Below are 72,089 nucleotides of genomic sequence, written 5' to 3'. Positions count from 1 at the left end.
TAAAGAAATAATTTTCTACTAGGAAATTGAATAGAAAGCCATTACATATGTAGCCTAAACAACTCAATCAATGGTGAAGGATTTTGATAAATTGGTCATAGCCATTCAAGAGGGTCCTCAAATGTCAGCGCTATTAACTGCAATGGAGCAGCAAGTCAGAATGTTGGTGGAGATTTCACCTGTCATGATAAGATTAATAGCAGTGGGAGCACATAACCAGGCAAGAAGTAACCTTTGGCTGAGGGAGTAGAGAGCTAAAACAGTGGAGAAGTCAGCTCTGCTACAGATCCCAATTGAAGGACGCATGCCTTTTAAAGAACAATTTGACATAATTATATTGAAAGCATTTAAGAATTGTAAGTATTCTGTCAGTGGCAGCTGCCTCTGTAGGGGGGTATTGGGGCGGGGGTAAGGGGAAGGCATGGAAAAAAACGTACCTTCTTCGCCACCACCGCCACTGCACGTCTCTCGTCCGTCCTCACCTTCTACCACCGTGAGCACCCAGGCTCCTGGACTCTCCCAGCCACTCACGGTGCTGCAGGAGCAGCGTTGTGATTGGTTTGAGCCACCTGTTTGACCGCTCAGGCAGTACCTGGGAGGCTGAGCATGTTCTCCACTGGGCTGTGCAACACAGTCCAGTGGAGAACATGTCAAGTGTGAATGACTGGCTGGCACCAGAGGGATGGCCAAGCCGTCATCTGCTCTTAGGGAGGGAGTGCAATCCACTCTTGCTCCCTCTGAAGGTGACAAGCCCAGCCCCACCGCACCAGACCTGGCTGGAGTCCTGCAAAGAAAAATAAAATGATAATAACTTCTTGTTATTACAATTTTATTTTTACTTTGCACTTCTCAACGAGTAGTGAGGCAACACTCCTCCGCCTTGGCTGAGGAGCTGCCAATCCATTTTATGCCATATAAAACATCATCTGGTACTCAAAAACGTTGGGGTTTACCACAAAGTTATCCACTAAAAAGACTCCAAATCCTCATCATTTAGAAGAAGTAAAAATCAGCTGAAAAGATATTCTACAAAAAGTGATACTTTCAGTGAAGATGTATTGTCAATCAAAAATTATTTAGAATCAATGCGGTTGGCAGAAGACTGAGCAGTTTCTTTATGCTTGGGAAAGAGATGTGAGTCATGATCACTGTCAGGAGAGGCAATGCTAGAATGTAAAAGCAGTTGCCAAGGAAGGAGTCTAAGTGCCCAGCGCTATTGGGCAGGGTAAACTTATTGTTGAGAAAATAGAGCTAGTATCAAAGTACAGTCAGAGGAAAGGGTTTCTGGAGTATATTCCATCCTTTTCCTGGTACATAAGGTGCTAGGTTCTTTCTGGCCAGTGCTGTTTGTAGAAAGGTTGAACTCCTGGGTAAAAACTGTTCACTTCCACATGGTAACCCTGCAGTCCATAATGTTTATGAAAAAAACATGAGATTTCCTGGCATTATTAGCCTTACAGGACACATCTCTGCATATACGGATTCAAGTGTCTCACCAAATATTCCTACTGTTTGTGACAACCACAATCAATTCAAAGTTCCAGCCTCTGTGTTAAGTTAAGTCCTCCCTAAGGGTTTCAACAAAAGATGTTAACTCCTCTGATGGCTTTGCTCCATTCAAAGGGAATATTTCTTCATCCTCATCTCAACAACTGTAGATCTAGAAGTTTTCAATACTCTGTTCTAACGGTGCTTGAGAAACAATGGTTCTTCAAAAATGAGGACAACTCCAATCTAATGTCATCACAGTACCTATCTTTCACAGGTGCAAGATTATGCATAGACTGAGAAAGAGAAACATTACCAGAGACAAAAAAGATGAAATCATTTGTTCTCACATTACAGATCTTTTGACTCTAATAGTCTTACAGGCCTCTTCTTGGCTGAAGGTGCAAGGAGGTTTAGTGTCAACCATTCTTGTACACTGGTCAAGGTTCCATCTACACAAGGTGGCGATATAAATTCTTCAGAATTGGTTTCCGAGTTCACAGAATCTGCCCATAAGGAGCAGACTATCTCTTCAAATGATGATGGATCAAACCTGGTAGTTGATTCTGCTGAAGGGAGGGCTCCTGGATTTTCCACCACTACTAATTATTACAGAAGAAGCCAGTCTGTCAGGCTGAGTGCGTTCTTAGAGGACCAACAAGTTCAGGTGTTCTAGGTTCCAAGGGAGGCTCAGGGCACATCATATTGAAGAGAGTTCAAAGCTGTGAGGATAGCTCTGTGCAAATTTGATCTGTAGCTCAAAGGCAAGTCGGTTCTGATATGACCAGACAACACAACAACAAAACCTGCATCAGCAAACAGCGTGGTACAATGTCCTCTGCCCTGGCCAGGATTACCCACAGGATGTTTGACTTAGTGCAACGTTCTTTGATTGCTGCAGTTCACATACAGAGAGTATACAATCTGAGAGCAGGCAACTTGAGCAGATAAATTCCTCTGTCCCCGCTCTTTTCTCTCTATCAAGAGGTATTCAATCTGGTAGCCCATTAATGGGGTCTTGACAACAGATGCCAGGGTGATAACATTATGTTTGAGGGGGAGAGGCAGCTAGACATGAACAATGCTCCCTTGTGCAAATGGCCTCCAGGACTATTGTGTGCCTTTCCTCCCTTTCCTCTGATTGGATCTTTTCTAGTGACGATGAGATCAGAGCAGGCTGAGACATCTTCAATGCTCCAGTCTGCCCTCATGCCAACTAGTTCCCTCTTTAACAATCTTGAGCATTTCAAGGGCATGGCGAACCCTATTGTTTATTGTCCATCTCCTTTTTCCAGTTTTGAGATGGGAAGCTTCAGAGAAAATAAAGCTTATGGCTTTCAGGTTGAGAGTAGGGAGTATAGAGAGCAATGTCTTCCAGACAATCTCTCTTGTCGACCAGAAGACCCTCCTCTCTAAGATCGTATGGTAGGCATTGCTGAAACTTCTCTCATTGTAGTGGTAATAAAGAATTAGATTATACCAATGTGGATTTATTTTTTAACAGGGTATTTTTGCAGGAAGGTTCTAGATTGGGGCTGAGAGTAGCCCCAGGCACATGCATCAATATTGCATTTTGCGATTCCTTAATTGCGAAAAATAAGGAATCGCAATTAAGGAATTGCAAAATGCAATGCAGCAAGAAATTGCTAAAAAAAATGCGATTTCTTAATATTCCTTAATTGCGACTCGCAATTTGAGAGTCGCAATTAAGGAATACTTCCCTATTCATTCCTATGGGCCTAGAGGCCCATAGTAATGAATGGAAAGACATTCTCAATTTGCGATTCGCAATTAGCGAATCGCAAATTGAGAATCCGATTTCAAGGATGCAGGGGTGTCCAAAGGACACCCTGATGCACCCCTTAAATCAATCTGTGCACATATGTTGTGCACACACATGCCCTTAGGGCATGTGTGTGCACAACATGAAACTTTGAAAAATGCACAAAACTGCATTTGGCAAAGTTTTCGCAAATTACCATGAGGTTCAACCTAATGGTAATTTGCTCCCCCTAATTGTGAAATCGCAATTTTTAAAAGTTTCATGCATTGCCTTTAAGGAATCGCAAAATGCGGTTCCTTAAATTCAATCGCAATTTGAGAATTCGCAAATATTTGCGATTTCTCAAATTGCGAGGGCCTTCACCCTTCATGCATTCCAAAAGCAGATTTTGCGATGGAAAACAGCCAATTTTTGCAATTCACACTGTTCGCGATCGCAAAATCCTTTGATGTATGTGCCTGTAAGACTCCAATTGGCAGCCATTAGGGCTATTACAGGATCTTGGAAGAATTTAAGGATTTAAGATGGATTTATTGCAAGAGTCTTGAGAACATCTATCCCATCTTCCAAAATGATTTCCCTCTTGGGTCTAAATCATGTTCTTGGGCTCATTAACAATGCATTCTTTTAAAACCTTGGAGGAAATTAATTTAAAGATCCTTATCTTTAAACCAAGCAGAGGGATGAGGTTTTATTCAGGGGATTGTCTTGGTAGTGGTGTCTTTGTGAGGCAGGACTCCCTCATTTGATATGAACTAAAGCAAAGGAGAAGAACTTTGGAGTAATGTAATTACAGGTAAGTAATTAGGGCTTGATATGTCCCCTACTTCAGCATAGGGCCGTTTTGTGAAGACTAATCTGGATAAACATAGAGTTGTGCATCTTTTCTTATGTTTTTAAGTTTCAGGTGTCCAAAGGTCATACATTTAACTCGGAAATTCTTTGAGTTAACGCATGAATTTTAGACAGCACAAGTGAATCAATCCCTTATCACTGCTTCCAGCTTTCATGCAATAACTTGGAGAAATTATACGCTATAGATGTTAACGTTTAACACCTCAAATTCGACTTATCTGAGCCAGTGCAACTCTCTATGATACATCCCTTGAACCAAAAAACTAATGTGTTCAGACTCTTTGCAAAATACATCCAATTTGGAGAATTTCTACATAGATCAAGGTGAAGCATTTTCTTGGCTTGCAACAGTCACTGGCTTCATAAAGGCAGTTCTGCACACATACAAATATTTCTTCCAATATGACATTACAGATCTATTAGCTCACAGCTAATTCAAAATATTTTTTGATTCACTTTGCTTCCAGTTTTAAGTTTGCGCTGGTTCAAGCTCTGTATCATTTGCCAAATAACTTTTCATTTTGTGGAACTGAACATGTTTTCATACTTTGTAAGCTTTACCTCAGAACATCATGGTCACCCACATTTTCTTGCTCTTTTCTGGACCTGGTAAACCTGATTAAAGTGCCTGTGCTGCTCCTTTAAACATGGTTAAACTGGCTAACCCTTGATTGACATATTTTCTTGCCCATATGCCCCTAGTACATGATGTAGGAAATATTCCCAGAGACAGAAGGTAAATATCACCTGTAGACTGCAGCATCTGTAGCATGATCCACGGGGCTGGCCTGTAAAACATTTTTTCAGGCATATGATGTGTAGCCTTCCTGCAGCAGTCTAAAATCTGCTGTTAACCTTTTCAAAATATCTCTTTTTTGGCATTTGGTAAATCTGCTTTCAAATATTAATAATTCACTGCTAAGTATACCTTGTCTCGCATATGGTTGGGTTTCTGAAATGTAAAAGTGCAGCATATACAAAACTAAAGTTGGCCTATTTCTCCAGTGACTACACCTTAAATACAATTTTCACTGGAAGGGCTCAAGCTACATCCTAGAAAATGGAAAAGGGCAGATTATAAATATTAACATGTAATGTTTGACAGGAAACAGCTAAAATAGCCATTCAAATACTGATTTTCATAGTTAGTAAGAGTACAATTTATCGGTAAGGTTAGGTTGTTAATAAATATTTAGGATAAGTAACTTTTAGAATTTCACCTTTTCCATGCATGCTAATTTGCATTAACCTGCCAGCAACTGCCCAGCATGTGCTTGATATTAGGTAGGTGTAAGAACTGCTCCCAGAGCGGAACAGTGGTTTTGGTCTGGGAACAGGCTAGTTTGTGTGTGAGGCATGTGATCCCTATCTGCCCAGGAAGGATGATTATGGTAAGTGAAGAAACATCACTAATTTGAGAGGGACAGATGTGAGGCTTGCCAATTACAGAATATGTGAAATCTTTTGTCCACACGGCCAACACTAGCCAGGATGGTTCCAAATCCAGTGTGAGAGGAGCCACTCTCAGAACTTGTTTGGAATGGACACAGGAAGGGGGCTGCTCATTTTTTTGACCACACCTCGAGATGAACACAAAACCTCTGCATAAGGGAGAAAAGGTTTCCCTTTCTTAGGTTTTAGGAGTGTGAGGCACAGTGGTAATGATGGCAGTAGTGCAAAAGGGACTTGCTGAAAAAGTGCCCCAGCAACTTTTTCCCCATTGTATTGAAAGTGTCTAGCAGTCACCCCCGCCCACTGGCTAGTGCCAACCAAAGATTTGGCACCCCCCAAGAAACCCTTCTCAGAACTCTCTATGGACCTGCGGAAGATCAGATGAGGAGTGTTCCCTGTTTCCATTAGACTGTGAAAAGCCCTAAAGGACTGTACCGCCTCCCTCATGTATCCAAGAAAGTATTGCATGAAAGCCTACTTCTCTGTAACTGAGTTCAACTTGGTTCCTGGAAATAAAAGTCATTCTAGTAAAATATTTACAAGACATTGACCTGGAGTTAGTCATTGAGTGTGTTTTCCTGTCTTGTATGAGTATGCACACCAAATGCATTCACACGTCCCTCTGATAAACCTAACTGCTCAGCCCAGCTACCACTATATTGAGAGTTAAGTATTATCTACTTTAATCTCTGCCATACCACTGGGGACTCACTGGAGTCTATACCACTTTTTGCTATGGTATATAGAGAACCAGCTTCCTACAGTTAGATTTTCCTTCAACCTAATCCCTTCATTTAGCTCCAGTTTCTTAGTACAAAATGCAACCTTGCATCCAAATTAGATGAGGATGCATTTTGGGCAAAGACAATAGAACTAAATGCAACTCACAAGGCTCTCACAACATTTTTTCTAGCAGTAGGATGTTACCCTAAATTACTCTTAATTAAACTAGTGTTAGTAATTGAGCTATTAATGGCGATTCTACTTCAAAGGTTAATGTGGAATTACCAAAATTACTCTGGCATAACGAAATGGAGTTATCTTGTATGTGGATGATGAGCTGTGGCCATCTCCTATTGAATAATTCACTGTAAGAAAGTGGAATATTAATTAGAGCGGATTGGTGTCCATCACAAGTAACAAAGTCACTAGCTTGTTAGGGCCTGTCAAAGGTTGAAGTTAATTTTAAACCTGAGCTCAATCAATCATAGCTATGGCACTGGCCAGAAAGTCTTAGATTAGTGAAAATGTGTAAATCTTTTAGAAGGACCAAAACAATTAAAAAGTCACCAATGGAAGACAATAAAAAATCCCACTTCATTTCATAAAAAGAGAGAAACATTAAATAGGGAAAATGACATCGAAATAACAACAATCCAATAAGGAATACTGAAGATATTTTTGGGTTGGTTTATTTTTTATTTGCCTGGTACCAAAAAACATTGCAATACAATAAGTCAGCAGATAAAATCCTTAGTACATTTGATAATATTATTTGTACGATTACACATTTATGTTTCTTAAAAGGTATTTACAGACTAAGGCGACTAAAAAGTAGATCTTCATAAAACATTATCTTATTGCTTTAGTGCAATTAGAGAGAGCGCAGCGTTCTCGATTCCAGTCCGACTCTTCACATCCCTCCCGGTGCCAGGGCAATTGAAAAGTGCGCTTAGTGCTGAAAGTGCTTAGGTGCTTATTACAGTGCTGATCTCGTGTTTCATCCCAGCATGATTTACTCATTCTAGGTGACGTTTGTCAGGACTAATATAATGTTTGGAACTGCCCCCTCTAAAGTGCAGACTGCTTAGTGAGCACATTTAGATAACATAGATTTTCTACATGATTGTTGGAGCCCAGTGCTTTAAAGGCAGAATTTTAGATTGCTTGTTTAAAAGGTCAGTTTAGAGTTATTCTTTTGTTTCCTTTGCACTTTTGCGAACATGGACATTTCCCTTGGAGGTGTTGTACTTTGATCACCACGTGGCAGTAGTGCATTGTGGGGCCCAGTGCTTGCTGTTGGAGAGGTTTGAGATTGTTCCAGAGAGACTTTCCTTGGTCAGGTGAACATCCTTTGTACTTGTATTTTTTCCTACCACTCTCCAGAACAGCAGTTCAACTGTGGGACACCAGGTGCAAAGCAGGCTAGCCCTCATTGGTTAAAATAGGGTTTTAGTAGTTATTTCAGTTCTTCCAGAAGGTCTTTCCATGTACATAGGAGGTGCAGCAGGTAGAACCCGCTTTTTCCTTGAGCCAGTGATGGAGATGCCAAGTAGGTGCTTAAGAACTTAATTTTGTTGGCTTTGGCATATCACAGGTTGAAATAGTTCTGAGAACCTAGGGCTGTATAGGCGCTCAGAGTATTCCAAGCTTGAGCCCTTTTTGAGAGAGATCCCTTGTCCTCGATCGACGAGAGGTACTTGACCGTTTTCCATACCAGTTTTCTTAATATGGTATTGTTGGTAGGTGTGTCCTAGAGCTGGTTTAGCCCCTTGTTGATCAGGCTGCTTTTGAGATATTTAGAAGCGGGTGAAGTGTCTTCCAGTTGTATCTCTTTCCACAGATATTGATTGAGAGTTCCTGGTGCGGCTTTCCAGGCTTTGTCCGAGGTGATAATATACGCCCCCTGGCTTTCCAAGGACTGTTTCTGTATGCCAAATTCTAGTTTGATTTGTGCGGGCGAGGCATGTTTTGACAGGCCAAGGATGATCCTGTATGCTTTTGTAACTGTGTTGTCCAGTACCATTGAATCCCTGTCCATCTGTGCTTCGCTGCCAAAGGCAATTGTTGGTAAGAGTTTAGTGCAAACCACTTGTGCCAGGGGCAGTATCAACAGGCTGCTTAGTTTGGAGTTAAGGTCTCTTAATGAGAATACCAGGGTGAGGCCTTTGCATCTAATGCTATTTTTATGGACGTGAAGTGGTCGCCTTTGTCTATAATCATGTCTAGATATTTATATTCTGATGCAGATTTGATGTGTGTAATGCCCCAGAACCAAGCTGCAGGTTTCTTTCGTTATTACTAATCGTATTAGTCCTTGTTTTCTCCAGGTTGATGGTTAGGCCATTGGCTTCGGAATATTCCTGCGTGGTGGTGAGGAGATGTTGTAGGCCCACTTGTTTGTGGCTGATCAGGACAATGTCGTAAACGTAGATGAGGCATGGTAGTATTAAGCTTCCTAATCGTGGTGCTTGTGAAGTGCAGGCGTTCAGTGCCGGGACGATGTCTGCTAGAGACAAGTTGAACCGGGTGGGGGATAAAACACATCCCTGTTTGAGCACCTTCTCAGTTGGTATGTGACTTGACAGGAGGGATCCATTACCCAGCTTTATCTGAACCCATGTGTCTGTGTGCAAATTAATTATCAGGTTCAGCAGGTCTGTGGTATGCCCCAGCTTGCCAGTTTGGCCCACAGGTTGTTGCGATTTAGGTGGTCAAAGGTGGCCTCATAATCAATAAAGCATAGGTATAATGGCATTTTTGTTGATTTCACCTTGTCAATTAGCATTGCCATGGATAGAATGTTTATTGTTGTTCTGAGTGATTTTGTAAAGCCAGTTTGATTAAGGGGAATAACTGATTTCTTGTCGGCCCAAGCCTGGAGCTCTTCAATTAGTGTTCCAGCAATTAATTTTGGCTTGTTGTCCAGGAGTGCCACTAGTTGGTAGTTTTTTTGTGAGGACTCATCACCTGACTTGAAGATTGGGGAGATTATTGATCCTCTCCAGGACCGTGGAAGTATGCCAGTAGCCTTATTTCAGTGAATAAAGGTTTGAGTGCTTTGACCCAAAGGTTTGCATCTTGCTTGTGCAGGACCAGTGGAATTCCATTGGGGCCCCATCAATTGGAAAGTTGCCCAATGATGTTTCAAGGTCTGGGGAACTGCATTCCCCCCGGGTGATGTATGGTGTCACACCTCCTGAATTGATTATGCTCTTTAATTCCATAGCCAGGGATTCGGTATCTTGCTGTAAATGGATCCTGATATAGTTTACACAGTCTTCTTCTGAGATATTGGAAACGTTTCCCTCATGTGAAGGTTGAATGAAGGGGTTTATTGTTCCCCAGAATCTTGTGCTATCACTCTGTTTCATGTTGGTGTGCAGTTTCGCTCAAAGCTCCACCTCTGCGGATCTATTAACTTCACATTTTTGTCTCCTCAGCTGCACCTTTTGCTTTCCTACCAATGCTAATTGCCTTTTGTCAGTTGGATTGTATCAGAGGTATCTCAATGTGCGGTAGTTTTTAATTAGCTTAATTTTCTTTTTGCATGATTTTGACATGTGCTTGATACTATCGTGGCTCTGCTAGGCGCTTGGTTAGATTGGAATGCCATTGATCCGACCCTTGACTCAAAATGGAGTATTCCGTTTTGCAGTAGGCTCCCGTCCCTTGCTTGTGCGAACTTGATCCTTCTAAAGTTGGTGCCCAGCATAAATAAAGAGATTTGGTGGAATAGAGATCAGGAGGCTAAAGTGTAGTCTAGTGTTGTATTTACTGTGACGAGTAGTGAGTGACTGCAGGAGGGTTATCGCCGGCAGATGTGCTGTTAATTGCTCTGAGGTTGAATTGTTCAAGGTCCTCAAGTAGGCACTTTCCGGTTTTGGTGGATCAGACTGGTTGGGGTTTCCCTTGCAGTGGAATGTTTCAGATTGAGTTTTGAAGGGATACTTCGTCATCTGTAGAGGAGCCCATTAGATTAAGATTTAAGTCCCCAGTGAGAATGATGTCTGTTGTTGCCCCATTGCTTATTCATGCCTTAGTTTTCCTTTTTGGGTGGACATAAACATTTTTATTATAATACCGGTGCTCCTTTTTCCTGATGTTGTGGATGGAGCTAGTAAGTTTATTGCCATAGTTGCTGAAAAAGCTGGGCCGATTCACGGGCTGTGGATATACTTGTATCTGAGACATATATTGCAAGACCGCCCTGAAGGTGACCGTATTTCGCAACTGTGAGGGCTGGGGTAAAAAAGCGTAGATATCCTTGAAGGTGCAGAGGATCTGTCGGCCATGTTTTTTGTAGTGCTACAATGTCAAATGTCCTTGGTAGATGGCAAAATCTGGATCTGTCATTTTGCTGGCCAAACCATTTATATTCCATGAGCATATCTTTAGGAAGCTGTTGGCACTAGTTGTTGTTGGTTGGCTGCTGTATTGTCAATTTTTTTGATTGTTTATTGTCCTTGTGGTCTATATTCGATCCGTTTGCCAAGTTGGTGGCGTTACAGGATCCAGGAGGCTTCTGCTGTTGTCTTGAAATTGCTCTTTGTTAGTTGGCGAATGCCCCACTGCTCCTCTGAGCACTGATGTTGTGGTTCTTTTTGGATCTGCTAGTGCAACATTTGTGTGTTCTGGGATTAGAAGGGCAGGGTAGCCGGGCTCAGTATAAGGAGAGATGCATATCCCCTAACTTCTAAAGGTGCAGCTTTCTAAAAGTATTTTTTATGCAGTTGATGACCATCCCAATATAGGGGGTCATTAGGATGGCGGGCGGACTTTGCCCGCCCACCATCCTGTTGGGGATTGGGACCGCCCGCCATAAGGACGGGGGTCCCGTGGGTGGTATTAGGATGCGGCCGCCACAGTGGCGGCCACAACCTGCATTTATAACATTGTGGCGGGCGGTGCTCTCTGCACTGCCCGCCACAATGCCATAAATGAATGTATGCATTTGCATACACAATGCGGCAGGCACCGCACGGTGCCTACCACATTGTATAAGCAATTGCAGGGGGGTACCACAGGGGGGGCCCCCCGCATGCACCCACCACCCCTCCTTCATTTTGGGGGCCCGCAGGGGGCCTGCAAAGTGAAGACCGCATGCCTTTTTGCGGCGCATTCCCGCCACGGAAAGGCATTGTAAAATGCCCATTATAATATGGATGGTGGTGTCTGATAGACACCGCCACCATATTATTCCTTTTCCGCCCCGGCCGCAAGGAGGAAAAGCGGCGGACGGTCTTTCCGTCCGCCAAGGTCCCCCCGCCATACTAATATGGCGGGGGGGAGAAGTTAGGATGTCGGGCGGATCGCCCCCGCCAGGCTGGCCGTGGCTACCGCCAGCCTGGCGGGGGAAATCCGCCCGACATCCTAATGGGCCCCATAATCTTTGTATCTTCACCCTCCAAGGAATCATTGCTTTGGATGAATTCAGTTGAGACTAAATCTGAAGTCAATACCTCAGTCAGAGTTGGTATGCGAGACAAAAGGCAGCGTATGTTCCCTGATTCAAGATGTCATGTGGACCTTTTGATCCAGAGGGTATTAGTTTCCCTGCCTGAGTTCCCAGTTAAGGTAGTCTTGTGTTTTTTTGGGGACTGGATGTTGGTCTCATTACCTGATGCTCCTGGTGAGGCCAGTTGCCTTGTGACTGCGATACCTCCTTCTCTGTTTTGAGTTTTTAGGTTATGTATGGTTCCAGGTGGTTGACCCATGTTTCCCTGCAGGAGGGTTCCCAAGCTGTTCATATTTTGCTTTGAGAGTCCTGAAACTTCCAACCTCCCTTGAATGATTGGTTGTGCTGTGAACCAGTTGGCGTTTTACTTGTGCTTTTGGGTAGGTTTTGCTTGTATGTTTGCCAATTAGCTCCCTGGAGTCTGAGTGTTGGTGGTTGGGACTTTTCTGGCTTGCCATGGTTGCATGGAGGAACTTATCGTCTCAGTAATTAGAGAATGTTGTTAAAAGATTGCTCGTTTGCGACTGCCTTGGATTTGTGTCAATCAGTGAACTGTTTGTGATATTTCTCACTGCCTTATCCTCTTCATTGCTTCGGGGGTTATTAATGTTGCTCTTAGGATGAAAGAGTTTTATACCTTCATTCACGTCCTTCCTAGATGGCTGTGTTGTGTTTACACCTTGCGTTCATCTGCTGCAGATTTGATTTGATCCCATTTCGATGTCTACTTTATGGTTGTGAATCCCTTGCGGTGTAGTTGGGGTTTCTTGAATTATCTGGTTTTGAGCTGAAGTTCGCCTATAAAGGTGCAAGAAACCTTCCTGCTTTCAGCCCAGTTTTTGTTTTCGGCCTTTCCTTCTTTAGGTTCGTCTTTGCCTTGAGTTTGCTTTATTGTTTTATTGGTTGCTCAGGAGAGTGTTGTAACTTTTTTGCTAACCTCTTTTATTACATTGTTGTGTTTTGATTTAGTCTCGATGGAATACGTCTCTTCTTTCTGATTTTTAGTCTGATATGTTACCATCATTTCTTGAGTCTTTGTAATAGGTTTGTCTTCTGGAGGAACCGTTATCGAACATCGGGATGCCCTTTTGAGTTGTGTGCACAGGTTTCTCAGCATGGAGGGGAGGGAAGCAGGTTTATCAACAACAGGGCCACATCCACAAGTACATTTTTTGGCTTTTGTGTGGTACTGTATGTTTTGAAGAAAGGTGTTTAAAGCACCCAGCTTCCCATCGATGGCTACCACAAAAACTGACAAGATGTTCAGTAAGGTTAGCTGCATGTCCATTGTATCCGATTGGTATTGGAGGGTTCCCACCAGGAGCTGTACTGTTTTTAGCAGGCTTGTCCAGGCACTTCCAGGGTCTAATTTCTGCACATCTCCTGATGATCCTCCTGGTCCTGTGCCCTACGCATAGGTCTCCCCTACTTCCTGGTGCTCCTCTGCTGTTGGTTCTACTGGAGAGTCATTCTCATGCTCAGCTGGGGACTCCTGAGTGTAGGCTGGCAGGAGGCCCTCCCATCTTTCTGTGCCGTGGTACAAGAGCTGTTCAGGAACCTTGAACTCAAGTCTTTAAGTCCTTGCTAGTTTGGTTGGTAATACTGGTGATGATGATGGTTTTTGGTGTTCTATATCCGAGCCATGCATTGATGGTGCAGGTTTGGATTTCATATCTTTAGGGTAGTCCAGTTAAGTTTGTGCAGCATTCTATGTGACCGCGGGCTATTCAGTTCGTATATAGTTAGTGCCCCAGTTGTGGTGCAATTGCCTCCTTTGCTTTTACTTTGGAGCGTGCCTCTATTGGTGGGCATCTCTGATACGCTGCCCCCCGTCCGCTCAGGGGAGGATCACCTCACTTTCTTCAGTCCATGCTCTTGGGTTGCCATTACATCAGCCACAACCAGCTTGACTGAGAGCTGAGGGTTCTGGGGCCAGAATGTAGTTTGGCACTTTGGGTTCTGACCTGAGGTGGCTGCTGTAGATTTGTCAGCTCCAGTATCTGGGCTTTCCCTGTTGTTACCACTGCCCTTGGATGGAGAATTTGAAGCGGTTGGAGGGATGTCTGGAGGCCCTGGACTGCAGTGGTGCTTGAGAGGAGAGTGTCACTCGCATTTTTTAGAAATAAACATTTGGTGTGGATCTTTAGCTGAAGAAGAGGCGGACGATGTTTTAGAGCTTTGGCTTTTCCCTTTTTCACAGAGACGCCGCTTAGGTCGACTGTCTCAGGGTCTATTTTAATGAAGGAACAGCCTTGCGGTGAGTTTGGCCTGATTTTTGGCTGTGGTTCATCTGCAGAGCCTTCAGGTGTCTGGGCCTTTCTTTAACGTTTGTTTAAGTTACTTTTGGGGGATGGACTCCCTCGTACATGGCCGATCTCAAGGTATGCTGTGGCAGTATAATGCAGATGGAGCTTGGTGTATCCTTGATGTATCCTTGACAGCTTGAACTACCACTGCTTGCTTGCTTGCAGGGGCGATGAAAAAAGGGAGTGGTGGGGCTGAAGGGGGAGATGGTTGGCTGTGGTTGAAGGGTTCTTAAAGCAAAAACCACCAAGGCTGGGCCGCCCCTTCAGAGACCCTCTCTGAAGCTATCAGGGCTCAGGGATCTCTAAAGGCTGCACTCTCTTGCTATCTCATCTGTGTCTGTTGGGACCTCACTATCTCAGCTGCTGGCCCTCTTGGGCGGTGGGCCGGTACTTGGGGCTGTGTGTCTTGCATGGCTAGGAGGCAGGTGATGGTGTCTGCTGGTGTCTGCTGAGAGACTTGGTGCGACAATACAGTTTGTCAGAGGTCAATTAGTGGTGGATGGCTGGGATGCCTTTAGTTGCTGTGACTGGAGAGATGATGCTGGGGCTCAAGCTGTAAGGGGCTTGTGGGAGGCAAATAGACAGGTATGGACAGCCATAAGCATGTGTGGGGGCTGTGAGGGGTGGCAAGTGACCTGTTATGCTGCTGTATTCTGCTGTATGCTGTTGTGTTGTTGTGAGGAGCAGTTTAAAGGTTGGGGTGTTGAAGATTAGAAGAGAGGAGCGTAGGCTCCCCACCTCCCCTGCACTGCTTCTGTCGGTACCGAGCATTGTTGCAGTCGCAGTAAAAGGGTGGTTTTGGGAGGATGAAGATTGTGGAAAAAGTCTCTTGAAGTCCTGCAGCTTTCCCCCCTTTTTCCCCCTCTTCCCCTTGTTGCTCAGCACCTAGCCTAGCGGTGAGTCTGGTGTTGAACCCCAGCCCCCCGGGCCACAATCGGTGAGCTGGGCATCCAAGCAGTGCTGCAGGCTGCACCCACACCTCTTTGTGCCGCAGTATTGCAAATGGTGCGCATTCCACGTCCACCAACTAACAAAGGCCATGCTCGCCGTGCCTCGCTTACCATCCTGTGGCAGCTGTCACTGTTTACTGCAGTTGCAGGAAGCGGGTCGGCGGCGCGGAGCTGAAAATTGGGTCTGCGGTTCGGTGCAGCTGAGATGCAGGTGGCTTGGTGGAGTTCCTTGGCGCAGCTGCAGCCCTCCTCTGTCTTCGCACTGCCTCACCGATCTGCACTGCACCCCGATCCCATGCCACGCCCACCAGGCTTTGAACTCTGAGCCGGAAACTGGACCAAATCTATTAGCCTCTTGGGTAATTAATTCTAAACACCGGGCTGGATCTATCGCAAAAATTGCGATATAATCCGCATATGCGTTACGTTTTAGTTCGTTAGGTCCGTTAGATAATGGCTGAATGCCTTGATTCATCACAAGTACTCAATTAAAAAAGGTTCAAGATGTAGAGCAAACAACAGGGGAGTTAGAGGGTACCCCTGTTGTGTACCCCTGTTTATCCGAAAAGCCCTGGACTGTAGACCTGCATATCTTAGTTTAGCCCAGGGTGAATGATAACGCGCTTTTACCCATATCAGAGAGCAATCGGAAACTCCCATTGCAGAAAGAGTGGGCCAATGATAGTCACATGCCACCCGATCGAACGCTTTCTCCACGTCCAGAAGTATCATGCCTAATTCAACATTAATTTGCTTAGCCAGATCGAGTGCCATGATTGCAGTATTAATGTGGGTCGACGTATCTCTTCCCTTAATAAAACCATGCTGTTGCCCTGAAATCAATTTCACCATTAATGGAGAGAGGCGATTAGCCAGAATCTTTGCAAATAATTTCATCATTGATAAGTGAAATCGGGTGGTACGATCCACAAACTACTGGAGGCTTCTTCTTCTTTAGAAAAAAAACATATTTGTGTTATTCCAAGAGGGTGGTACAAAACCTAATTCCCCTATTTCATGAATAACTTTGACAAACAATGGAGTTAGGATATTTTTAAAAACTTTTTAGAATTCAATCGGAATCTGGTCTTCACCCGCAGCCTTGCCCAAGGGGAGAGATACCAAAGCCAGCCAGATATCCTCAGCCGATATCGCTTGTTCCAATTGGGTGACATCCTGAGCTGTTAGCAATGATATTCAAGCTTTGCCTAAGTATCGAGAAACATCCTCTAGTTCTACTGGGTTTGAAGGAGCATAAAGATCTTCATAAATTATTAATAAAATTAGATTGTGGTCTGAGGTGATCTTGGGATAAACATCCATCTTAGCTGTGCTCAGGACTGTATTACTGACCCATGCTATATCCAGCCTTGAATATTGCCTATATGGACAAGAATGAAATGTAAACCCCATGGAATCTGGATACAAAACCCACCAGGCATCTTGTATATCATGCAACCACGGGAGTTCCAAAATTGAAGTCCGTACTTTTGACATCCTTAAAGAAGAGCGCTAAGAGGTGGAGCCTAGAGTTTGAGTTTCATGACAATCAAAGTTCCCTGGAATTCGAGTAGAGTTGGCCATAATTCGATACACCAGCCAGGAGCTCTACTCCTTAAATGTAGCCTCTCGCTCCACCCAGGATAATACCGTACACCAACAGATCAGCACCCGCACTCGGGGTAGTGTAAAAACTGCCAACCGCATAAAACACAACAAAAGCAAGCTCGGTCCCCAACCCCGGACAAACTTAGTTTGCCTGTACTGTAACGCTCGGTCCCTCTACAATCACGCCCTAGAAATATGGGGCCAGATGTAGGTAAATGGCATTCACCGATTCGTAAATACCAATTTTTACCGATTCAGTATTTATAAATCGGTAAATGCTATGTAGGTATTTTTACAGATTAATTTACCGAATCTGTAGAATTCGGTAATTACCGAATCGGTATTTACCAATTCGGTAATTGCCATTCATTCCTATGGGCCTTGAGGCCCATAGGAACCAATGGCAATTACCGAATCGGTAAATACCAATTCAGTAAAATTACCGAATTGACACGGGGGACAGGGTGTCAATTTGACACCCTGTTGCACCCCTGATTTAGGCTTGAGTGCCATGTGACACACATACATGCCCTTAGGGCATGTCTGTGTGTCACATGGCACAGGTGTACATGCAGAGATGTGCATGTACACAGGAATTGGTTATTTACCATGCAATAGTATTACATGGTATATAACAAATTCTTAAGGGCCTGTGGCACTGTTTACTGTGCCACCTACATCTGGATTTACAGAATCGGTAAATTTACCGATTCGATATTTTACCAATTCGTTACATTTACCGAATCGGTAAATTTACTGATTCTGTAAATGTCAAGCCCCCTACATGTCAAACACCAAATACCGGTCGGCTGAAATCGGCTGTTACTGACCGGTATTTGGTCTCCTACATCTGGCCCATGGTTGTTACTTGACACTGAAAATCCAGATTTACTATTTGTTACTGAAACTTGGCTTCAAGAGTCCTCCACCCCCAACATCTTTATAGCATTACCCCACGATTATAAAATTCATAGACTCGACCGATGTGGCAAAAAAGGAGGGGGCACCGCAATTATCTATAAGTCATTTTTCAAGCTCCATATCAATAACTCTTACTTAGAAAATTGGGGTGAAATGTGCATCTCTATTATAACCGTTGGGAATAAGGAGTCATGGAAGGTTGCTCTTATTTATAGACCCCCTGGTGCAAAAACCCATTTTGTAAATAAACTTGTGGAAGTGATAGCTCCTCCTGCCCTGGCCTCCGGTATCTTTCTCTTACTAGGGGACTTTAATTATCATATGGAACAAATCCTTGACCCCCATAACAGTGATCTCATTACCAATATTAACTCCTTTGGACTAAGCATCCTACCTACAGGCCCTACTCATACTGCTGGACATTCATTAGATCTACTCTTGCACAAATTCCTCTAAAGTATAAATCAGTCAAACACTTCCAGTCCTCTGGAAAGATCACTATGTTATTAAATTTCACATTGCTGGCACCTACATAAAACCCCAACATAGCAATCAAGTAAAACTGAGCAGACCTTGGAATAAGATCAATTTGGATTCCTTTGCCGCCCATTTCTCCCCCCTCTCATCACTAATACCACCAATCCTAATAAAGCAGCTATCGATCTTGAACTCGCGATTACCTCGACCTTAGATCTAATCGCACCAGCAAGAGTATCTAGGCCTCCCACCAAAATCTCCCCTTGGTGTACCCCGAACCTGGAAAAGGTCAAACTTTCTGTCAGGACAGCAGAAAGGAAATGGCGGCAAACCAAAGCCCAAACTGACAGACAACACTATAAAACAATGCATAAGTCCTATATGAAAGAAACTGCTATGGCAAAAAAAGTGTACTTAGGCAACAGGATAACCCAGGCAGCAAATTCGCAGAGAGAGCTATATAAAATTGTTAAAGAATTTACAAACCCCCCTGCCTGTCAGCATTCATCCAATGAATCACAAGATTGGGTTGCTTCTGTATCATCGTATTTCCACGTCAAAATCAATGATATCCACAAACTCTTTCCCCAACCAACTCCTTCCTTTCAGACCACACCTCCGCCTAATAAAATCAACAGTGACCCCAAACACCAAATCAATGTTCTCAGAGAATTTCTTCCTTTTTCTGAAACAGAAGTAGAATCAACTTTGCCCAAAATCAAGTCAGGATCTCCTGGGGACCCAGCCTCCTCTTAAATCCTAGTAAAAACAGCTCCCGCCCTGACTTCTGATCTAACTAAGACCCTCAATCGCTCTCTGTCTCACGCTTCTGTTCATCTGCACTGGAAGGAGGCCACAATAAGACCAATTTTAAAGAAACTTTCGGCCGACTCTAAACAACTCTCAAACTATCGGCCTATCTCTCTCCTGCCCCTATTTGGAAAAGTCATGGAATCATTGATATACAAACAACTTGTAACTTACTTTGAGACAAACAGACTTCTTGACTCCTCCCTATCGGGATTCGGGGCATTCCATAGCACCGAGACTGCCTTGCTCGAAATTGTTGATAATGTTAGAATGACTCTTGACTCTGGACAGTCTGCCATATTGATCCTGCTTGACTTGTCCGCGGCCTTCAACACCATCTCGCATCTCATTCTCTTAGAACGTCTTGCAGAGATTGGTGTCGAGGGTCCTGCGCTACTCTGGATCAAAAGCTATCTAACTAACAGACATTCAAAGGTCCGAGTAGGAACATATTCCTCCAGCTATCTGGGAAATGATAAAGGTGTACCTCAGGGATCCATATTGAGCCCTACGCTCTTTAACTTATATGTATTCTCCCTGGCTAAAGTGATTAGAGCATACGGTTTTGGAACCGTGTCCTACGCCGACGATACGCAGTTACTGGTCACTGTCGACCAGGATCCAGACGAAACCAAACTGAGGTTCAAAAATTGTATGATCGCAATCCATGACTGGATAACCAACAGCTTCCTGATGCTAAATGCTAGCAAAACTGAGATCATGCTTTTCGGAAAGGCCGACAGGCTCTGGCCAAATGAATGGTGGCCAACAACACTGGGACCCTGTCCCTCTCCCATATCCTCAGTTAGGAACCTTGGGGTAATAGTTGACAACAGGTTGTCCATTACTGAACATGTCAACAAAGTAGTGTGCACCAGCTTTGGCCTAATGCGCAGCCTGAAGAAAATTTTCAAATGGATTCCCCTTACCTCGCGCATGCCTTTAATACAAGGTCTCATTGTCAACCGTATAGATTACGGGAATGCCTTCCTATCCTCCATTAACGAAAATCTTTTGGCCCGATTACAGGTGCTACAAAACACTGCAGCTAGGCTGGTGCTCAACCTTCCCCCCTGCACCCCATCACTGCCCTGCCTCAAAACTTTGCACTGGCTCCCAATAAAGAAGCGCATAAAATTCAAACTATGATGCCTAGTCTATCAAACAATCCATGGACAAGGACTGATTTACCTGGAAAAAAAGCTCAAATTCCATAACTCGGCCAGAACACTTAGGTCTACCAGCAAACTACTTTTAACTGTTCCCATGGTTCGCACTGTTAGATATGGTGATAGGGCATTTAGTAAAACAGCTCCTGAAGCCTGGAACACCCTGCCCCTCCAGATCAGGACAGAACACAGCCATATGAGATTCCGGAAGAATCTTAAGACCGGGCTCTTTTAGTCACCGGCCCACTGTTCCTGTCTTGTGGATCTGTGATGGAAGATCTGCTAGGGCTCTGAGACCTTCGGGTGATTTATGCGCTATATAAATGCATTTTACATTACAGGTAAGATAAGCGTATTAAAGACCGCTGGATCATCTGTATTAGGTCCATAGATCACAACTAAGACATATTTAATACCATGGATCACCAGTTGAACAATACCCCAACTTTCCCTAACATTAACCATAACCTGATCAGTTTTATAATCCAAGATTTTACTAGCTAGTATAGCCTCACCCCTTATTGAAACTGTTTGAAATGAGCAGGCGACAGATTTATAACCAAGTTGATTAAGCAATGTCTGATCCTTTTCCTATGTGAGTTTCAGTTACCAAGAACAAATGAGGGCAATACATCTTTAACTCTTCGTGTACAAGTTGGTATTTAGGAGTAATATTCAGCCGAGATACATTCCAAAATAGAATTGTAATCACTGCCATAATATAACAACAAATATCTAATTTAGAACAAATTTCCCTAAAGCGCGTCTAAAAACCACTCGCAAGTAAAACAAAATATCCTGTTTAGCTCCCTTGCTTTTACCCTGCAACAAATAAACTCGCCCACCCCACCTCTCACCCACCCCGTGTCTCAAGAAAGGAATCACCCCCTTTATTACTGTCTTCAAGACAGCATTTAAGGAAGTTCAGATGCAGAGTGCCACAAATTAGAGAAAAACATTATTTTTCAAAGGCATGTAGGAAAATGAGAAGCAAAAGAAAATAAGCAATCTCCGGATAGCAAAACCGGAAAACATTTTTCACAAAAGCTTTCAGGTTATTTCTCGGGCTCCTGTCGCCAAGAGTTCAAAACTTCCTGAGCCTCCTGCTCCGTAAATGCTAAGTTAGTATAGCCATGATTTATTATTTTTAAGCACCCAGGCTCCTGTAAATAGACCTGTGCATCAGCAGCCTTCAGGGGATCAATAAGACACTGATGTAGCCAGCGCTGATCCATAGTGTCTTTAAAGAAGTCAGATGTAGCAAGCATTAAAAAAGAGTCCATGCACAAAATACGATGCTACAGCTAGTATTTTTCCACATTTATTTAAATTGAAAACACAGCGAAAATAAAATGCCTTTCTACAAATATCTTCCAAACAGGATGGGCATTCCAGGGCAGGAAGCTTCACAGATCCTTCTGCCTTTGATGTATGACCCCAGGCTACTCTAGATAGTGGAGGTGCCCAACCCCCTATCCTGACCCCACCTCTTGATGGCAAGACAGACAGAAAGATTAGTTAGATTAGGAGGTGTGCTCAGACTGAGCCAGCACCACCCCTAGGGTGGGCCAGCTAATGTAGACCCATCTTCTCAAATTAAAATATATTGTTTTTGGAAGGAATTAGCCTTCTAGGGTCATGGTAATGCCCACTTCCCACAGGAAGGGGCCATATAGAAGATGTTGACACCATAAGGTTGCAAGCCCATTGGTGACTATCTGTCACTCGCTGTACACGCCCCAAAATTGAGAATTTAGATGGCACCCCTGAACCCAAGAACCCGGATTCGATGGATCAGCAGAAGAATGATGAAGAACAGATACTGCCTGGCGAGAGCTGCAGCAGAACTTTGGTCTTTGGAGCGAAACCCTGCAGTCCTCAAGCCTCTCTCGACAGAGAGACTAGTCTTGGGAGCTGGAAAACTACCAAAGTCTTGGGTCCCCTGCCAGCGGATGTATGACATTACAACACATGCTTTTACCACGAATACCTTTACATCGCAAGTTTTACAACGCATGCTTTTACAACGCATAATGTTGAGGGGTGCTGGATAGTGAATAGTTTAATTTACTATTCCAACTCCAGTCCCCGTGGATAGTAGGGAAGGTGTTGGATAGTAAATACATTTTCTATTCCCTATCCTAGAGCGCCCCCGAGCACAATGCTTTGTAATGGCATGCGTTGTAATAGTTGCGTCGTAAAGGCTCTGCGTGGTAAGAGTTGCGTTGTAAAGGATGTTCCCCCCTGCCAGCACTGGACAACTACCAAAGCCTTTATGTAGCATGCCAGCACTTCAACAGACACTGAAAGTCTTCCTTGGAGTAGAGGAGATAATCCCCTGCAGGCACTGACAAGCAGAGTCCGGTCCACGATCTTGCAGCTCCCAAGCCTGATGACACCACAGATAACCAGGAGAAGGTTCTCTTGCTCTGGAAGGTCAAGTCTGTCTCCCCATCAAGTGTGAAGACAGCAGGCCCAACTAGAGCTGTGCAGCCCAGACTCTCACTGCGCCAGGACAAAGCAGCCAATGGGGGACATCGGCATCACTGAAACCCACTTTAAGAGTGGCCCAGCTGCCTTGATATTTCCGCATACAGCTGTTTGTCCCTGACCGCAAGGTCCTTCTTTGTGCACAAAGCCCAGCTGACCAAAACCCTCTGCTCCTGAGCCCTCTGGCCCAGGGCCCAATGAACCAGCTGTGCACCCGTACTCCATGACCCCTTGCAACCTGAGTCCCTGTCTGGAAGACTTGGCTACAAGACCCCTGTGAAGCCTCTTTTCAGGTGGCCTCACTTCTCTGTGGTGCCAGGTACTAGCCTTCCCAGCACCTAGCTCCTGGTAGAACCCAGGAGGGTCCTGAAGAACCACTCAAACCAACTGTACCTATCTTTTACCACCTTTGACTTTTCCTTGCATAGAAAACCATTGAGGGTGAAAGAGCACAGGTTTGAAATGTTTACTTACCTGTGAATGTTTCTACTGCAAACTTTACTTACCTCATAATGAAGTTCTTGAGTTGAAACATATCTAAAAAGAAGTGTTATTTTTCTAGATAGGTCGTAAAATGTATTAGTTGCGTGTGTGTCTCATTTATTGCCTCTGTGAGAACCACACATGCTTAGCACTGCCCTCCGATAAGCCTAACTGCTCGCCCACACTACCGCAAACAAGCGTTTGCAATGCAATAGGACTTGCGGTTACGTGAGACCTATTGAATTGCAAACAGGAGCGCGGTGGGCAGAAGGCGAGAAGGCAGGAACAACGGGAGTGCAGGTGGGAGAGTAGGCACAGACAGCAGGAGGGGGGAGAAGGCACAGGAAGAAAATAGTGCTCATGAAACACTCGAAATAAAGGGGCCCATAGCTATGAAAGGATACAACTGAGGATATGGCCATCATAAGGAGGGACTAACAAGCCTATAAACCAATCGGAAGGAAGCATTTAGAAAGGACAAAGACACAATCCAATGAAAAAGATGGTTGAAGGAGTGGGCGTGGCTTCAGTCCCGTACTCTACTACTACAGATCAACCCCAGAGCAGCGCTTGCGCACTGGCTCAGGACTTGACCTAAAAAGAGCGTTAGTATAATCTACTTTTGCCTCTGTAAACCAAAGTGGGACCAGGCGCGCAACACCCATTGGCCTCAAAGGGCTTCAGCCCCCCCGTCGTGTGTAGCAGCCCGGGATGAGACACTTCCCGGGCCCGCTCACAGCCGCACCCGAGCACTTCACAGGTCTTTAAAAGACCTTGTGCAAGTCAATGGGGCTTTGTTGTTGTTTCACCCCTTCTAAGAGGCCCTGCAGCTCAACTCTGCAGATTGCCTAAAGATTCATCCCCCCCCCCGAAATTTTTCTTAGCCCCCCCAGAAATTTGACTCTAGTTGCGCCTCTGTTGGGCACCCACTGGACTCTCTGCACAGTGCACTTTGCTTCATTACACTATATAGAGAGCCAGCTTCCTACACTGTTCATCCAGTGAAAACAGTAAAAGTGTTGGGAGCCCTGTGCTTGTTCGGATCTCATTTCTCACTCACCATATGGCCATAGAATGTTAGATTTATCATAATTCTCTCACTTGGCCTCTCCCATTGCTCATCCATTGCCAATGTTCACATCAGACATCCATATGAGATCAACTGTCTCCAACTTTAGGTCTCATTTGCGTCAAACATTCAATTCTCTATGTTCCCTTGCCTCATCTGGATCGCACATTTCATCCTATTTTGCCCCATCTTCACCTCTCCAGTCCTCACCTTGTTTCTCCTCCGGATTCATTACGCTCCTTTTGCTCTGACTCCAGTTCCCAGATGCACTTTCTGGTGGCATGTCAGATCTTACCCACGGTTTTGGAACTGTCTCCTGCTGTTCGGCACGTCTGTGTATGTGATCACTGGTCGGGCTGGGAACCAAACCAGCCCTGCGAGCTGCCCCAGAGGTGGGGTTTAGTGGGGGTGCTACCAAGAAGCTCTGGCCTGGGATGCTAGTGTCTAGCACACGGGTACTCATAGTACGGCCCGTGGGCCAACAGCGGCCCGGCAAGCCTTCCCTGGCGGCCCGCGGACCTTGCACATATCGTACCGGTGTTTTACATTTTTTTTTTAAAAGAGTGTCTGCCAACACAAGTTGCAGTAGCGCGACTCGAAGACTGCTGCTCTGTGGGGGCCGGCCGGGCGATTCCTGCCATAGTTAGAGTGGAGCTGCAGGGGCGCTAAGAGGTGAACAACACAGCCTCATTAACATGTTAATGGTCTTTTAAAGACCTGTTAATGCGCTCGGTGCAGCTGTGTGTGTGTGCTCCGAAGCTGTCTCAGCCCAGGCTGACACAAAGGCAGGGTGAGATGACAGAGGGAGAGGGAGGGAAAGGGAGGGAGAGGGAAAGAAAGTGAGACAAAGGGAGGGAAAGGGAGACCGGGTGAGGGAGTGAGAGAGGGAAGGAGGAAAAGGGAAAGGGAGGAAGGGAAAGGGAGGATGAGGGAGGGAAAGGGAGTGGTTTTACTGGCTACCCTCAACCAAAGTTAAAGGTTTCGAACAAGAATGAACTCTAACTAGTATAGCCTGCAGCAGAAAGGCTATTTGACATTCTGTACCCTGTGAGTAAAATGTTGGAAATTAAAGGGTGCAACAAAGACCAATGCTGGATTGCTGCTGTACACGTTGTATGCTACACCATTTTCCTTAATTGAGTGCTCAACATTCTAGTGACCAAATAGACTAAGCATGAGCGAATTTTGCGGATCTCGCGTTCGCGAATTTTGCGGATTTGCGGATTCGCAATCCGCAAAATCCGCGAATTCCCGCGAATTTGCGGATTTTTTTTTTTTTTGTGTTCGCCCGTGTTTCTGCCAGTTCGCGAGGGTTTTGTACACTTTCGCAAATTGCGAACTTACCTGTCGGGTCGCAAGTTTCGCGAACTTGTTGTTTCTACGTGTCCAGCCTGTTTTGGGACACTCTTCTTCATCACTGCCACTCTCTGTCACCACTGCCACTCTCTGACTACTCATGCCACCCTCTGGCCCACCCATGCCACCCTCTGTTTCATCACCACACCCTCTGGTTGTCCAGTGTACATTATTTTCGGCAAAGCAAAGCACACCTTCCCTGCCTCAAGTGACCTGAATTAATTTGGGGCTGATTCATGTGTCACAGAATATTTTTTTAGCTGGCACCTGCTTCCTTAGTGCGCCCTGATTAGTGATCTTTTGCACTTGCTAAGTGCTTTCATTGTTGCAAAATTAGTTACAACACCTGCCCTGCCCCAACTGACAATAATGAATTAGGGGCTGATTAATGGATTTTAACTTCCAGCCTGGCTCCTGCTTGTCTCCCTTAGCTGTAATTCAGGACCTTTGTGGCATATGTGTAACTATTCTGAGGTTCAGAGCAGGGTCACATAATAGTTTCAACTGGCAACTGAACTCTGGAGGGGCCCCTCAGGAAGCACTCCAGGAAATGGCTACTAATGATGAGCCTGAACTTTTGAACCTGGTAAGTAGTTACTTTCAGTTTTGCTAAGATCGTATTTCTGCAATTTTGCACTTATTCGCGGTGCGCGAACTCACGCGAACAGTGCGAGCAGTGCGAGCAAAATCCGCTGCTCGCGGATTTGCGGATTTTGCGGGAAATTCGCAAATCTCGCGGATTGCGGATTTCCCGAAAATCCGCAAAATCCGCGAGCGGAACGGATTTTCCGCCCACGCCTAAAATAGACCAGTTTAATTTGCCGTGACTAGTAACTTTTCCTTGGGTTGTGGGACTTGAAGGTGGCTTCCCCCTCCCCTGCAACTTGCGTTGCATTATGTATTCCAAGTCCTCGTATATAAAAGTTAGCACAAGAAATGATGTGTTGAGGAATAGCCTAATTTTATCGTGGGCACATAAACACATTAACTACTAACTTGACAATTCACTTGTATCCAACTTGACAATCCTCTGGCTCAAATTTTCCTGTCATTTTGGTTAGTATCTGGGGTTGTAGCAGGTTAATTGGATTGGTAAATTAGAGCTGAAAGTAGGCGGATAAAGTTATCATGGAGCATTACGAATTTTAAAATGCTTATCTTTATTTAACTATGTGAAGTTTAAGAGGGTGCCATGTGCTTTACTGCAGAGTCCCTTGCACTTGAGTCTACTGCATTCAAGATCCTATTAGCTTTGATTCAAGAATAGTTTCTGCATAATACTAATACACTGGTAATAAATGTGAATCCTTCTTACTGCAGGCAAATTATGGAACAAATCAAGGAGTGCGGAATCCCTGAAGTTGAGACAAAGTGAGGGAGGGAAAAGGAGACCGGGTGAGGGAGTGAGAGGGAAGGAGGGAAAGAGAAAAGGAAAGGAGGGTGAGGGAGGGAGAGTGACAGTGAGGGAGGGAAAGGGAGGGAGGGAAAGGGAGTGACAGTGAGGGAGTGAGAGAGGGAAAGGGAGACAGAGTGAGGGAGTGAGAGAGGGGGAGGGAGGGAAAGGAAGGGAGGGAAAGGGGGTGAGGGAGTGAGAGAGGGAAAGGGAGACAGAGTGAGGGAGTGAGAGAGGGAAAGGGAGACAGAGTGAGGGAGTGAGAGAGGGAATGGGAGGGAGGGAAAGGGAGTGACAGAGTGAGGGAGTGAGAGAGGGAAAGGGAGACAGAGTGAGGGAGTGAGAGAGGGAAAGGGAGACAGAGTGAGGGAGTTAGAGAGGGAAAGGGAGGGAGGGAAAGGAAGGGAGGGAAAGGGGTGAGGGAGTGAGAGAGGGAAAGGGAGACAAAGTGAGAGAGGGAAAGGGAGGGAGGGAAAGGGAGTGACAGAGTGAGGGAGTGAGAGAGGGAAAGGGAGACAGAGTGAGGGAGTGAGAGAGGGAAAGGGAGACAGAGTGAGGGAGTGAGAGAGGGGAAGGGAGACAGAGGGAGGGAGACAGAGGGAGGGGACAGAGTAAGGGAGAATGAGTGAGAGAGGGAGGAAAGAGGGAGGGAGAGAGAGAAAGAGAGCGAGAGAGAGCGAGGTGGGTATGCCGGGTCTGGTGGCTCAGTGGACGAAGGTGTCCGCTGCAGGGACCAGTGATCAACCTCATGGTCAGTTTTTTTTGGTTGGTCTAGCCCCGCCCCCTCCCCCACTGGCTCCGCCCCCACTGGTGCGGCCCTCAGACACAAACCACACTGTAAATTTGGCCCCCGAGAGAAAGTTTGTGAGTACCCATGGTCTAGCACAAGCACCGGTACCACTTTTGTTACAGGCGGGCCAATATTGAAACACTGCTGCAAGACCGGCCTCCACTGGCCAAAAACCGGCACCCACACATCCGGCCCACCAGGAAAAGGCCAGTGCGAGCTATGACCAGTCTAGCCGTTTATGTGATATCCTTCCAGATGTACATCATCATTCTTACACTCCTTGGTTCTTTTTTGCCTTGTAATTGCGTAATATTGGCCTTCTTAAACTTGATTTTAGGAAACTTCAACTTTGACAATGGATTTTAGAAAGATGGGCATTAACATATTTATTTAGTCTAGATAGCGATAATAAGAATGTAAGCCTAAAAAATCAATAACACAATTGAGGGCTGATAATGTGGTTCTTACGTGGAATACTTCACCACGAGTATTCCACTGCTTGCGGAATGTATTGCGGGAGAGTTTTGGGTGTGACATTAGCAATTGACGGATAGCGAAAACGGAAATGCTCAAAGTGAGCTCTATATTTTCATCATATACAAAGTGTACTATTGTGAAAAAGCGCTGGTATTTTTCTATTTAGTTATCCACTCGCTTCTCTATTTCAATAAACTTCGCCTCCAAGCAATATAAAAATATTTATAACAGTGGACAGTTGCCAATGTCTTAATCTCCCACAAGAAGTAAAGACAATGAAAGACATTGGTTTTACTTATCAGGTGTTTCTATCAAAACAGTAACACGAGATTCTTCTGCTTGAGGCTATTTTAGCGCATGGTTGATTTTCAAACAGTCTAATACTTTTGCAAATTAAATATATATAACTATCATATTTCCTGCAAGGACAGATTCAGGCAATTCGTCCTTGACATGTTAAAATCCACCGGGCACAAACAAGGTTTAGTGATTTATGATAAGGGTTATAATGACTTTATTAAAATTCACAGCAAAGCTCATTTTTCAAAAGCATGTAGTTTGTGTAATCTTTTATACTTAGCAGTCATTATTTGATTTTCAAACACCTTTGGCTTTATCATACAAATTCAACCAAAGCAGTTAAATGTGGTGAAAGGCTGTGCCTGAACCCATGCAAAAACCTCACTGCAGTAAATCAACTTTAGAAAAGTGCTGCTACCAAATATTGAGAACAAACGTCAGATATCCTAGCCTACAAGAGAGAGCAACGTGATCTTTGAGCAACATGAGCTCCATGGTCAGTACAGTAGGCTCGTTTTTGTTTTAGAAAATGGTCCCTTGGATAAGTGACATAACCAAATATTCTCATTTTTAATAATAATAATAAGTCGTATATTAAGGAGGTGTTGCTCAAAAAACAAAGTGTGCAGTTATTTTCTAAATCTTAGGAAGTGTAGAGACATGTGGATTTTGATCAGAATTATATTTGAAAATCTTTTGTGTAGAATGAGAAACGTTTCCATCTACTGCCTTTATTTCTGCATGTTCTTGCATAGTGTCTAGTGATTTTACTAGTGCATCTCTATTCTTCAGAGGCCATGACTTTGAAAAATAGTTTTGATGATGTACCACCTATGTTTACCTTTCACCTTATTCGCCAAGGTTTAATGGAAGTTGTGAATGGGCAGTAGATGTAAATGTATTATTGGAACATTGTGTATCCTTTCTTGAGGTATACCAAAGAATGAAACTTGATGATATACTAGTCAGAGTGGAAGTGATTAATCTATAAGCACTGGCAGAACTTTGTTTACCTACCATCAGACTGTGTTCTTTGATGATGATCTGGGCTATTAGAACAAAGGTCAGTGGAGCTGTAAATATTGGCTAAGAACCCTCCAACAATGAGAATCTTAATGAGGGTCTAACGACTGGAAGGAAAGTGTTTAGCCCCAGCTCCCCCAAGTACTTACCTACAAAATTTCCTCGGACAGGTCAAGGCCCTTTACGGCCTGGCTCTAGAGCCATGAAGCTCCTGACTCACTTTGTTCCCTCTCTTTTCGTTTTCCTCCCTCACTCCCCCCACCCCTTTCTCCCTCGCTCTGCTAAGGTTCGTTCAGGCTGTTCATTGCTTTCTGTGATAGGATCAGTAATTTTGGGACGGTTTCTCACTATTTTTTAACATATTTTGACATACTTCTATCTCTCATATTTTGACCTCTTTTGTTGTTTCTTTTTCCCTCTGTTTTGAATCTTTGATCCATTTTGTTGTGCCTTCCTCTCCATTTTAGCTGGACCACTCTCCCTCTATTGTGGTCCATTTTATTGTCCCTTTATCCTTCTGTGTTTAACCCATGTTGTCGTGCCTCTCCAGTCTCGCTTCTCTGCATTATGATCCTGAGCCCCTTTTCTTCCATCGGGAATCGCCATCGTCCACAAAGACACCCGCAGACACCACCAACTCATCAAGACCTCCAAAAGGACCGCCTTCAAGTACCGCCTAGACAACAACGCACACAACACCAAAGAGCTCTTCAGCATCTCAAAATAACTCTCCAACTCCAGCACCAACACCAACCACATTCCACCATCACAAGACCTGTGCGACTCCCTTGCCACCTTCTTTCACTGCAAGGTCACCAACATCCACGACAGATTCAACTATGACCCCCCCTGCACCCACTACCGAGACCACCACTCCCGCGACCTCCCACACCAGCCGCTTGACCGCCTGGTCCACCATCAGCAACGAAGACACCATCAAAACCATAAACTCCATCCACTCCGGATCCCCATCCGACCCGTGCCCTCACCATGTTTTTAACCTAGCCAGCACAACCATCGCACCCCACCTCCGGAAAACAATCAACATCTCCTTCGAGACAGCATCCTTCCCGGAAAGCTGGAAGCATGCTGAGATCAACGCCCTTCTGAAGAAACCCAAGGCGGACCCCAAGGACCTCAAGAACTTTCGGCCCATCTCCCTGCTCCCGTTCCCGGCAAAAGTGACAGAGAAGATTGTCAACAAACAGCTATCCTGATACCTCGAGGACAACAACATCCTGGACCCTTCCTGATCTGGCTTCTGCAGCAACCACAGCACCGAGACCGCCCTCATCGCCGCCACCGACGACATCAGGATCCTGATGAACAAAGGAGAAGCAGCCGCCCTAATCCTCCTAGACCTGTCAGCTGCCTTCGAAACGGTCTGCCACCGCACCCTATCAGCACGCCTCCATGACGCCGGAATTGAAGAGAAGGCCCTCGCCTGGACCACATCCTTCCTCCCCGGCAGAACCCAGAGCATACGCCTAAAACCATTGAGATCATCTGCGGTGTCCCACAGGGATCCTCCCTTAGCCCGACGCAGTTCAACATCTACATGGCACCGCTCACCCACGTCGCACAACAGCACAACCTCAACATCATCTCCTAAGCTGACGACACCCAGCTGATCATATCCCTCACCGAAGACCCCCACACCGCCAAAGCCAACCTCCACAGAGGAATGAAGGCCGTCGCCGACTGGATGAAGGACGGCAGACTGAAGCTGAATTCAGACAAAACGGAGGTCCTTATCTTCGGACCCACCCCATCAGCCTGAGCCGACTCCTGGTAGCCCACATCGCTAGGCACAGCCCCGGAACCCAACGATCACGCACGCAACCTAGGGTTCACCCTTGACTCCACCCTCTCCATGACCAAGCAAGTCAATGCTGTCTCCGCGTCCTGCTTTAACACCCTCCGAATGCTCAGCAGGATCTTCAATTGGACCCCTCTGGACATGAGGGAAACCGTCACCCAGGCCCTCATCACCAACAGAATCGATTACGGAAATGCCCTCTACTCAGGAACAACAACCAAGCTCCTGAGACGACTACAACAAATCCAGAACGCCTCGGCATGACTGATCCTCAACGTCCCCCGACGCAGCCACATCACACCCCACCTGAGAGGCCTGCACTGGCTCCCAGTCAACAAGAGGATCACCTTGAAACTCCTCATCCACGCGAAAAAGCTCTATACAACACCGGACCAACATACCTCAACAACCGAATCCGCTTCCACACCCCCACCCGCACCCTCCGCTCTGCCACCCTCGCCCTCGCCACAGTTCCTCGCATCTGCAAAACCACCGGCGGCGGCAGATCCTTCTCTTACCTCGCGGCCAAGACCTGGAACGCTCTCCCCACCGGCCTACGACAGACCCAGGACCTGCTGGCCTTCAGAAGACTTCTCAAGACCTGGCTCTTTGATCAGTGACAGTTCCCCCCCCCCCCCCCCCAGCGCCTTGAGACCCTCACGGGTATGTAGTGCACTTTACAAATGCTTGATTGATTGATTGATTGATTCCTCCAGTTACTTCTTACCTGATTGCCCACCTTTGCCCCCCACACCACACCATACTCCCACCCCAATGCCCCCTGAGGTCCACCTCCCTCCCAGGACCTTTGTATTGGTGGCTGCAGCATGACCCAACCAATAAGCAGGTGGTTAGCCCTAATTCTCCCATGAATCACCTGCAACCAGTCTCCGACCTGTCAAGGTCCTTACGGCAATAGCTCAAGTACCTCGAGGCTCCCATCTTGCTGCTCTCTCTCTCTCTATGTCTCGCTCTCCTTGCTCTGGATTGCTCATGGTCTGCATTGTTTCCTCACAATAATCCCTTAATGGTAGACAGAGGTAAAAGTAGATAATACGAATGCTCTTTTTGTTGGTGTGGGCGAGGATTTTGGCTTATTAGGGGGTAGTGCTAAGCATTTGTTGTGCTCACAGAGGCAATAAACGAGACACACACTCAAGAATAAATCTGGGACCAATTTGCAAAAATAATATTATTTTTTATATAATCTTTCAGTCCAAGAAATTCAGTCAGAAGTAAGTACTTTTTAAGTTATGATTTTAAAGAGTTCCAAAAATAAATCACTGTTGTGCACAATTACGCAGAATAGAAGTCAATATGAAAAAAAAAGAAAAAGCATATGAAATCACACAATGGGTTCTCCAGGTTTACCTTATGGATTAAGGTAAGTATCAGGGCCAAGTCCAGTTTGACAAAGCGAAAGTTCGGGAGCAACCCGGTTTTGCCCGGAGCAGGTTGCTTAGGTCTTTAGCTAGCTACAAAGAAGGGGGCCATCTGAAAACACCCTGCACAGAGGAGCTTAAAAATAAATCTGGGCGATCCTACTCAGGGAAAAAGTTGCAAGGGCCTCAGGACCACAGGAGTATAGCTGATTTGTTATTACCAGGCATGGTGGGCTGGGTGCAGCGCAGATAGGGTAGCCAAGTGTTGTGCATTGAGATAGTCCTTGTGGTCAGGGGCAAACAGGTTGCATGTACAATTCCAGGACAGGTGGGCCACTCAGAGAGTGAGTCTCAGGGATCTTAAAGTCCCTCGATGGGTAATTGGCATCTAGATTGTACTCTTTCTACTCAGTCTTTGGTGTAAGGTGTCCGGTACCCCTGGTATTGGCACAGCACGGCTCCGGTAGGTACTGGTGTCCTCTCTCTTGATGGATGGACAGATATGATCCTCTGGAGCTGATGGACCTCTTCTGGCTTGGGTGCTGCATCTCAGTTGCTGGGGAAAAGCAGGATGCAGGGGGTAGCGCCTATACTGCTAGGGAGGCTCTTACTAATTGTTTGAAGTCTGGAGGTGCTCCGGGGTTCTTGGGGGCCTCCCAGTTGCAGAATGAGACAGCACACCATGATTGTTGAGTTATGGAATAAGCCAGCAGTCTTTGCTACCAATTTTCTGAAGTAGGTCTTCGTTTATCGGTCAGCAATTCTTCATTGTCTACTGCATTTCTTAGATCTGTCAAATCTACATTCAGGGTATGGGGATGCCACCTAAATGCTAAATTTACAGACATTAAAGGGGGTGACAGGTAGTAGCCAATGGGCTACCTACCTTCAGGATGTCTAAACCCTCTAAGTGACTACTTCCTGTGGGAAGGGGCCTTATCCTAGCCCTGGTAGGGCGATTTCCCAACATCACAAGATAGAGGAATTGGAGAAGTAGTGTACACATTGTCTGCCGCGCCTCAGGGGAGGTGTTGGCTGAATGTGGACACACCTCGTAATCTAACTAAACTAACTAATTTTCCAGCCTGTCCTGCCACCAAAAGGAGAGCAGGGAAAGGGGGGTTGGCATCCTCCACTATCTGGGGATGCCAGGATTGCATTTCAAAGGTGGCATCGCCTTTGAAGTTTTCCACCCTGGCAAGCTCTTCTAGCCTGGAGTGTCATGTGTCAGAGTTAGACCTGGTGGGATATTGTGCTAATTTACATGTACACAGTTCTTTCCTAAAGTTGCCTTCCCTTTGTCACATAGAGTTTTGAGATGCATTTGCATTTGTGACACTTGGATTCGTTTCTAAGAAACATCGAACTTACTTAAACAAAAGAACTTTGTGAGAATACTATCACACTGCTGTGGCATTATGTACAAGGCCTTCACAAGCATGATACAAATGTGTTTGTTGTTATGTCTATGTGGTGACGCAGATATTTGTGGAACAAACAACAAAAAGGGGGTGCTATTTTTCACAGGATTTGGAGTGGCGCTTGCCAAGTGGTGTGAAGTTAGCTCAAGTGTGGATTGTGGATACGGTGCTAACGGTGAGGGAGAAACCCCTAAACCCTCAAATCCGGACCAAGGTCCATCTACAAACAACAGCATGTCCTGTGCACACGCATATGAGTGAATGAACAATATACATTGTAATCACTATTAAAGATGAAGACAAAAGTTCTTTCTTGAAGTGTTGATTTTAAATGGTGTGTTACTTCACAGGCCAGCCAACACGTGCTTCGTCAATAGGGTGTGAAACGCTTGACTTCTTCAGGGCTGTAATATAGTTGAGTAAGTCTTTGGACCTTGCAACTGGTGATACTTCAGACCCAGCATGTCGTAAAATAATCTCTTGGCGTTGATGAAGTTCACCTCTATTGGTGATTCTGTGTATATTATAGGTAAGGCAATGCAATTTGAGTCCTCAAGACGAGTCTTAATCCTGGCAATATGAGCCAAGTTTATATTTTTTAAAGGAATGCCTGTACTCCTCATGGAGGCAAGACCAAATCATTGTGAAAAGCAACATTACAGGTGGCATGTTCTTGACGGTCAAAAAAAACAGAAGAGAGAAAGGGTTTTAAAGGAAATACTCCTGATCCCCTTGGATAGAGTAATCAAACAGTAAGAGGTCTACACCCAGGAGACAGTTCAATGTCTTTGAGGTACAGGGAGAAGGTGCACAGAAAAGGAAATGTTCCTTTCTTAAGAAGACCCCTCACTCACCAACCTAGTTGGTGACATGCTTCATCATTGGGGTCCCACCCGAATAGCCGAATGCTATCCGGGTGTGTTTCGACACCTGATTACAGTGGAGTTGGTTGCTTTTTGTGGTGCAAGTGAGTGTCATTAGTGGTTTAAAAATTGGCCAGGTATAACTCCTTAAAGATTTTATTCTGGAGCAACTGGGCAATATTAAAAATTGTTGGTAAGATGCCGTTCTAGGTCAGATTGACATCCGGTATCTTAATAGGTAAGAAAAAGTGAATAAAAAATAGTCTACATGTTTCAACCTGATGGCGATAATACCAAGTTTTCGTCAGGACCAGTGACCGTGACCCAGGCGGTTTACACTCGCTAAGGCGTTCCCTACCCATCTGAGGAGGATATTCCCTGCTACCACAAATGTCTCTGCTTACAAATTGTGAACAGTATGTTTTATATGTTTGTTTTGTAATGTTTGCTCATGAGTGTCTCTTCATTTTTATCAATATTTGAATGAATAACTATGCTTTCTCAATATAGAGTAGTCCTATGTGATCCAAGGTGTCACAATGGATACAAGCACTAATTAAATATTTTACTACTAAGGGCACTGAAACAAACTATAGAGGAACACATTTATTTAAGCACTGCATTTGGTTTGGACCTGCCCACGTGAGAGGTGGGCAGGTAATATGTTCTTTCTGATAGGAAGGGAAGCACACTGCCTCATACTCCAGCACTCGGTTTGCCACAATGCATCATAATAAATGCAGTGCATGATAGAACTTTCTTTGGTGTCAGGCTTTAGTTTTTTAACCTTGTTGGTGAAGCCAGTGCTGTGTATCTCTATACACATGTTTCAGGATAATTGTCCTTCTTCAGGAGTGAGCAACACTTTTTTGGGGGTGCTGGAGATGCTGTCCAAATATCCTCTCAGGTTGCTGTACCATTCCGGGCCGCAGGTGCATCAACCAGAGCTCGTCAGCTCGTTAGCTCAAGGGAGCCTTTTTAAATAGGAAGGGGGGTGGGTACACACTGCCTTACACTCCAGCACTCAGTCAGCACACATGTGTAGAGATACACAGCACTGGCTGCACCAACAAGGTTGAAAACTTAAAGCCTGACACCGATACTATGTGTCTGATTTCAACTGTATGCATTACATTTATTGCTCACACATTAGGTGTGCATCTGTTTTTTATTATATTATTTGTTTAGTATAGGATAGTTTTTCTCACGGAGTGGTACGCACTGGGCTGGTCCCCATGTGGCCCTGAAAAAGAAGTTTAAGGGACACCTTGAAACATGTCGACCAAATACTAGGGAAAGTATACACATAACAGTTACACTTCCTCCCTACTATTAACTCCTTTTTATCCATACCAACTAGGAGAAGGAATAAATGAATCGGTCACTAGCTAGGTATTTTTAGCATCACCATCACCACTCCCCCAAACATAGCACTACACATTTTTTCACAAAAAGTGCTCCTACGTAGTTCCGCAAGTTGCAGCATGGCCCAGACAGTACCTGTCTGGAATGGCCCAATGATGAAGCATGTCACCTAGGGGCAACCCTTGGTGAGTGAGGGGACTCATGAAGAGAATTTTCTCTTTCTAGTTTTCGGGCGTTGTTTTACACATTTAGAGTAAGCCCTTCCCTTTGGTTAGGTTCTCTGATCAGAGTTTTATGACGATACAGCTAATTTTGATGAGATGTTCTGCTTTCAACATTATGGTCATCATTTTCTACTTAAGGCTAGTACACCTCATTAAGCATTCAACTTTACACAATGGAAACATTCCCTTACACTACCAAGGGTAGCTCAGGAGCAAGGAGCATTTGCACAGATGTTTGACTATTTTTCTGGTTATGACACATCTGACTGGTCTTGATTTTATTATAGACTTGTACTGGCACCTGCTAAGAAAAATATGTTAACTGATACTAAGCTGATTTACCCTGCCTCTTTCATTTCCCAACTCTCTCTACATGATTTGACTTTTGGAGGGATATAATAGATGTATAATCTATCTGGGGGAATACAAATTCAAAGCTTCAGGGAACTTGGACTATATTCAGAGCCTGTTTACTACCACAACAGATGGTATTTCCTGAATAAATCTGTTCAACAGACAACGTGTCTTGGCTTAAACAAGTTAAACATTTGAACACAACAAGAGTTCCAACTGTTACACGATTTGACAACTGGGGGCAGATAACACCATAAGAAGAAAGCACTATTGATACTATGCTGCATAAGAGTAGATATAACTCATCAGATCCCGATTGGAGAGGATGGTTAATGTGGCCACTTGACACTACCAAATGTCAGGATATATTCCTAAGTAACTTACAGCATGGACAGGCCTGACATGCGGTACATGCAGAGTGAACGTTCACGTATGGTAAATACTTACAGTGTTGGGAGGTTGTACCTTGATTGGCTAAAAACCTCGACACCGTCTCAGGTAAAACATCACTCGTCCCTTTTATCGGATTACTTGGAATTACGAGACTTCCTCAGAAACCACGTCAAAAGTGCTTTATTATTCTGTCTATAACAAGATATGGAAAATAACCATATGACAAGAGCCTGCTGAAAGACCATGTGAGATTGAAAGGTACAACTTGGAACAGGGTCTTGCAGTAGTGGACTAAGGTATGACTGCCTAGTCATCTAGGATTTATTCTTTGGATAACATTGTCTCATCTACAACAGAAGTGCTTCAGCAGGACGTGTCTGCATTACGACGTATACCAGTCCCAACTTAGGTAAATAATATTATTAAGTTGGACATTACAGACATTATGTTCTGGTCATGTGCCATTGCAACAGATCAACATCACTAATCTGTTTTAACCTTACCCCCTTTTGGAACAGCAGATAACTATGGCAAGGAAAGATGTTAAATACACAAGGTTACACATCAAAAGAATTGTAAAATGCCCTTTTATCATTGCTGAGATAGCATCCTCGGATTGGATAATCCATGGGTACATTACACTACAAATCTCGACTTTCCACTTTCAATACTGTCTACAACGCTATCAAGTGGGAAAATAGGAAGCATTAGGTGAAGAGTTCATGCATGAAAAATGGGAGCTTCCTTTAACATATCAAGTACTGATGCTAGTATCATCACAACCATTAATGTGCAAATTATTTTACTCTTTTTCCACAAACCCTTCATTCAACGCAGTGGTGCAAATGGCTTTTCCTCCTCAGCCACAGGCCCACCAAAAGGATGCATGATTAGGCAAGGAAAGAAATGCAACAAAAATGATAATAAGGACAAGTGTTCCCAGTGTTTGTCTGAGGCTCATTGGTACAGGCTCCAATTGTTCATCAAACGTTGGCGCTCTTGAGCACTGGCGGTGGACTTTTCTCAGTCCTAAGCCCTGGATGAATCCCATGATGATCAGGATAATGTACCCCCCTTCAGGAGAGCACATGCAACTTATCCTGTCCAATGTCATGAACAGTACACAAATCTCACTTCACCCTAAATGAACCCCATTGGTACTACGGCAAAATACACCCTAACTTGCACAGGCCATCCCTGTCTAATCTGACTTTTCCTTTTGTGCACTGTTCCCCAACCGAGGACGCAATTGGTACCACTTGATCAAGAAACAGCAGCTCCTTTATAGCTCTTATCTCCGGGGGACCACTGCAATCAACATGTCATCGTTCTCTGCATCGGTTTGGGTCCATGTTAATTGTATGTTGCTCAAGGGAAATAACTGAGGCATATTTTCACACTCAGCATCCCCAACACCATCCCTGACCCATTGGTAATAGAGTAAGGGCAGCGTAATCCTGTGTCAATGCCATCCATAAACCCAGTTCTTTCGGCCAGCGAACTTCACCACAGTGCGGGTGGCCAGGAGGACCTAGTCAGGTCCCTTCTACCAGGGCTCCAAACTCTTTTTCTGCTGAAAATTGCGAACAAGGATCCAATCACCAGGCTGGATTTCGTGTCTGGGCCCCTCTGGTATATCTGGCAGAGTGTCCTGGACCTGTTGGTAAAGAGAATGCACATTTTCAGTTAACTGGTAAAGGTAGTCTGTCAACAATGGATACTCCATATCAGAAAATGTACAGACATTTGCCTGGCATCCAAACACGATCTCATAAGGTGACAACCCTGTCCTAGAATATGCTGTTGTTCTTGTCGACAAAAGGGCTTATGGTAAAGCATCTGGCCACTGTCACCCTGTTGTCTCCTAAATCTTTGACAATTTCAGTTTGAGTGTACCATTGTACTTCTCAACTAAACTTGCTGACTGCGGGTGTTTTGCGTCATGAAACTTCTATTTTACATGCAGACGTCACAATTTTACTGAATGACATTAGCATTAAAGTAACTTTTGTTATGACTCCATATCAAATGGGGCAAGCCGGAACGGGGAAAGAACTCCTTCAGGAGTACCTTTGTGGTCGTAACGGCTGTATTGTCTTTAGTGGGTAAGCCTCAACCCATTTACTGAATTCATCAGACAGCCACCAACACATACTTCAAATTATGGACCCTATCTAATTATATGTAATCCATCTGGAGGACCTCAAATGGGAAAGTGGGTGGTGGAAAATAACCGGGTAGTGTAGGGGTATCTTTTCCAGGCTTGTGCATCATTCACACCATACAGTGTTTCACTAAATGTGCAGCTGTTTTGGGGATGGTGTTATTTTGCCATATAGGGCCTGACAACTTTGAAATACCTTTATTACTGATATGGGCTGGGCCCTGGGCCATTGTGACCACAGGAAGGACATATGCATCTGTTGACATCTATCTCTGCTCTCCTGACTTGTCGCTCCAACATCTCTCATCATTCAATTGTGCTGTACTTTCTCGCCACACTGCTAACTCCTCCACTGTGGCCTCACTTAGTATTTCCTTCACATTCTCAAGTGTATCCTCAAACATGGTGACTTCGGGCACCCACCTAGCGAGACCTCCTACAAACATTCTCTTCATTTTAGTCCATGCTGTTTCCTTGGCTGTCTAGTCAGCAAAAGCATTTCCTCTGCCTACCTCATCAGTAATTTTCCTGTGGGCGCTACACTTCACTATATACAACATCTAGGGGAGTGTCAGAGCAGACAAAACCCTCAATATAGGGTGACCGTGCTGGATGTTTATACCATGGGAAGTAAGGAACCCTTCCTAAACCCAGAGTTGCACAAAATGATGCTCGACTCCGAAGGCACACTGGCTGTCAGTATTGATATTAAAAATGAGCCCCTGGCTCAATTCACAAGCTCAAATCAGGGTGGCTAACTCAGCTGCTTGGGCAGACTGATAAGGGACTTGTGATATTTCTACGACTGTACGCAATGTGGTGATGGCACAAGCAGCAGTTGTTGTGCCATATGGCAATTTGAAACAAGAGCTATCAAAATTTAGTTCATGTTGGACTTGGCCCTTTTTACAGGGTCATCCCTGAACGTTTTGCTTCCTCCTAGTCTTTTTTCTGACCTGCTCTTGGTAGTTTTAGGGCTCTGGGCACTTTATCATGGCTGTCCAGTGTAAAGTGCATGTGCTCTCTATGATAAACGTGGTAAGATTGGTCTACACCTGTTTGGCGTATTTAATTTACCTGCAGCAACTTTTCCAGTCGAAAGAAGTCATCTCAAGCCCAGATTCATAAGTGTGAAAATTGACAATGGAACACTTACAACTGTTGGGGAACAGATTCTCAATAAATCAGCTTAAATCTGAGGCATTTCTATACCCACCAAGGTAGAATTGTACTGTTCATATGTGCATTATACTAGGTACAGTATGTATCGCCCACTGGGGCGCGAATTATAAAGTTTAATATATCTGAAATTATAATCATAATTTTGGAAATTCCAAAGAGGAATCTTGTATTATCAGTTTAGCCTAATTTGCAGCTGGTAATTCTTTCAAAAGCATCATTTAAACAACATATGCATTGATATATGCTTTAGGTAAATCGACACTCAAAGATGGTCGCAGTACAGTGGCTTGATACTCATCTGTGTTAGAATCAGTAGTAGTAGTCCTACTTTGATGTTTATGATTTGTTCACTTTATATACTTTGAAGAAAAAAACTGTATTTACCCGTGACCAAGGTGCGGCTGCACCGAAACGTGGCAGGTGTTTCTTGACATCGCTGTCTGAATAAATTTTCACGCTTATGAATCTGGGCTCAAGCTGACTTCTTTCGACTGGAAAAGTTGCTGTTACACGCCGGCATTACAGAGGCTGGGGGATTGGTGAATTTTGTTGTTTGTTTGTTGTTTTGTATATATATATATGACAAAGCATTCCTTAGGAGAAAAAATCCAGCCAGAGAGTTGTCATCAGTGATGTCACTGACCATGTCATGAATGATGTAATATGTGACATCATCAGCAGTGGATTGCGGGTGCGCGATATATAGTTAGTGCAACTAACTATATATGCGAATTTCAATGGTTTTGTGTGAGTAAAATAAGGTTTTGTAAATTCTAATCCCTAACTATATATGGTCTATAACCTATGGTTTTTTAATTGAATTTTTAAGGTTTTGTAAATGCTAATTCCTAACTATGTGTGGTCTATAACCTATGGTTTTTTCAGTGAATTTCAATGGTTTTTTAATAGCAAATATCAAAAGCTGTAAAATGTATTCTTCTTTTAAAGGAAAAATATATTTTATATGTTTTTAATATAATTTTTTTATGCTTCTGCCAAACCCTGGCCTCTTAATAGTGCACTGTGGTGGAAATGATTTGGGCACTATTACTGGGGTTGGTCTGGAAATGCTTTTAAAGAACACCTTTCATCAATTGATGACACTTTTTCCCCAAACTGCCTTGGTATATTCCAATATATGCCAAAGACAGAAATGGAAGTGGTCCAACCAATTTTTTCCACAATTTGAGAAAGCACGGAAACATGTGAATAAATCTGTTTCTGCTTACATGAGAGACTATGGAATGGGTTTAATATACAACAATAACTTGCGTTACAACATTCAAGACATCTACAGAAGAGATGGTGTGCACTTCTCCGATGAAGGGAATAGAATATTCGTCCTTTATTTAAAACTGTGTATTGGAACCTACTTGTAGGTACCTAAATTAGCCACAGAACCCAATAGCTCTTTTCAGAGCTACCCTACCTCTGATCATTCAAAACGTTTGTCTTTTTCTAACTTTTTTTTTTTTCACCAAAGTACGCTCCCCGGTTCGCTTACCGGTGCGTGTACCGGGCGCTCCCCCCGCGAAATTTTCCATTTTTTTATTTTTATTTTTGCATATATCGGCGTCCTAAACCCCCCTCAGAAAACCTAGAGGGTCACAAAGTGTCTACCGTGCCCCCTTCTACCCATTCCGAACATTGTTTGTCCTCCATCTTGTGTCTCAATTCTACCGATACACAAAATGGAGGACTCCCGTAACGCTGCCGGTTCGCGTACCGGGGAGCGCACCGGTAAGCGCTCGATAAAAAAAGGTGGGAAAGTAATTTACAGAAAAACCACTACAGACACTTTCATCAAATATAGAATAGGCCCTACTACATAGCAGTCCCTACCATTTACCCAAATTTGATGGAATTCCATTGAGAAAATTATGCTGTAAGCCTGACTAAATATCCTGAGGTAAATTACCTAACAAAAACACTTATGAAGTGTTAGAATTGACAACCAATTAAAATGCTACTTTCAATTTATTCTATTATTTCATGACATTTGATTGGTTATGTACCTGAATATATATAAAGAAAGAGAGAGAAACACAGCCATTTTGACTACTACTTCCTGAAGTACATATGAAGTGCATTTAAACTGAGAACTGAAACTTCTTTTTGAAAGGTAAGATGTTATTTTAAAAACTGAAGTATGTTCTGCACTTTAAGTTAATTAGGAAAACATTTTCTGATAGTTATATACTATCCCTCTGTAATAGTTATAGAATAAGATAGACTTCTCTGTTTTAGTTATGGATGGAGTTAGGCTTGTCTTGTATAATTAGGAATTTACTTAGCCTTTATCACATACATTTTTTTATATTTCTACTTCCAGTCTCATACCATACACTGCCCAAAGATAAAATCACTGTTTAAAAAACCAAACTACCTGTCTGTACTTAAACCCAACAGTGCCCTATCTGTAATTATATATTTTTTTTAAATTCAATTTACAGCACAAAAATGGAAGGAGAGCAAAAAAATACCATGGAAATTGTTCTGGAAAGCAACAAAGATACAGAAATTGAACCCAATGACTCTGAATTCTTTGATGAATCACGGGACTTTGAACTTCTGCAATGTGTACAATCAGTAGATTACCTGATTGAAAATGAGAACATTTCTGACAAATAATTATTAAAAGTTCTTTTAAATTTTGAAAACGAATCAGAGAAATAAATTTATATTTAATAATTCAAAAATTGTTTGAGACAATATTCATTTTTATATGTATTTTTTAAACTGGTACCAAATTGATTATAATGTAAAATCAGACTTTAAATATACTGTGCAACTTTTTTGTGCTACATAGTAAGTTTGCTCATAGTTACTTCCTTTCTCCCACTATATTCTCTCCAATGTGTATTTAACATCTCTTTATCATCTCCTGCCTCCATGGTGTTTCTGCTTTCCTGACAGACTACGCTATGAATTCCATATACCACAATAACTTCTGAAACAACATGCAAGATATCTACAAAGGAAACGGTGTATTTTTATTTTTAGACTCTGCATTGGTACCTACATGTAGGTACTTAAATAAAAAATAAAAAAATACAACAAAAAGAACAATCAATACATGCATTATTTGAACATTCTTTCATTCTATTTTCCCTATATTATGCTCCCCGGAGCGCTTCTCGGTGCGCGTACTGAGCACTCCCCCCGCAAAAAAACGATAATACTTTTTTTTTTTTTCTCCGCGGAGCCCTTTTAAAGCCCCCTCATCAAACCTAGGGGGTCAGGGAGGATGTACTCTGCCCCCTTATGCTCATTTCCCCCTTTGTTTTTGCTACATCTTGTGTCTTGATCCTACAGAGACACAAGATGGCGGCTGCTCCGGACTGTTTAGAATGTTCACAGTCACCGGGGAGCCAATCCGCTTCTCCTAGCGAAGTTCCGTTACGCGTCAGGTACGCGAACCGGGGCGCTAACCGGGACGCTGTCACAGATACATCTGTTTTTTAAAACGTTAATTTCTCAAAATCCACTGAAGCACATATTTTAAGACATAGCAAAGGCACGTCGGGCAAACCATATCTACAATTTTGCCAAGTTTCGTGTAAATCCATTCAGCTGTTCGAGCTAAAAGTGATTCCAATCGCCCTATGGAAAAATGAATGGGAAAAACGCGTTTTGGGACCCCCTTTTTTTCTCAGCCCCCCTTGACGAAACCCCCCCAAATTTTCAAGGGCTGCTCAGAAACAAAATGTGCAATTTTCCTGAAAATTTCAGCCAATTCCGTCCACAAACGCCAACGTTATTCAACATAGAATTTTCTAAAATCCCATAGGAAAAAAATCCTAACTATATATACCTACTGGCGACCGCCAGTAGTTAATATATATATATATAAATCTGCTGAACTTCAATTCCCAGAAGGCACTGTGTCGGCAAAGCTGAGTAGGTGGTATGGGGGAGTGAGCAAAAACTATGGGTCGGTCCGTGCTTACAGGTGAGTGGTAAAGGGATCCTCAAGGCAAAAGGAAGTCCACGGCCACTGTCCTGAGTCCCCTTGTGCTGCTACCACCAATCACCACAAGTCCGCGCTAAGGCAGGGGCTGTCAAATGAGAGACAAGGCGCCCCATAGAGATAGAATACCTCAGTCCACCTTCGTCGGCTTGCAGATCCTGGCTGACTCCGAACATATCGATTCCTATATATATATATATATATACTATTTTTTCCAAATACAATGAGAGGATATGCTTCTATTGAATACGAGGAGTCCTTGCATGCTGAAGCTTTTACCTAGCAGCTGACTTACATCCAGTGAGGGGTGTCCAGTTCATAACCAAGATGGGATTGTACACTCCTGTCTCAACAAGACGATGGAACTCTTTATTTTTATTCACTGTTTTGACACTTGTTATAACTTTTGTATGCTTCTGTCTATTAGTCATTGCAGTACATTTCTTAAATAAAAGAATCACTGCAGTTCAATAAATAGTATAAATTTCCGTTTCTGTATTCTTTGTATATTTTTCTAAGTGATAGAGAGCATGAGTGAACACATTTAGGTATGTCACAACAGTTCTTGAGGGAACAGATTATCATATTTAGTAATTGCCTGAACTGTGATCTCCGTCTATGTTTAGGGGGCTAATGGTGGAACTGTGAGCTAGCTGACCAAAGGGACAACATGTCATGTGGGGTTGCATGGTATCAGTCTGGAACCAACCTAATTTTATGTTATCCCCAAATGTGCAGTTCCTACTGATTTGTGGAAACTTCATCAGACAAGGAGGTGTGAAGCATATCCCCCCACCAGAGCAGGCTATGTTCCTGGCCTCTGAGATTGTGGCTCTCACCCCATGAGGTCAGAAGCATATCTGGTGGCACCAGGCTGGCTAGGACTAGCTAGAAACCACACCAGTGCTTGCTAAGGTTCAGGGGGCCCTCTAAAAGGGTCTCCTGTGTGCATTTATTAATAAATCCAACACTGGCTTCAGTGAGTATTTATTAAGATGAGATGTTTGGTACCAAACATCTTAGGGTACAGTAAAGCCACGATGGAGCTAGGAAACTCGAAATGACAAGAATCCAGTACATGTACTCTCTGGCTTCCCTGTGCACTTACAGTATCCAAGAATGGACTTATATATTGTAGGGTCATATCTTCTTATGCAGATATGTCCACAAAATGGTATAGTGCCCCCTGTCTTAGGGCCAGAAGGCCTGCATAGGGGTGACTTACCTATACCTCACACAGTGTATTTCAGCATGACATACAGGTATGTGTGCCATGTAGACTCTTCAGTTTTCTCTACAGCAAGACATGCAGCCTGCAATGGCAGTGTGCATGATCTTGGTAAGGCGTCCATAGGATGGCACGATTTGTGCTGCAGCCCTAGGCCTAGGGGATACTCTTCAGTCCCAATGCCCAAGGTACCATGGATATCATTTACTAGGGACTTATAGGCGTTGCTGAAGTTGTGCCAATCGTGGTATAGTTTTAGGAGAGAAAACTGGCACTGTGATCCTAGTTAGCAGGGACCTTCGGCACTTACATTCAAAATCACACCATGCAGCAGACAAAAAGTAGGGGCTAACCATGTGAAAAGACAAACAAAACAGGTGATGGACCGAATGTGGATCAATGTCACACATTCAACCCAGTCCAAAGATCTGGGCCCAAATCCATCGTTTTTTTGCACTCCACACCACCCTGGGCTAGACAATGGCGATATGCAAATCAGCTCTGACCCTGTGCCCCATGGGAACAGTCCAGTCCGAACTACAAAAGCCATGTCCTTGATTCCGGTCTGGGAAAGATATGGCTGTTGTAGTTCGGACTGGACTGTTCCCATGGGGCACAGGGTCAGAGCTGATTTGCATAAAGCCATATTCTGACCCAGGGTGGTGTGGAGTGCAAAAAACTATGGATTTAGGCCCAGATCCTTGTACTGGGGTGAATGTAAGACATTGATCTACATTCTGCCCATCAAATTGTTTTTTGTAATTTTCTCCCTGAGTGTACTGGGGTAGCTCAGACGTGGGTCCCAGAGCCTCCACACAACTGGAGTCAAGCTAGCCGGGCTGATGAGAGGTGTTACCTCGAAACCGGTCCGGTCCTCGGATGCTTGATTCCGGTCTGGGAAAGATATGGCTGTTGTAGTTCGGACTGGACTGTTCCCATGGGGCACAGGGTCAGAGCTGTTTTGCATAAAGCCATTATCTGACCCAGGGTGGTGTGGAGTGCAAAAAACGATGGATTTAGGCCCAGATCCTTGTACTGGGGTAAATGTAAGACATTGATCTACATTCTGTCCATCAAATTGTTTTTTGTAATTTTCTCCCTGAGTGTACTAGGGTAGCTCAGACGTGGGTCCCAGAGCCTCCACACCACTGGAGTCAAGCTAGCCGGGCTGATGAGAGGTGTTACCTCGAAACCGGTCCGGTCCTCGGATGATTGATTCCGGTCTGGGAAAGATATGGCTGTTGTAGTTCGGACTGGACTGTTCCCATGGGGCACAGGGTCAGAGCTGATTTGCATAAAGCCATTATCTGACCCAGGGTGGTGTGGAGTGCAAAAAACGATGGATTTAGGCCCAGATCCTTGTACTGGGGTGAATGTAAGACATTGATCTACATTCTGTCCATCAAATTGTTTTTTGTAATTTTCTCCCTGAGTGTTCTGGGGTAGCTCAGACGTGGGTCCCAGAGCCTCCACACCACTGGAGTCAAGCTAGCCGGGCTGATGAGAGGTGTTACCTCGAAACCGGTCCGGTCCTCGGATGCTTGATTCCGGTCTGGGAAAGATATGGCTGTTGTAGTTCGGACTGGACTGTTCCCCTGGGGCACAGGGTCAGAGCTGATTTGCATAAAGCCATTATCTGACCCAGGGTGGTGTGGAGTGCAAAAAACGATGGATTTAGGCCCAGATCCTTGTACTGGGGTGAATGTAAGACATTGATCTACATTCTGTCCATCAAATTGTTTTTTGTAATTTTCTCCCTGAGTGTACTGGGGTAGCTCAGACGTGGGTCCCAGAGCCTCCACACCACTGGAGTCAAGCTAGCCGGGCTGATGAGAGATGTTACCTCGAAACCGGTCCGGTCCTCGGATGCTTGATTCCGGTCTGGGAAAGATATGGCTGTTGTAGTTCGGACTGGACTGTTCCCATGGGGCACAGGGTCAGAGCTGATTTGCATAAAGCCATTATCTGACCCAGGGTGGTGTGGAGTGCAAAAAACGATGGATTTAGGCCCAGATCCTTGTACTGGGGTGAATGTAAGACATTGATCTACATTCTGTCCATCAAATTGTTTTTTGTAATTTTTTAACCATGTGAAAAGAGGCACTTTAATACACTCATCTCATGAAAAGACTGCAGACCATCCAAAATGCAGCAGCCCAATTTGGCCTCAACCCTACGTTGTCAGTCGCACATCACACCACTCCGGAGGGATGAGGGCGCTTCACCTGCTTCTGATACAAAGAGCACACAGATCAAACTCCTCACCAACACATTTAAAAGCACTACAAGAAAACAGTAAGCGGGGAGGGGTGGCTATCCTGTTTTCCAAATGGTTCACAGGTTCTGTGGTGAGGCCTGTTGCTGAGATCAAGGAGTGCCTACTGCATTGTAGCCTCCATTTACTCCCCTAATGATCGATCAGAGAGGTTCTTGCTGGATGCTTGCGCTGACATGCTGCACACTCCAGATCCTATGGTGGTGGTGGGGGGCGACCTTAACTTTGTGATGGATGCTGGGATGGACCGCCCTGGCTCATGGACTGGAGGTGCGGGTGCTCTGTTGGCGGGAGGAGGGGACTGGCAGTGCGATGTAGGAATTAAAGACGCTTGGCGCTGCTTGCACCATGACGAGCGGGACCTTTTTCCTATTACTCAGCGACCTATAAGACTTATGCCCATATGGATCCTTTCCTTGTTACTCCAGCCTCTTGGACCTACGTTACATACTCCACTATCGAGGCCCGCTCCCTATCTGACCACGCACACATTACTCTGACTCTGCGCCTTCCTTCTGTGCGATCTTCCCGCACTTCACACCAGTGGTTACGAGACTAACTACTTCGCTCCCCGGACGTGGTGGATGACGTCAGGCGTTGCGTGACCGACTACTTAGCAACCAATGATGAGGGCTCGATGCCTCTATCCTCGGTGTGGGAGGCACTTAAGATGGTTGCGAGGGGGGCTTTTATTTCCAAGGTGGCCTGCGAGAACAAGATCAAGCAGTCCATGCAGAACTCGAAGCGCAGAACTCGAAGCGACCAATAGAGAATTGGAAGCTATGCGGTAGCTGGAAAAGGAGCGACTCCAGCTTTGGTGTTTAGATCTTGATGGGGCTGTTCATGCAGTGGTCTGTTTGAAACACAAATACTTTGTCGGCTCTAATATGGGCGTCCGCATATTGGCTCATTGCCTGCGAAGCCAGCAAGAGGTGCAATCTTATCAAAACGCTTCGGGTGAGGGCAGACAGACGATTGCGGACGATGCTGGTATATTGGCCGGCCTTCTGTTCATTCTACCAAACTCTTTACGCTGCTGACTTCTCCATGTTGCTTGACCCTAGTAAGTATTTGCAGGGTGCAGCAGTAACCCCTCTTCCGGAAGGTGAGTACGAGGCCCTAGAAGCTCCTGTTCGCATTGACAAAGTGATCTCTGCTATCGCCGGGCTGAAGGTCCCAGGGCCAGATGGCTTCAGCGCTCTCTTTTACAAAACCTATTGCGTAGAACTCCCCCTTCTACTCACCCATCTGTTTCATTCCTTTGCTGACATGGGGTCCCTTTCAGCTTCTATACTGCAGGCCTCTATCTCGGTCATCCCCAAACCAGGGAAATAACCAGTGCTCTGTAGCTCTTATCGACTAATTTCCTTGTTGAATATAGATGCGAAACTGTTCTCTAGCATTTTGGCGCACAGTCTGTATTCCCGAATGCCTGGTCTGGTGGACATGGACCAGTCAGGCTTCATCCCGGGACGACAATGTGGGGACAATACCAAACTTATCTGTCACTTAATTAATAAGGTGCAGAGGTCCAAAGAGGACGTCCTCCTGCTCGCGGTCGACGCAGAAAACACTTTTGACGTGTGCACTGACCATATCTATTTGCTACTCTAATGTGTTTTTGGTTGGGACCCTGGTTGTTTAACTAGGTAGCAAGCATTTATAAAGCTCCGATGGCGGCTGTCGGGGTCAATGGCTCACTCTCGGACAACTTCACAGTGGGCCGAAGGGCAAGGCATGGTTGCCACCTCTCCCCTTTGCTTTTCGCCCTTAATGGCAATCCTTTGGCACAAGGTATCCCATTCTGGTTAGATCACCATCTCATCAGCCTCTCTGCAGATGACATCATTTTATTGGTAGCGCACCCCTTGACTTCCCTGCCGCCTATTGTGGATGACCTACGGACTTTCAGCCAGGTTTCTGGCTTTAAAATTAACATGCAGAAGTCTCAGGTAATTAACCTTACCGCAGGCCAGCCAGCAGTCGACGTCCTCTGGAATTCACTTCGCCTTTGACTGGGTGTCAGATGGAATTACATACCTTGGATTGGTCCTTCACAAAAGTCTCGCTAAAACAGCTGAAGTGAACTACACTACCCTTTTATCTCGCATTCGCACAGACCTGGCCCGCTGGCAACACTTGCACCTGACTTGGTTTGGCAGGTTGTCCGCTGTTAAAATGAATATGCTGCCTTGGGCCCTGTATCTGTTTCAAACACTACACCTGGGGCCGCCACCTCAAGCACTGAGCCACATTCAGACGGCGGTCAAGCGCTTTGTTTGGGGTCTGATTTTGCCTTGGTTGCAGAAGACCCAAGTGCCCCAAGAAGGAGGGGGGCTTCTCCTTCCCTAACATTACCAGCTACTTCCAAGCTTCACTCTTATGATATCTTGTGGAGTGGAATCGTTCCATGACAGAGAAATACTGGGTCTTCATGGACCAGATGGTAGTGGGGCACCACATCTGGTTGGCCCCTGGCTGCCGTGATCTGCACGTGCCTGGGGACTCTACTATTCGCTGGTCACTCGCCCCACAATGCTCAGATGGGACAGGGTTTCTCAGCGGGCCAACTTAACTATATTCCCCTCACCCCTTACCTCGATTTTCTCTAACCCTGCCTTCCCACCTGGGATGGACAATTAGCTTGCTGCGACCTGTTTGGAGAGGGGTTGTAAGCGCCTGGGGCACCTGTTTAATTCATTGGCCTACAAAGCCTCAAGGGGGCTGTATGCACGGATTCCGTAGCTGCAATCACTCTTTCAATAACAACAATAGACAGTGAGACAATGGTTGCGATTATTTCCAGATGCAATAACTCAGCAGTACCGAAACGATTTCCATTAAAGTACTCCTACAAGTTAGATGCAAACAAAGTTCCATTTGCTCAAATTCCTGGAGTGGGCGATGGAGTAATGCTAAATATGGATTGCAGGTTAAGATTAATTCTAGCAGCACACAAGGGTATAGGCTCTGCACATGTAGGAGTTACAGCAACTGTTTCTCTACTAAAACAGGGCTACTGGTGGCCTGGATTAACAAAGGAAACTAAGGACTATGTCTTGAAATGTGACATCTGTCAGCAGATGAAAGGCTCCACCGAAACACGTCCAGCGCAGACACAATTGCTAATATCAGACAAACTACTCGGTGTGTTCATTTGGACCACTGCGGCCCCTAACAAAGTGATGGAGCTTACAAGTATATCATGGTTGCAGTGGATGCCTGCTCTAGATTCCTATGGGTGTGGCCCCTGCGCTCATCTGACCCTCGAACTGTCATAAAAGATTTGTGAGTCTTCATAGAGACATAGGCAATTGGCACATTATATTCTGACTGTGTGGACTTGTATTTAGCTCTAGTGCTTACAAGGAAGCCATGGGAAGTGTGGGTGTAGCATTGCAGTACTCCTCTCCGTACCATTCAGATATAAATTTGGTTGTGGGGAGGAAAAACCGGGACTTAAAGCAGTCTTTAACAGCTAGAGTATTAGGCTCGGTGGAAGTTGGTTAACCCCTTTACTGCTAAGGCATTATTCCTGCTCTCATATAATTTCCATTGAAATCAATGGAAAGTCCATGACGAGTTACCCTTGTCATTAGCGGCGAAGAGGTTAAACAACTTTATGGAGTTCAAAGGGCGTTAAATAACCAGCCAAGAAGCTCTTTAGGGGATGTCACTCCCTATGAGGTCCTATTTGGGAAAAGAATGTGGGTACCTGATCTTGATTTTGAAGGCCCGGTGTTGGATGAAAAACCTTTTGACATTCATAAATGTTTGGCCTTTGACCCTTCCGCGACAAAAGAACACACACTCCGATCAGCTTTGAGCTAGCATAGCTGTTCCTGATTGGTCACAGTTTTCAATACTATGACAAACTGATAACCGCAGATCTCACGGGCAAGAGCACAGCAGACTGAGTTTCTATACCACCATTCAGTTGTGACAGATAAGCTATATTATCTTTTGAAATTACTATAAACACAGCTTTGACATGTTGATAATAAAGATGCAATACAGATATCAGGCTGTTACCCAGTACGAGACAGTGAAAGAAATTGGAAAAAGTTGAAGGAAATGAAAGATAGGAAAACAGTGATAAAACAGAACAGTTGGATGAAAGTTGTTAGAACACACACAACCTACACCCCCTCCCTATGATGTATCCATCCTTTCCGACTGTGTATTTATTTTATTTTGTTTACCACTGTCTACTTCTGTCTGTGAAAGTTCAATAAAATACTTTGAAATAAAAAAGAAATGGGGTTTCTGGATGGCTAAGGTATACACCTGGGCTAAGCAGAACCCACCACTCTAGTCAGCGTAACTTAGATACACAATTAAGATAACCAGTGCTCACCCTCTGGTCTCTTGGTGCAGAGCAGGCAGGCTTATCAAAAGAGGCAATATTTGAAGTATTTGTGCAACACGCCCATACAGTAAAGCAAAGAATACACCACAAATAGACACAATGCCACTTTATAAAAATAGGTTATTATATTAGAAACACATTAAGGCACAAATGACAAATTTCTAATGTATGCTTTTCAAGGTAAGAGTTTTTTTAAATACAGGTAAAAACAGTGCTTAAAATGATGTGAGTTACAAGCAGTGGATTGTCAAATTGTGAAACTGCAAAAGTATCTACAGGCCAATGCATAACAATCACTAGAATGGAAGATCCTACACAGGTCCCTCTGTACCATTATACTGAGATCAAGTCAGCTGTTTCGGAGAGAGTGCATTATGATTACAGGGACCGCACAGGTCTGATCACATACAGTACCTTGTACGAGGCAGAGGAGTACAGATGCATTGCTGGTGCTGGGGGGGCTTGGAGACAGGCTCCTGATGTTGTGCTGATCCGATTTTAGTTGGCGCTGCAGTGATCAAACCTCGGGATGATAGGCGGGGCACAATGTTGCCACGGCAACGCCTCGGCCCAGGAAGGCAATGATCTAGGGTAACACGATGCTGTCAAGTGTTGCTGGAATGTGAATTTACCTTGAAACAACAAAAGACAAGGATTTCGCGTACTCGGAACAGTTGGTTTATTTAAATGCTTTGGCTGGGAAACAGCCACAGAAATAGGTCTGAGGACTGTCTCAATATTTATTCATTTTGTGTGCCATTTTATACAGTCTTCGGAGCGTAATAAAAGCATTTAGATCTTATTTTAGAGCAATGAATGCTTGTATAGTCATGGAGTTGTAAATCAGGTTAACTGACAGTGAATGCAGGTGGGTCTCAACCTTGTGTCAACAGATTGAGGGTCAGTGGGTGAAGTGGCCAGGTATACCGCATGGAGAGTACATGATCGCTGCATGTACTGTGTGTGCTGTGCTCTAATTGGATGAGTGTTCCCAACTTCATGTGGCATCTAACTTTTTGGTGTTTTGGGAACATGCACACCACTCCTGCTATATGTGCTTTATTGGGGCCGATCTCCTGGGACTATTACGGTATTGCTGCCTATCTGTGGGACTAATCAGAGTTTTTCCTGTTAGCGTGTTTGTCTGGCTGGATATGTGCCACCCAGCCTGTGATCTATCAATCATTACCCTCAAGAAGAGGTTGCACGGACTACCTAACCATGTATTTCTTACTTGTGGTTGATAAAGAGGTCATCTTGGGAGATTTCATCAATAGTGGCTTGTTCTCATTTTTTAATATGCATTTTTTCGTAAATTGACATCAATATTAACATTCCACAGCTAGTTAAATTTTCAACCATATTGTTAGACTTGGCCTCTTTTGCTGTGTTTCTCCTGGTTTTTTGCTTATTGACCTCCTGGTTTTCACTCTGTTTCTGCTGGTATAATGATTCTGCCTACTTTCCTCACTGCTATTCAGTGGTAAAGTGCACCTGTATAAAATGTGTTGTGGATTGGTATGTCCATGATTGACCTATTCGATTTATGTGTCAGTCCCTAGTAAAGTGCACTGCAAGTGCCAGGGCCTGTAAATCAAATGCTGTTGGTGGGCTGCAGCACTGGATTGTGCCACCCATGCAAACATGCCTTCAAGGGAATTTGCTTGAACAAATAATTTTAGAAAGTAATTGAACTAGAGTTAGTAGGACAATTCAATGGTCCTATAATGGAATAGATCCTGCATAAATCCTTTTACTTATTAAGTAGAGCAAACACACTATTGTACAACATGAAACAAACATATAAAAACAACATACACTAAGTGGGTGTATAGAAAAATATAGAGTTTATCTTTCAATTAAAAAGGTAATCAGTTTACGATACAAATGTATATGTACTGGACTACAGGTGCGGAAAATCATAAACAAATATATGACTCTGTAGATCCAGATGACACCTCTCCTGATTAACAATTGGATGGATGAAACAGGAGGAGGCGCTGGTCGACGTTTCGGTCTCCTAAATGTTAATTTTTGAGACCATCTTCAGGACTGATGACAATTATATTTGTAATGACCTATCAGTTGAATTTGAAGGGCGCAGAAGAAGAAACGCGTCCGTCGCAAGGATTTCTAATCCAGGGCACTCTGGTTTATCTATTGCAACCTTCAATGTGAGGAAACGTCACGTCTAAACAGACGATAGATTGAAACAATGGAATACACCCTTAATAACGTCTGTATTTGCAATAAATGCCAGATGGATTAAAAAATATCAGAGGATGCCCGTAGTGTTTTGAGCAGTGGAGGCGGTATCCTTATTCCGTGTCAAGTACTTGGGCACAGCGGGAGTATAGGTTTGTAGATCAGTTGCAATCTCCTTAACTGTAGTCCAATGATCAAGGCCGCATCATGTAACGCTCTTGGAGTTGTGAAACGTTACATGATGCGGCTCCTCTACCTTCATAGGACAAAGGAATTGCTGGTATAAATATTGGGGCCCAGACCCCAAGACTTTTGATCTTGCTGGAATCGAGAAAGCTGCCAAGAAGAAGAGCTGGAAGAGCTGCCAAGAGAAGTACTGCCCCTTTGCTGTGTTGTTGCTTTGTTGGGTTGGCCTGCAGCTGCTGCTTCTGCCTTGGGCAGTGAAAGGTCTGGACTGAACTTTCAGCCTGAAACCAAGCTGACTTCCATTTAAGAGGTCTCAGGGACTGCAAAGACTTCAGCAACCTCTGGGTACTGCTCCTGGAACCATTGCTTTAGTTGCCACAGAGAAGAGGGAACCGCGACTAACTCTGTCATCCAACTCCGTCGCTGGCCTTTAGTCCTGAAGGCACCGCAGGCCGCAACATCCCACCCTACACTGCACTCGTTGGTCTGACCGATGCCATCTGCACAATCGTCCCTGAGCCACTAGCACGGCATCAAGAGGCACCGCAACCCGCATCACCTCGCTTCACTTCGCTGGCCTGGTATCACCAACACGGTCGCCACTGGCTCGACACCTGTGACCGCCTCCTCGCGCACAGCTGTCCGGCTCGGCTAGCACAAATTGGCGCCAACCGTCTCTGTCGCCGGCATCGCAACTTGCCAGCACCACATCGAGCACCACCTCGCCCTGCACCGCACACCTTGGTCTCACCAACGCCGTCAGGACGATTGTCACGGAGCTGCTACTCGCACCGCCTCGAGAGGCACCGCACCATGCACCGCTTCCACTTTGTACCCTAACAGCGACTGACACCACAACAGGCTCTGTCACCTACACTGTGACCTGTCCACACCCCATCGAACACTGTCTCACCCTGAACCATTAGCCTTGGTCTCACCGACGCCGTCTGGACAATCATCATTGAGCAGCTGCTCCCACCGCATCCAGAGGCATCACACCGTGCACAGCTTCCACTTTGCATCGCATACGAGACGGATACAAAGACCGACTCCCACCTCCATGTCAGACGCACTAAGAAAGGTACTGTGAACAAACCTGTCCCGCTGTTGGTGGCCCGTACCGATGTGGTCAGCTGGAATGGCGAGATGTTTTCAGCATCATGGTAGGCTCGGACCGAGCTACCAACTCGTACGAACTGTGTTTTCAACGTAACTTGGCAATTTAAAGACATTTTGCAATGCAACTATTTTTAAAGTACAGTACTGTGGATCTTTATCGTATTTGGTGTTGTTTAATTGTATAAAAATATTGGATATTTTTCTAAACTGGTTTGGTGTCCTTTTGTAGTGCTTACACTGTATTACTGTTGGTTATGTGCAAATACTCTACACACTGCCTCTGAGATAAATCTGACTGCTCGTGCCAAGCTACCAAGGGGGTGAGCAGGGGTTGTTTTAGGAGTGTAACTCCCTTATCCTGACTATGTTATGTTATGTTATGTTATGTTATGTTATAATAAGTTTATATAACGCACGGCTACTCTAAAAGAGTGTCCCGGCGCTTTCCACAGGCAGCTCAGTGTAGAATAACATAACAAGAAAAAACAGATACAAGAAAGAGAAAAAAAGCCCACCAGAAAAAAACTAGAGATTAAAAAGCCAAGTCTTCAGGCTCTTCCTGAACTGAAGCAGATTGGAGGTGCTGCGTAGCGCCAGTGGAAGAGAATTCCACAACTGGGGTGCCTTGAAGCTGAAAGAGCCCCCCCCGTGCGGGCCTTCCTCACACGCGGAAGCACGGCAGTGAAGAGAGATTCGGACCGCAGTGAGCGGGCTGGGCGATAAAAGGCCAACCTGCGCTGTAGGTACCCAGCCCCTGAGCCAAACAATGCTTCGTGCATCAACGTCAGGGATTTAAACATAATCCGCTTCCGGATGGGCAACCAGTGGAGCGTCTGCAGCAGCCCAGAAGCTTGTGCTCGCCTATGCAGGCCAAAAATCGCGCGGGCAGCAGAGTTTTGTGCCACCAGCAGGCGCTGGACCAGATAATAAGGGAGGCCAAGAAAGAGGACGTTGGCGTAATCCAACCTGGATCCGATGAGCGCCTCCACAGTAATCCGCCTATGCTCCGCAGACAGCAATGGAAAGAACTTGCAGACCATCTTCAAAATGCCGAAACAGGTGCCGGCCAGACCAAGGACATGCGCTCTCAATGAAAGCTTGTTGTCCAGCTTGACACCAAGATTTTTGGTGACCAATGATGACTGTGCGGGAGGACACATGTCAGACGGCCACCATTGCAGCCACTCGGGGTCGGTGACACAGCCAAAGAATAGAACCTCTGACTTACTGGAATTGGCTTTCAGACTGTTCCGCTGGAACCAGTCGAAGACCATTCCCAGACAGCCCCGGATACTCTCTCCATCTAATGCCTGGTCTTTACCGCATGTGAAGAGGAGTTGCGTGTCGTCTGCGTAGGACACGATCTGGGCCCCATAAGCCTCCACCGCCGCCGCCAGAGGGGATATAAAGATGTTAAACAGCGACTGGCTCAACACAGAACCCTGTGGAACCCCGACTCCCAATGGCGGCATCTCGGCGGAGCTCTGGGAAACCCAGATCATCTGGCGGCGGCCTTCAAGGAAAGATGTAAACCATTTGAGCACCGTCCCCCTAATGCCGATGTCATAGAGCCTGGCGAGGAGCGCCTCATGGGGGACGGTGTCAAAGGCCGCCGACAGGTCCAACATGACTAACAAGGCCTTGCCACCAACATCCAGGGTCTCCCTGATGATCTCCGAGAACTCCAACAACGCCGTTTCCGTGCTAAAATTAGGACGGAATCCGGATTGGGAAGGATGGAGCAAATTGTTGGTTTCTAAAAAGCTCGACTAGACGCCATGGACATGTTTCTTAGTGATCTTGGCCAGAGCTGGGAGAAGTGAAATTGGCCTATAGTTGGCCAAAACCTCGGCATCAAGACCAGGCTTTTTCAGGAGGGGGATTACCATCGCCCTTTTCCAGGTGCGAGGGACACTCCCCTCCCTCAAGGAGTCATTGAGTATGGGATTAACCAGGGGATTCACCACCGCCGCCATCCCAGCCAAAATCTTGGCAGGGCAGGGGTCAAGTGGCGAGCCTGATTTGAGGCTGGCCAGCAGCACCCGAGATGCCTCGCTAGAGACGGCAGGAAAATCTGACAGTACTGCGACAGGGGGGACGATGACCCATGTCCCGCCCCGGGGCCGCAGCCACCCTCCTCCGAGCTCTCCAAGAAGGAGACCTGAATCGCCTTGATCTTGTTGGTAAAAAAACTGGCTAGATCACATGCCCACGCATCCGATGATACTGGCGGGGGTGAGTGGGAGCTGGGGGTCGTGAACTCCTTCACCACGGAGAAGATCTCCTTACAGGAGTTCGCTGCTGCCTCAATCCTCCTAGCAAGGTATTCTTTCTTGGCACCTAGGCTGTCCCGGTGATAGGCCTTCACAGCCGCACTGTAGGCAAGTTTGGCCTCCCCATCGTACTGAAGGCGCCAGGCCCGCTCAGCAACCTTGCATTGGCTGCGAGCCACACGCAGCGCCTCCGTAAACCACGGCGCAGATTGCAGTAATACCGTGGACCGAGGGGCTGCCTTTGGGGCAAGATCGTCCAGCCTTTCAGTCAGCCACAGCTGCAGAGCCTCAGTGTCTCTTTCCGGATCCCCCGAGAGGTGGCAAGGATGTTCCGTAAGCGCCTGCTCCAACATATCAGGCGTCACTCTGTGCAACTGTCAGGATTGACAGTAGCGCAAGAGTACGCAAGCGCCACTAACCTTACTCTGATGGCCAGCAGAGACGATAGACGATAGTCCTTCCAACTCCGCTCCGCACAAACCCCTACAATGGAATATACCCACTGTTTGAGCCTGTACGAATAGGGGCCGGGAGGTAGATTGACATCGGGGAATGGTACGTCAAGTATCGTCTGGTCTTGTTACCATGAGGTGACTGGTACAGGGACACTGCAGGCAGGGGAGACAGAGAACAAAGGATTATTTCTGCAGTAAGATTTACAGGAACCCAGAATCCCTTCCCTCTTCTCTATACTCACCAGTTTCTCCACCCCATGTATCCTTAAAGGAATCCTCAACAAAGAACCCTAGTAATAGGTAACCAGAAGTACAGAGGAGTTAAACGTCACTCCGCTATCTCTCAGTTCGTAATCTCAAATGCTCCTTTGAACTACGTACTACCAAAATATGGAAACACCACGTAATAAACCCACTTTTCTCCTTGGGGTTACAAGTATAACAATATCAGATAATGTCAGTCGCCACTGACAACAAGCACCAAGGTTTTCCCCGGAAAGTAAACAAGAAATGGCGGTGGCAGAGACGCCGTTTTAAACAGTATCAATATACACAAAAGAGGAGGCGAGCCCGCACTCCTCTTGGTACTTGCACGACTGGAAATGGCTGAGGACCAGAGATTCTCCACCAGGATATCTGTCCACGCTGGCTGTTGCTCGGCGTCGTGCAGACTAGGATATCTGACCACGCTGGCTGTTGCTCGGCGTCGTGCAGATAGGATTTCCAATGACCACGCTGGCTTTTGATCGGCGCTGTCCTCCAGAATCCTTACTTGAAACGAGGGAAGGCTCATCCACGATGAGCGAATACAGAACACGATTGACAAGCCCCGTTGTGTTCCAGAGGTGGAGCTTATATAATGTCCTCCCACTGAGCCAACCCCCAGCGCCGGATGGCCTTCTGGGACTTGTAGTGTTTCCGCCATGGACTGGATATACGAAATCCTTTACTTTGCACCTTGTCGATGGTAGCGATCGCTACAGAACGCCCTCTCGTGGACCGCCGTCCCGGCGGACGTCCCGGCTTCCCTGGATATCACTCATGGAATTGTTCCACCAACTCGGGACAATGCAGATGGTCCAAGGGTTCCCAGGTTCTGTCCTCGGGACCAAACCCTTTCCAATCCACCAGGTACTGTATGCGACCTCGGACCAAGCGAGAGTCCAGAACAGAACTCACTTCATACTCTTCGTGGCCCTCCACTTCCACTGGAAGGGGACGATCGGGCAATCTCACACTCGGAAGGCACGGACGCAGGAGTGACACATGAAAAACAGGATGAATCGTCCAGGATGCAGGCAATGAGAGTTTCATGGCCACAGCGTTAATCCTCTCACAAATGCCATAGGGACCCACATACTTCGGTTTCAGTTTCGTAAGTCCCTTGATATGGAGATTACGCGTAGAAAGCCATACCTTGTCCCCCACCTTATATTCAGGCTCAGGAGTACGCCTCCTATCTGCGTAGGCTTTCTGGGATTCTTGGGCATGTTCGAGATTGTTTCGTGCCTCAATCAGTATAGCTCGAAGATGAGCATGGTGTTCATGAATGGCAGGGACCAAGGATTCAGCAGGCCATTCAAAAGGGAACATGTTAGGATGGAACCCATAGAGGCAAAAGAATGGGGAACATCCCAAGGTGGTATGTACCGCGTTATTATATGCGAACTTTGCCAACCACAAGAGAATGGTCCAATCTGTGGCGTTCTGTAGCGAGAAACACCGCAGGTATTGCTCCAACGTCTGATTCAGACGTTCCGTTTTGCCATCTGTTTGCGGATGAAAGCTCGTCGAGAGTCGCGCATCAATCTGTAATATGGCACATAGAGCCTTCCAGAAACGGGAAGTGAACTGTGTCCCTCTATCTGTGATCAGCACCCTCGGTAAGCCGTGTGGACGGACGATGTGTTGGAGGAAGACTTTGGCTAGTTCACTGGAGGTAGGTAATCCAGGCAAGGGAATGAAGTGTCCCATTTTCGTGAGGTGGTCCACTACTACCAGTATCACAGTTTGTTTCTCACACGGGGGCATCTCTACGATAAAGTCCATGGACAACGTGTGCCAAGGTTTGGGTGGAATCGGCAACGGTTGTAGCAGTCCCGGTGGTTTGATGTGACTGGATTTCCCCTGGGCACAGATTGCACAGTTCTTCACGTATTCCTTGGTATCCTTTCTGACACCAGGCCACCAGAAGGAGCGTTCCACATTAGCGATAGTCTTAAAGATGCCCATATGTCCCCCTAGAACAGAATCGTGAGACCATTCCAGGACTTTGCGTTGTAATGCAGGGTTGGGGACATATAAGGCATGGAAATGATAGGCCAATTGATCTTTTTCACATCGATTATCGGGCTCTTTCTGTACCCAAGCAGTAATATCCTGGTCCGTTAGGGCAACCCGAACGTCGTCCAGGAAATCTTCGGAGGTGATCAAGGCGATAGCTCTTTCCGAGGAGTCGGCTCCTTTCAATATAAAAGGGGGGGTCCGTATAGGTAGTTGTTTCTTCCTCACCCAACCTGGATAGCGCATCTGCTTTCCCGTTACGAGTTCCCGGTCTATATTTGATCACAAAATCAAAATCCGAAAAGAAGAGAGTCCACCTCAATTGTCGAGGAGTCAAGGCCTTAGCCGTTTTTAGGAACAGAAGATTGCGGTGGTCAGTGATGATTTCCACCGTATGTAACGCTCCCAAAAGGTAATGTCTCCATTCTTCGCATGCTCTTTTGATGGCCAAAAGCTCTTTGTCGGTGATTGAGTAGTTTATTTCACACGGAGAGAGTTTCTTGGAGTAGTAAGCCACCGGGTGGAGTTGACCAGAGGTAGGATGGCGTTGAGAAAGGACTCCCCCTAGAGCAAACTGAGAAGCATCAGTTTCCAGGACAAACGGAATCGTGGGGTCTGGATGTCGAAGGATGGGGGCTTGCGTGAACTTCTCTTTGAGGAGTTGGAAGGAGGAATCGGCTTCCTCTCCCCATTTGAAAGGAACATTCTTTCGCAAGAGGGCTGTGATGGGATGGATGATTCTGGAGAAATCTTGTATGAAACGCCGATAGTAATTGGCAAATCCGAGAAAGCTTTGCACAGATTTAACGTTCCGTGGCGTTTTCCATGTAATGATGGCATCCACCTTACTCATGTCCATACGAAATCCGTGAGCGTCAATAACATACCCCAAGAAGGCAACTTGTTGGACATGAAAAAGGCATTTCTCCAGTTTGGCGTACAAGGAGTTCTGTTGGAGCCTTTCCAGTACGATTTTCACATGGTTGATGTGATCAGCTAGAGACACGGAATAGATCAAAATGTCGTCTATATAGACCACACAAAATGTTTCCAAACACCCCCTTAATACTTCATCCATAAAAAACTGGAAGGCGGCGGGGGCGTTGCAGAGGCCAAAGGGCATCACGCGGTATTCGTAGAGACCGAACTTTGTTCGAAACGTAGTCTTCCACTCGTCTCCTTTCATCACGCGGACCAGATGATAAGCCCCGCGGAGATCAAGTTTTGTAAAATAGCGCGCCCCTTTCAGCTGATCCATCAATACCGGAATTAAGGGGAGTGGATAGCGATTCTTGATGGTCACCCTGTTAATGGCGCGGTAGTCTATACATGGTGTCAATTCCTCGCAATCCTTCTTTGGTATGAAGAACATGGGAGACGAGGCCGGGGAGGTAGAGTGTCTAATGAACCCAGATGCGATATTGTCCTCCAGATATGTTTTGAGGTACAATGTTTCTTTTTCCGTAAGGGCATACACCCTACTACAGGGGATATCTGCGCCTGGAACAAGATCAATCCGACAATCATATGTACGATGTGGAGGTAATTGGGTAGCGGTCTGTTTATCGAACAAGGCCTGAAAGGATAGGTACTCTTCAGGAAGAGTGCTGGCACAACAATAGGCATCTACCACACATTCATGAGCCAAGAAGGTCGCGATCGAAGGAACAAGGGGAAGGTCGTGATGCATTCCTTCTCGACAATGTTCCTTACAATACTCGGAGGTCATGCTCACGGTACGGGAAGCCCAACTCACCACCGGATCATGTAGTGTCAACCAGGGCATGCCTAGAATGAGCCGGAACTGAGGGGCATCGATCAAGTCAAACTGAATGTATTCACAGTGATCTTCACCGAATCTCATCAAGAGGGCCAACGTATGGTAAGTAACTGGGCCTGACGTTAGTACGGTACCATCCACTGTCTTAACGGTTTCAGGTATCGACTTCTTCTCACAGGGGATACCCATACGAAAGGCGTAGGTCTGGTCGATGTAATTTCCTGTCGCCCCCGAATCCAACAAGGCATCTACCTTTACAGGTTTCTGGTTGGCAACCCATAGAGCGACATTCACATTCATATGGGCGACTGCAGGGTGTAAGGTATTGGCTACAAAAGGAGAGACCGGATCATGAGGTCGTCTCAAACCAGGGGTCTCTACCTGATTCAAGACCGACAGTTTTCCGCCGGTTCATCAGCACTAAGAACAGCCTGCCCTCGGGGAAGGGGATTTTTTCCAGGGACATATTTCCTAGCCCTACAGTCATTGATGAAATGCCCCCCTTTACCACAGTAGAGGCAGAGTTTCAGCCTCCTTCTCCTGTCTCTTTCCTCCCGGGAAAGGGGCCCACGTATTCCCCCTATTTGCATGGGTTCCGGTCCTTCTGGTGTTTTAGCCTTGTCATCTACTCCCTGTCGGGATTTAAATAAAGGATAGGAGTAGCGGTAATCCCCCCCTCTTCTATCCCCCTTTCGTTCCAACAGCCGGTGATCTAGTTGGACTGTCAGGTCTATTAACTCCTCACAGGTAGTAGGTAATTGTACCACCTGAGCTAAGACATCTTTTAATTCCCCCCGGAGTCCTTGGTAGAACAAGGAGATCCGTTTCTGGGCCGGCCAGTCCGTTTCTACGATGAGACGGTTAAAGGTCGTGATGTACGACAACAGATCTTGGGACCCTTGTCTCAAGGTCATTAATTCATGATCCAAGGACAACATGTGAGACTTCCTGTCAAACAATTTCCTGAGTTCTACGCAAAAGGCAGCAAAATCATGTAAAACAGGATCGTCTTTTTCCAATAAAGGGATAGTCCAGCTGGACGCGTTCCCCCCCATATAGGACATAAGAAAAGCCGTTTTGGATGCTTCGTCCTGGAAGACCATAGGTTTGCATAAAAAATGTAGACGGCATTGGTTCAAAAAGGTTTCAAATTTTCGTGGGTCCCCATAAAACCTTTCAGGAGGAGCCAGGGGTATACCGTGATTTTGGATGATATGTACCGTCGGTGTGGCTTCAGCCGAAGTGGAAGGGGCTGCTAGTGACCCCCCAGTTTGGAAGGAAGGGGGAGGCTGCAGAGTGGCCGGCCGAATCAATGGTTTCGCCACCGGCTCTCTTATGGCCAGATCTGATACGTCTTTACGTAACTCAGAGATCTCTTTATATAAGGCCTGGTTCTCTAACCGGGAATTTTGGACCTCCTGTTGAAGGCCTGTAAAGCTCTCCAACAGGGCGGCGAGAGTGGCATTCGTATCCATCGTCTAGGCTGGGCTGTATTCTTGGGCTTGTCAATCTGTCAGGATTGAGAGTAGCGCAAGAGTACGCAAGCGCCACTAACCTTACTCTGATGGCCAGCAGAGACAATAGACGATAGTCCTTCCAACTCCGCTCCGCACAAACCCCTACAATGGAATATACCCACTGTTTGAGCCTGTACGAATAGGGGCCGGGAGGTAGATTGACATCGGGGAATGGTACGTCAAGTATCGTCTGGTCTTGTTACCATGAGGTGACTGGTACAGGGACACTGCAGGCAGGGGAGACAGAGAACAAAGGATTATTTCTGCAGTAAGATTTACAGGAACCCAGAATCCCTTCCCTCTTCTCTCTACTCGCCAGTTTCTCCACCCCATGTATCCTTAAAGGAATCCTCAACAAAGAACCCTAGTAATAGGTAACCAGAAGTACAGAGGAGTTAAACGTCACTCCGCTATCTCTCAGTTCGTAATCTCAAATGCTCCTTTGAACTACGTACTACCAAAATATGGAAACACCACGTAATAAACCCACTTTTCTCCTTGGGGTTACAAGTATAACAATATCAGATAATGTCAGTCGCCACTGACAACAAGCACCAAGGTTTTCCCCGGAAAGTAAACAAGAAATGGCGGCGGCAGAGACGCCGTTTTAAACAGTAACAATATACACAAAAGAGGAGGCGAGCCCGCACTCCTCTTGGTACTTGCACGACTGGAAATGGCTGAGGACCAGAGATTCTCCACCAGGATATCTGACCACGCTGGCTGTTGCTCAGCGTCGTGCAGACTAGGATATCTGACCACGCTGGCTGTTGCTCGGCGTCGTGCAGATAGGATTTCCAATGACCACGCTGGCTTTTGATCGGCGCTGTCCTCCAGAATCTTTACTTGAAACGAGGGAAGGCTCATCCACGATGAGCGAATACAGAACACGATTGACAAGCCCCGTTGTGTTCCAGAGGTGGAGCTTATATAATGTCCTCCCACTGAGCCAACCCCCAGCGCCGGATGGCCTTCTGGGACTTGTAGTGTTTCCGCCATGGACTGGATATACGAAATCCTTTACTTTGCACCTTGTCGATGGTAGCGATCGCTACAGCAACGCTCTCGAGGCTGGTCTAGGCAACATGGGGGCGCTGTTATCCGGCCACCCATTCTCCAACACGGAAAACCTAATCAGCCTATGATCCGTCCAGAGCACCGGCATGGTTTCGACATCAGCAATCGGGACTGACGAGAACACTTGATCAAGGGTGTGCCCTTTGTCATGCGTAGGGCCCGACACAAACGGTGCGAGGCCCAGCGGAGATGTAATGTCCAGCAGTTTAATAGCGTCCGGGTCCCCTGTCACTTCAAGATGGAAATTGAAGTCGCCTGCCACTACACAATGCTGTGTAGTCAGCGCCAACTCGGAGATCGCTATCTGCAGGTCCTCCAAGAAGGAACCCAAAGGGCCTGGCGACCTGTAGACAAGCAGCCCCTTGAGCGCTTGGACCGGGGACAGTCTGAGCGTAAAAGCAAGGGACTCCGAGCCCCCAATGGGAACTAGAGTGGTTGTTTCTGCCTGGCTTTGGTGCAAACCGTAGCCAACGATAAATCCCATTTCTAACATTGGTTGGCAGCGGTGAGGAAAGGACTTGTGTTTGCACTTGACTTACAGTGATTGGTGTGCATTACTACCATATCGCAGACCATTATGTACCACGTACAGGTTCTTTTTCTTTTTGGCCTATTTTTGATCTTGCCTGTTTTTGAACTTGCTGCTTCAACATGCCTGAATCCATTCAGTAGAAATTACCTTCGAGGAGGATCGATTGGAAGCCTACAATGTCAAGGAGTTAAAATCGATTTACAAGAACCTGAAAGTCCAGATCAGAGGCCTCACCAGGAAGGATGAGCTACAAAAGGCGCTGAGGGCCTGGGTAGCACCCAGACATGCCAGTGGGCAATCTGGTAATGTCAGTGGAGAGGTGGATGAGGCTGGTCCTAGGGTGATGTGCTTTTGGAAGGAGGGGAGCCCTCCAGGCTAGGCAGCAGTAGCTTGTCCCAAAAAGATCTGGAGGACAAGCGTGAAGCAAGGAAGTTTAAATTGGAGAAACTCAGGATATAAAGTGAGAGGGAAGACAAGAGAATGGCCATGGAGGAAAGGAAGATGATACTAGATCATGAGAGAATGATCAAGGAGCTGTAGCTAAAGAGTAGAACCGGCTCAGATGGTGGCAGCAAGTCTTCAGCACACACAGACAAGATTGTACACATCCCCAAGAACAAAGGTAAAGAGTACAAGAAGTGTGATGACATTCAAAGGTGGTTTCAAGGGTATGAGTCGTCTATTCATATGAATGGGGTCCCTGAGAGGAACTGGGGGGCAGAGTTCTGGCCTCTCTATCCAGAAGAAGCTAGGGATAATCTGATAGCTTTGGGTAAGGGGCAGGACCTCGCCTATGCTGACATGAAAGATGCTCTCTTCACTAGGTATGGACTCACTCCTAAAAAGTATAGGGATCAGTTTAGGTCCAGTAAAAAGTCTGAGACCAACACTTGGTTGGAATGTGTGGATATGTTTTGTAGGTCGCTGAATGGCTGGGTGAAGGGCAGTAATGTAACTGATTTTCTACAATTTGATTGCATGGGAGTACTTGACTAGTCTATGTTTTGCAGATCTGTGCCACCACCTAGTTGACAGTAAGCTAACTGACCCCAGAAAGCTTGCTATGGAGGCGGACCGCTGGGTGAGTACCAGGGTCTACAAGAAAGCGTTTGGGGGAGACTCAGCCAAAGGTGGGCAGGATCCCCAGCAGAAAAGTGGGGGGACAAGGGTAAAAGTCAGGAGTTCTCTGAAGGGCCTCAAACTAGTACCCAGGGTAAAGGTTCCCAGCCCCCAGGTGATAAGAAGAAAAGGGTCTCTACAGGGAAGACTGCTGAGACAGGCCCCCGCAAGTGTTATGCATGTGACCAGGTGGGTCACATGAAGGGGGGCCCGGGTGCCCAGAGGGAAACAGCCACCCACTGGTGGACAGACCAAGGTGTTGGCTAGTGTAGCGCTTGGGGAGGAGGGGTGCCCAGTGGAGGGTGGGGATCCCTCAGAAATGACCCTCGTCTCACTAGGGGACAGTGAGATGGTCCCAGGAGACCAGGTGCCCCCTAACACAAAAGAAATATAGCACCTTGGTGACTATTATTGGGAAAAGGGTAGAGGCTCTCAGAGATACTGGAGCCAGTGTGACCTCAGTCCGGTGTCACCTGGTATCTGAGAAGCAGGTAGTCCCAGGGGCACTCCACCAAGTAGTTGCCGTAGACAACTCAAAGTGCCAGTGTAAGGTGGTGCAGGTTCCCTTTCAATCGGGGGGGAGTCTCTGGTCTCTTGAGGGTGGTTGTGAACCCTACCATGCCTGTAGATTGTCTGCTAGGTAACGACCTGGAGCATTCCTTATGGAAGGATGTTGAATTCAGGTCTCATTTGGAGATGCTTGGGTTGCCAGAGTGGGCATGCGTGTCTACTGAGTCAATGGCGGCCAGGAAGGGTGATCGAGAGGACTTGGAGCCTGAAACAGTGGCCCAAGTCCCTGCCAAGAGAAAGGGCAGGGGGCGCGGGAAACCGTCCCCCAAAGTTCCCACGGCCCGGGAATAGGTGGGCCTAGATGGGGATTTCCAGGTGCCTACAGTGGAGCAGGTAGTCGAATTGGGAGACATCTCTGAGTTGACCCATTGGCAGCAGGAAGGGGTCCCACCAGGGAGGAGTTCTGCTGGGAGCAGAGCAAGTGCCCTACTTTGGAGGGTCTGTGGAAGCAGGCTGCAGACGAGGCAGCTGGTAATCAGTCCGGGTCACATCTGATCTACTAGGACAGTGGTTCCCAAACTGTTCGCCGCTGCGCCTTTTTAACTAGCTAGGGGCGCGTGCACATGTTCGGAACTTCGGAAAGGTATTTCTGCTGAAGAAGAATTCGGAATGTGCAGAGTTTAGAAAATAAGAATCGTTTGTAGCCCGAGTAACCCGTACAATATTCCCAGAAATGCACACAGAGAAGCACCAGAGACAGTATGCCTCAGAAACGAACGCAGTGGAGAGTGTGAAGTTTTTAAAAGGCCCTTGCTGTCTTTTTCCTTCTATTCTCAGGCAGTTGGTCAGCATTTTTTACTGAGGTTGTGTCGTGTGTTAGCAAAGTCAAAGCTCTCAGTCTAACCTTCTTCCTGTGGTAGTATCAAATTCTGTGTTGCACTGAGCCTGCCTGCCACAAAGAAAGAGAAGGCTGCTTGCAGACACATTGTAGCCTGAAGTCCCTAGCTGAAGCCATTGCCCGAACCATGAACAACATGGCAGAGGAAAGAGAACGGTATGCTCCTGTAAGTGGCCCCCATTTTCTTTCACGCATGGCTACCACCTACAGGGCACTCACTGACACTTTGATGGCTGGAGTGAGGAAGTTGGGTGGTCTTGGGTCACAAGTTGCCACGCTTCAAAAGAGTATTTTCTTAAACACGTCACTACTCTTTTTCCGTTAAGAATATTAGGGACAATAATTATAAATATTACTGGAGTCATAACTTGTTTATGTGTAGCAGCGCTTCTGTAATTTACAAGCACTGACAATAACAGGAGGGTACAGCTTCAAAATCATTTTACTTACTTCGGGGATGGAATGCTGACCAGCAGTGAGCATGCTTTTGTGAGCTGTATGTGTGGCAAATGCAATAGCTCTGGGTAATTAGGGTTTTAACGTTGGGGATTTCGTAAGTGCTCCACATAAATAGTGCAGGAACTTAATATCTTACAGTGCTCTCGGCTGGCACTGTTAACATTGAGCGTCTTTCCTGTACTTCTCTATAGGTAACTCAGGTCCTCAAGGCGCAGGTTTCAGGCAGGAGAGCTACACCTCAGGTCACTACATATTATCTGAATCATATATTGAAATATTTTGACTATAAATAGTCGAACTCATGAACCCTATATTGTGGACACTGTTTTAATGTAATTATGTAAAGAATGTATTACCACCAAGCAACTCTTTGTAAATTTGTAAGAACTACAAGTAATGTATAATTCTAAAGTCATGTTTTCTGTCTATCACAGAGTGACCGCTGTCCTGATACTGTGTTGCCCCCTTGTTTCCCATCGTATACATGCCCTGATGAAGTTGCAGCCCTAGATCGGACCTGGCACCGAAACGTGCGTCGGCGTGGTTACTTCTCGTCCTGCTATTACTATCTTAGTTACCCAGCGATTCAATGAGAGGACACCGCAGGACGCCCTCAGTGTATTAGTGTACGATGTGTACTGAGGTTGTTGTATTAATTGGTCTTAACTGGATGTGATTGATGGAATGTGTGAGGAGTGATTCTGTGATGATGAATGAAAGATGAATGGGTGCTGTGGAGCGTTTTATTTATGTCTATGTGATTGAATTACTGTCATTTGTTTATATATTGATGATGATATTTTTGTATATCTTCTGAGAAATATATATATATCCTGAAAAAGAAAAGAAAATGATATATATTCATTAGTTAAAGTTCATCTTAATCAAGCTCTAAAGATGTATGATCCTGTTGTGCGCATGTGCCTAAAAAGTAATGTAGCTCCTGATCAATGTTGAGGCCCAGTTCTACACTTTTAAGTGTCATTATCCAGATGGCCTCCCTCCTTCGTAGTGTTAGTTCTCTATTTCCCCCTCTGGGGTGGATAGGTACATGTTCAATTCCAAAGTACTGAAATGAGTGACTTGGTGTTTGTGCAGGACAGATGAACTGTAACTAATGAGTAATTTTGTACATGCATTAGTGATAATCAGTACTATATATGAATATTGACTAACTGTATGATATGCCTGTATTATTGAGCTTTGATGTGGGCCACCTAATGGCAAATGAAACTGTTCTGAGCCCATTTTGGATGGAGAAATTCGATATAATAGATACTGGCCCAAAACAAATTTTATAGTGAACACTGGGAAGAATATAACACACATACACAATGGGGAGCACCAAATGGAAAGTGTGTATAACTACTAATTAGAAACCCTCACATTCGAAAACAGGGATATTCATCAATACCATGATGAATTATGGAAGTGTGAAGCACCGGCAGAATGACAGTTAAAAATGGATTACCAACGCAATTATACTTCGGATTTAACTAATCCCCTACCAACAAATTATACGATAATCTTAATATATGTAAACCGAAAATATATATTCACCGCGAATCAAAGAAATTAACATACGAATACGTCTGAAACTTAATTTTCTAATGAAAATAAGTTTAATATATATCTAGACATATTCCCAGGACATCATTGTTTTAAGATACCGCTAAAAGGGCCATTCTTACTACACTTTATAGGTAGGCTAATATGGCCGCCAAAGTAACAACATGAAACTCATGGGATGGGGCTTCAATGTGATAGAAATGAACCGGAAGTGAATCATGACGACAAACGGGTAATACTTCCCATTCTAAATTTATGGCGCCAAACTGATCGGACAAACACTGCAACATAGATGTAGCAGAAGGGGCGAATAACCTCCCTAGAAGAACACAGCGAAAAGGTAAGGAATAATAACAGCTACGGGGATCGAATATTACGATTAGACTTAGAGAGCAACTGTTTAAACGCAGTCCGCACGTAAATATGTGGGACTCTATACGAAGACTACTTAGGCTGTAACTTTAACAGTGTCAGGAACAAGACCGGAACGTAAATCGGAACCGAGAACGGGGTTAGACACTGGGTAACTCAACGTGGGGAGCACCACGAAGAGAAAAAATACGTTGTTCTCTAATTTTAATATCAAACTAAACCACAACTTAAATTTATACACGAGGGCAGAATAAGGGGAGCACTACTGAATACCAGAATACTCCTTTCTTTCTTAAACATTCAGAATAAATAACCTCAAGTAAAGAAATTAAAAAGTGTATGGGGCTTTTCCAAACTAGTAAGAGAAGAGTCAGAAAACTACGTGTGTCGCATTACAGCCTACACTAAGTTTGATACATTATTTACAGCTTACAAATATTGAACCAATATTCTGGTCAATACATGGATGAAGATTCCCTTATACTTACGTCATACCCACAAGAACCCCTTTGAGGGTTGGAATTATCACCTCAAAAAATGTAAGTAATGTTTATACCTACAATAAGGACTAAGTAAATCATGTACATAAAGCACCAACTGGGACGACATAGAATTGACAATTCGTTCCTATATTCTTTTATACAGAACAAAAGACACATTGGAGAATAGGTACCAAGCGCATGGTTCTTAAATATGCATGAACTCACTAAATTTAAAAACACGGATATTATTCACAATTGTCCTTGAAAAAGCACTTGCATGCCATCCCGAAAATAACGCTAATAACACGTTCACCGGTCTCTCCATATCACATAATGGGCTCATACTCCTTAAGATGTTAAAGAAATAAAATTCCCACAGACTGTAAGTACTCTGTGCATTATCTAAGCAATTATGCATTAACTGTTGTAACTTGAATATCACATCACCAGTAAATCTTTATGAGTCACAAAATGATGATAACAAAAGACGAGAAAAAATGTTAAGATCAGAAGTAAGGTATTACAACATTATCCTTTTTTCTAACAGCCTTGAAAAAGTCGGGGGTTACATTCCCAAAAACGACGAAACACGTGTCGGCTGTGACGTCTCCTGAAATAAAGAACAACCAACCCTGAATAAAAGGAATGAGAATTTATTTTGTGTGCGAACTGTATGGTGGAAACACATGTATATATTTGTAACAGTGTATACTAAACGTGTGCTAAGGAGTCTCAAGCATCTTGTGGCATTTGCCTAACTAGAAGAGGGAAAGTGGTTCTCTTCCCCTTGTAGCACCGTTGAAACGTTATAAATTGATCACCTATAACCAGGACAAGTGTACATCCCTCTGTGGCGCCAACACCTA

Source organism: Lissotriton vulgaris, chromosome 8 (genome assembly GCF_964263255.1).
Source record: "Lissotriton vulgaris chromosome 8, aLisVul1.2, whole genome shotgun sequence".
NCBI classification, from domain to species: domain Eukaryota; kingdom Metazoa; phylum Chordata; class Amphibia; order Caudata; family Salamandridae; genus Lissotriton; species Lissotriton vulgaris.
Note: the sequence above shows the minus strand (reverse complement) of the source record.